Source organism: Sinohyriopsis cumingii, chromosome 2 (genome assembly GCF_028554795.1).
Source record: "Sinohyriopsis cumingii isolate HCF-2022 chromosome 2, ASM2855479v2, whole genome shotgun sequence".
In the NCBI taxonomy this organism is placed as follows: domain Eukaryota; kingdom Metazoa; phylum Mollusca; class Bivalvia; order Unionida; family Unionidae; genus Sinohyriopsis; species Sinohyriopsis cumingii.
The window spans coordinates 10,167,066-10,239,154 of record NC_142962.1 but is presented as its reverse complement, the minus strand read 5'-3'; the positions used below and the strand labels follow the sequence as shown (position 1 = coordinate 10,239,154).

Here is a 72,089-nt window from a genome sequence, read left to right as displayed (position 1 = left end):
GTGACATACCGACTGAATGTCATGTGACATTGATATCGTTTGTATGTCAGGTGACATACCGTCATGTGACATATCGTCTGAATGTCATATGACATTGATACCGTCTGTATTTAAGAAGTGATTTGGAGATTTAAGTACACGTGACTATTTCAAAGACTATCCGATAGTTGAGAGAAATTATTTTGGAATGAAATGATGTAACTCTCATGTAAAATTCGCTCATTTTTTATTGCAAAGGTGTTCACGAACAAAGGAACAAAACTCATATGTACATTGAAAATAATAAGACAAATATGACATTCACTACAAAAACGTTGCATCGTTACGTTCTATTAAGTTTAAAACTGAATAAAATACAAATGGTTGCATTGTTTGAAAAAGCCTTACATTGAGCTTCTATAAATACATGTTTTAGACGGTAAACCATACATTATTTCGAGATATATTTGTTTTCAAATTGAGAACAACAATGCACGTGGTAAACAAACGCAAAATCGTCTGAAAAAGAACAATAACAATTTTTTTTGGTTATAAAACCTAGACAAAAATATTTATTTCAAATTTTAGAAAAGCATGACATTTTACAGAGGAAAAATTATTTACAATGAATTAGTGTTAGTCAGTCAAAATAATATATTAACGACGCCAATTTACTGTAGATTTACAGTGTTGCAGCTATCCAATTGGGAAATATGCGGATTTTATTATATCAAGTTGAAAGACAGATAACATCATATAGAGACAGATAACTTCATATAGAGACAGATAAAATCATATAAAGACAGATAACATCATATACAGACAGTTATCATTATATAAAGACAGATAACATCATATACAGGCAGATAACATCATATAGAGACAGATAACATCATATAAAGACAGATAACATCATATAAAGACATAACATATAGAGACAGATAACATCATATAGAGACATATAACATCATATAAAGACAGATAACATCATATACAGACAGATAACATCATATAGAGACAGATAACATCATATAAAGACAGATACATGTAACATCATATAGAGACAGATAACATCATATAAAGACAGATGACATCATATAAAGACATAACATCATATAGAGACAGATAACATCATATAGAGACAGATAACATCATATAAAGACAGATAACATCATATAAAGACATAACATATAGAGACAGATAACATCATATAGAGACATATAACATCATATAAAGACAGATAACATCATATACAGACAGATAACATCATATAGAGACAGATAACATCATATAAAGACAGATACATGTAACATCATATAGAGACAGATAACATCATATAAAGACAGATGACATCATATAAAGACATAACATCATATAGAGACAGATAACATCATATAGAGACAGATAACATCATATAAAGACAGATAACATCATATAAAGACAGATAACATCATATACAGACAGATAACAACATATAAAGACATAACATCATATAGAGACAGATAACATCATATACAGACAGATAACATCATATACAGACAGATAACAACATATATTGAGACTGCTAACAGTTGATATTGCTTCTTTATGCATTCATGATTAGACAGATAACATTTGCAAGGAAATAAGAGATAATTTCAAATTCAATGACATTTTGCCCGTAACAAGGAAAACGTATCTGGTTTGCCACAAATAATAAAAATCGAATACTGAACGTTTCAAGCGATGTTTTAAGCAATGTTCTAATTAGAGAACATTTCTGTTTAGATCAAAATATTATTCATTTTAGACGGATATGGATGAAATGTGTGATAAAAAAAGAATTTGAAATTTGTTATTCAATACAAAATCATGAAATTGTTATGATCATACAACTGCGAGTTGTGTAGGAACCAAAACGAAAAGTTGCGATATTTGTGTATGGCGACAAAGATTTTGGTTGACAGTTGCCGATCTTTGACGGTAAACTTCTGCTGTGTCTCTATATGATTCAGTACAAACGTTTTATTTCCACAATTGCTCATTCTCTCCATGTATTTTAATGTGCTGAGACTCTTGCAGATACACCAGGGCATTTATATAAGTAATAAATGACTAAAGTATTATTGATTCAACCAATTGTTTTTAATATTTTCCTGGTCATCAGACAAAAAATAAGTCTGCATTTTGTTTAGTATCTACGCTTTCTTTCTGGAGTGTGAATAGCTTCTGAACGTTAGCTAATTTACAATCAATATTATGCAACATGTTATGCTATGTACTTCACCACAGCAGTGTAAACGCTTATTAACATTAACGTTACAAATGTGTGTGTGCTTGGCTGACAGCAGTGTAAACGCTTATTAACACTTACGTTACAAATGTGTGTGTGCTTTGCTGACAGCAGTGTAAACGCTTATTAACACTTACGTTACAAATGTATGTGTGCTTTACTGACAGCAGTGTAAACGCTTATTAACACTTACGTTACAAATGTATGTGTGCTTTGCTGACAGCAGTGTAAAGGCTTATTAACACTTACGTTACAAGTGTGTGTGTTTTGCTGATCGATAAACTACCTTGTGACTTTGTGTAAACTATTTTATCTATTGAAAACTCTTGGAATAAACTTTCTATGGAAAAACTTTTATAATCACTCTATTTTCTTCTATTTCTAAGTTGTTAAAAAATTCAGAATTACCTTTTCTCCCAGTTTTATAGTATCAACACACACTTCACGTTCATTCTGCAAGAATCAAGTGTCAGATTCGTTGATGTTTTATTGACTGCTATGTCGACAATTTTATTCCTTGTGATACAACGATGAAGGAAAGGAATTCCAAGTATGTATATTTTACTTACTGATTGTGCAATTGGTTGAGAAGTAATCGTATCGTGCTGACGAAGAGCGTAGTGATACGGTGGTAAATATCCGTTTTTGGATATGAAAATCAAGTGGTATTCTAAATACCCGTTTTTGGATGTGAAATCAAGTGTTATTCTAAACTTCTTTCCATAAAATTAAAACTGTATAGCTTCATTACCAGTGTTTTGTGCATTTTCTGCCCCTGGCAGTAACTCAATAATCATTCGCACAATCCTATTTGACCTAACCGATCATCACAAAACCTTGAATGTCAAGAAAATGTTGCAGTTGTTCAGCTTCAAAAGACCATCGCGGTATAGAGATAGCTCTTGATCGCAAAACACGTACTCTATAGGCTCTCTCTTTGATCTTCAATTTACTGGATCACCTTAAATTAGTTACTTCATTTCAAATATTCCCTGGTCATAGTTAGGAACGGTGTGCCTTTCTAAAGATTGTTTTGTATTGTTTAATCCTGATTGTTTAAGTTATTGTAAATTCATGCGTTCCTGTTGTCCCTTCATCGAATAAATTAATTCACACATTTGGTTTGGTTTCTTTCTGCTTCAACTAAAATCGAAATTATTGATCTGTAATGTGTGTTACTGTGTCTCTCAGTTGGCTTCGATAAAAATTCAACCCATTGTTTTCCTTCTGAGTGAAATACTTCTATATTCTAATTTTTTGGGGTTCTCTTAAATCTTTTAACTCCTCGTTCATTATAGTTTTTTTTAATAACTCGCATTGTGCTGACGTGCATTAATTAATCCTTTAAAAAAGTATGAATATAAAGAAACCCTTAAATTTCCTGTTATAACATTTTTTACTCTTATCAAACTATATATCCTTTAGGCTTAATGTTTATATCCATTGCTTATGTTATTTCTCTTTTCCGTTTTCATTTTCAGCATACAAGTGTATTTTAAGCAGACATCTAATTATATCCGTCGTTGTTTTTCTTCATATATATGGATGTCAACAATGTCTGACTGCCAATGGACTTGAATAAACTCTTTTGTATGTAAATCTTTGTCTCGCTTGTGTTATGTGTATGTAGACTGTTTAGTTAGTCATTCTTCGCTTGATTGTAGGTTATATTATTTTTATCCCGTTTCATTTGATTGTCATATATGTATGCAGCTAAAGCATTCCACGATTTCTTATTTTGGTATTTAAAATCACGAAATAAACTTTTTTCCAGCAAATTTATTTTTTAATAACACTTAACTTTGACCGCACTTTGTCTCTTGATACCGATACCGTCATTATTGCTTTCATGTTCAATTCAATAAATATTTATATCACCTCTCTGAAAACTGTTGAGTTCGACGAACCGTTGTGCCATTATTTAAATTTTGTAAAAATATTAAATTTTTCTTGCACTTCAAAAAGGCCGCGTTTTCATATGTTTTGCAATTTTATCAAATTCTAAAACATGCTTCCATAAGCTTTGTTTTCCTATATAAAAAAGGGGGGGGGGTAAGTCTGAAATTAAGGTAGAAACGGAATAAGATATATTTTACTGTTGTTACTACTATTTTATCGACACCACCACCACCACCATCTTAACATCAACAGCAAATACAAAACAAATGCCACGGTGTATTCGTTCGTGAGGGTTTTAGAGGTCAAATATTGAGAAAATCGTCAATTAGCAAATTGCATTGCTTTTGAAATACAGTATGTATAAATTATAAGTCGACTACTCTGAGGCAATTTAATCCCACATAATTCTCAAATTAATCACGAAAGCTAGTGAACATTTATGTTGTTCACAATTACCGACCGCATTTGCCCCCTTGACTGTGACTCCACTAGGTCTTATGTGTGTGACGTAATTCTTAAACGACGCAAACATTTGTTGATGTAGAACTGCATTGATGGAAATGACACGTGACAAAGGCGGTTTTGTGACAACAATTGATGATAAAAAAATACTTAAAGAGGGATATTATTTTCCTTTTCTTGGGGAACATCATTGAGGAAGAAACACGCAGAAAGTCGAGTGGCAGAAAATATTGATCGAGTAGTTTAAAACTGTCCAACCGTGATCTTTCACTTTGGTGGTGCTCTTTCTAAGCATATTTAAAGGTATCAAACCATTGCTAATTCTTCTAAAAAGGAATATAAATGGATTTAGTGCAAGAGCTTGTCTCTGTTACTCTGAGTGGAAAATGTGTGTGTATGGGGGGGGGGGTGCGTCGTCAGGACATTGAAAATTATGCAATATCATTTCGAAACGGTACAGAAATCAAAATTGAAAACTCCTTCATATTTGTTTAAGCTTTACTTATAAACTCAGAAGAAATAAATCCATCAAATATCAAGTAAAGCACGGAGAATGATTACATCAAGATATAAGAAGTAATATTTAAATGGGGAATTCCCTTATTTACCAATTCCATTTTCAAATGTATACTCCAGCTGCCTCCCATGTGTGCATGGTTTTCATGTGCGTAATGCACCCCTGTTCCATCTATAATAGATTTTTTTTATAGAGATTTTCTGTCTAGTTCATCTGCAGGGTCATCCTCCATTAAGGACTACTTCCAAAATGTGATGCAATATACAACCAGAAACACATAAACATAAGACGGCAAGGGATTATTTGGTGAATCGAAGAAATTTGTTGCTCTGTGTATTTTAAACAGTGATTGTTCGGGGGTGGGGGTGGTTTTGGATGAACACTACTACTGGTCATGTGACATTTATTTCTGATGATCTTTTAAAAAGACTGTCTTTGAGTCTTTTTTATTTCGTACTTATAAAGACGATCATTGTTTACATATGTTTTACACTCATGTAGATTGAGCATTTACAATTATGAAAAAGTATGCACGGTCACATGAATACAATATACGCTGGTCACAAACCAAGCAATAATAGTAACCAATTTAAAATGTGCCAAATATAATGTTGTCACCATTGATACCTGAAACTAATAAAACAATAACACGTTATACTTGCAGTTCAAAATGGAAATATAGCAGAATATGTAGAGTGGACAGTAAAAAGAGAAAAAGAAGAAGCCAAGCCATAAGGAAGTTCTTTCAAGACAGTGGATGGTAACGCAGAGGTTTTAAAAATGATACTAATAATAATAATGATAATGATAATAATAATAATAATAATAATAATAATAATAATGATGATGATGATAATAATGATACTACTACTACTGCTACTACTACTACTACTACTACTACTGCTAATAATAATAATAATAATAATAATAATAATAATAATAATAATAATAAAGTCTAGCTAGACACAGAAAACTGAATACCACAGAATGGGTGTTTATTTATCGTGATGAACTGTTAAATTCATTAGTTCTTTCCAAACTGAGAGTTTCCTTTCATTTGGTTGTACAATGAATCCTATTATTTTCTATATTGTAAATAAAATGAGGCAGCATTGACCAACATATTGTTACTCTTCTTCCATTTTTGTCTGTAAGTTATTATGAGCTGACCATTTCGTATGGAAGATCAGTAGCGTTCTATTAAGGATTCAATAACGACTGTAATGTCTTGTAAGTGTTTATGTTGTTTTCCGTCTTTGTACCCTCCAGCCATTTGTCTGAACGTCCGATTGTCTGCAGTTTGTACGGGTGTACTTTATTACACAGTAAATAAATTAATAAAATATGACATTCAGTGAAATCAATATTTTTCAGAAACGTAAATGTAGAACGCTCCAATGGAAGCGTTTCGGTTAGCGATTTACGTCAAATAGAACGTAAATGTAGAACGCTCCAATGGAAGCGTTTTGGTTTGCGATTTGAGTCAAATAGAACTTCCGTCGCACAATATTGACTTTTACATATTTGTTACATTGTTATGACAACAAGGTCGGTCAAGGTGCTATAAAAAGATCAATCTTTAGTGCGTATGGCAATGATGAGGACGTAAACAAGTCACATATTCTTTCCTGATTTAACTAAAAAATAGGTATTTGACATTCTGATATTTCCTAATTTTGACCAAAAATAGGCACTTAATAGTCCTTTTTTCTTGTCGTGACTACCGATATTTAAAGGTTATAAAGTATACTTACTTCACTAACCTAACTGAGATTGCGCTTACATAAATAAAATGCACTGTATTGTCTTTTTCTTCCCAGCAATTTCAAAGTTTAAGTTTATATTAACTTTTAACCAGTGGATTCATGGTTTCAGTTCTAAAATTTTCACAGAATCACTGTTCATTCCATAGTCTATCGCGACTCACAACCCACTTAGAGGGAGGCAAGACATAGCAGACAAGTTATTAAAGTTTTGGCTAAAGTTTTCATTTGTCTGTATTTCCTAAACACTTTGATTGATTTTCATCACACTTGGCATGAATCATTATATACTGAACCCACGACGACTCATTCTACAACATGTACCCTCGCTCCTTTTGACCGTAGGTGTTAAGGTCACAGCCTAAGATAATTATAGCTAAGGTTATGGTAAAAATAGTTTATCATTTCAATGTATTTCCTAAACTAATCGATGTGTTCATTTCATACTTTGGATGAATCACTAAAACAATTAAATCTGCTACATGTACACTCAAAACGTACACACGTTTCACAGCATTGATTCAAACGCGGCCGGACCTTCTTGTTTACAATCATCCCTTGTTGTATACAAAATGAATATGTTAATCTATACAATTCATATTTTGGAAAGTGTAAAAATAATTAAAATGACCAATGATAAAAATACATAGCTCTCATGAAATGAATTCTTCCTTAAGTTCCTTAAAGATTGCTTAAATTTATTATATATTTTTTCGTATTTGCTTTGTTGAAATTGAAAAAAAGACGTCACACATTCGCAGTTTCTATATATTCGCTTCAGAAGGTTATAAACACACATTAATTGAAGAGTTATATATATATATATATATATATATATATATATATATATATATATATATATATATATATATATATATATATATATATATATATATATATATATATATATATATATCTGGAGAGAAAGAGAGAGAGAGAGAGAGTGGACGGAAATTGCTATCCATGGATTCTAAAGGAGAATGCTAAATAATTCTAACATATTTGTTATAAATACGAATTCTTATGTCACTTGTTTAAGCTCGAATAACAGCAATACAAGAAAGAGTGAAAACAACAAGCTTTTTTTTTATAAAAAAAAATTTTTCCCTGGAAAAATTCTGTAAAAATGAAAAAAATATGAACTTACAGTTTTATAGAATCAAATCCAAAAATGATCCAAAAATAATCCGAGAATAAAATTTTAGGAATCCTAATAACAAAATGTTCTACTGATTTCACGTTCGAATCTTGACGAAGAATCCAAGATGGAAGACAATGACGTATGCCACAATCTGTAGTGTTGAAGTCTGCAGTTCCTTGTAGAAATAAGAACTATCACTCCAGTTTCTGATAGCTGAATAAAAATTTATATAAAAAAACTGTCCTTGTTCCACAATATTACATGAGCACACGTATTTTCCAGAAAAATACCAGAATTAATCCTTTTGAATCCAAGTAATTTCAAATAACTCCAAAACCAAGTAATTTGAAATAACTCCAAACAGCCTAACATACAACTAATAGTTTAACAGCCCTGCTTCTACTGAGATTAATTCTCCTAAACATGGGTTATATGTTCTTTCTAAAACGTAAACAAGGATCACGTGATCATCTTCTGGAAGTTTATAGAAGCAAATGCTTCTTACAGATCTCGTTTACCCAGTGTAACCCTGTCGAAAACTAATCATTTTTACTCTAAGAAATTAAAAAAAAAATAAAATGTTTATATCTTAAAGACAATATCCCATCATGACCTTGGAAACAACCAATCATTTTAAAATAAAATAGAACTTATTTACGAAGGTTGCTACAAATTCTGAAACAAGGTCAGAATTTAGATCAACACCTGGTGTTTATAAACTTATAGTCAAGGTCAAACTATTTTCTAAAAAATATGTATTCGAGTGAATAAATTTACATTACAATATCATGTAATGAAAATAATAAAAATAATTTTAAAACTGACAAACAATTAAATTGAAACAAATATATATTAAATCAGATATAATTAAATCAAATGTACATGACACTTTCCACATAAAGAAAACGAAAGATTTATACATAAAGCTTTCTTTTCACCACAGACTAATTAAACACGAGGTTTAAAAGAATTCAGATAAATTACACAGTTTACATGAAATAACATATTGTTATACACGGAAAAGTGCGTCTGCTATTAAATTATCTTTTCCCTTGATGTGCCTGATGTCATGATTATATTCCTGTAACAAGAAACTGTACATTAGTAGTCTCTGATTATTATTTTTCATCTTGCCGATGAAAGTGAGGGGGTTGTGGTCACTAAATACAATAATCGAGGAAGGAGCTGAACTAAGGTAAACTTCAAATTGTTGTAATGCCACTATCAAAGCCAAACATTCCTTCTCGATTGTTGAATAATTCCTTTGGTGATTATTTAATTTTTTGGAAAAATAGCACACTGGATGATCAGTACCACTTTCATCGCCTTGAATCAAAACTTCTCCAACCCCAACATCACTTGCATCAACAGACAGTTAAAAAAATTGGCTGAAATTTGGAGCTGTAAGAACTGGCGCGCTTTTGAGTATGGCTTTCAACTTCTCAAAAGCGTCCTGACATTTTTCAGTCCAAAGGAACTTGTTTTTCTTACTCAATAAATTTGTCAGGGGTTCAGCAATTACATTTTTAAAAAAATATTAATAGGCACGGGAAATTCAGATATAGCCCTGACCTTAGCATTTTTTAGGTTTAACTTTTCCATGTCCCACGATGTGTCCTAGGAAGGTTACACTACTGCGGCAGAACTCGCTTTCAGATAAATTAATTGTCAAACTTGCATCTGTGAGTCTGTCAAAGAATTTCCGAATTGTTGCTAAATGTTCTTTCCAGATGTCGTCGTAGATGACGACATCATCGATGTAAGCATCACAATTGTCTAGACCAGAGGTAATCATATTCATGAGACTTTGAAATGTTTTTGCCGACCCTTTTATCCCAAACGGCATTACTTTATATGGGTAAAGTCCATCTGGAGTCACGAATGCAGAAATTTCCTTTGCTCTTTCCGTTAGTGGAATCTGCCAAAATCATTTCAAAAGGTCAAATTTGGTGACATACTTGGCATTCCCGATCTTATCAATACAGTCATCGATTCTTGGTAATGGGAATGAATCTGTTTTTGTCACTCTATTCAGCTTCCTATAATCAGTACACATACGGAAAGTTTTATCTGGTTTTGGAACAAGTATGCATGGTGAACTTCAGTCACTTTTACTGGGCTCTATAAAATCATTTTGCAGCAAATATTGAATTGCCGTTTTCAAGTATTCCTGATTGATCGGGTTCATCCTGTACGGATGTAGTTTGACAGGTTTGGAATTTACAATTTTAACGTCATGGACAATTTTATTTTTCCTTGTAGGAACATCTGGAGATAGGTGCTCATATTCAACTAGTAACTGTTTAAGTTCATTTCTTTCTTGCTCTTGCAAATATGAAAGTTTCTGGTCCAGATCTTTCATGAAATCTGAATTCCGAAGATTTTTCACTCCAATGCCAGTAGAATCCGATGATATTCCTTTACTTAAATCTACACAAGTTACAACTAAATTAATTGATTGTTTAACCTGGCTATCTCTTTCAATATACTCTTTTAGCATGTTAATGTGACGATGTTGTATTTTGTTTCGCTTCCCATGAGTATTTATGATGTAATTTAAATCATTTAGTTTCCTATCAACTGTGTAGGGACCGTAATACTTGGCCTGAAGAGTAGTTTGTGGTATTGGCAAGAGAGCCAGGACTCTATCACTAGGCTGAAAGCTCCTTTCCTATCATATGTTGACTTCATTTTGGATTGAGAAGAGTGCAGATTTGCTCTTGCGACCTCACACGCCTTTGACAACTTGAATGTAAAATTAGAAACATTATCAAGAAGATTAATTTCAGAATCTTTATTAGAAAGAAGTTTTCTTTCAATAACTTCAATGGTCCACGCACAGTGTGTCCAAAAACCAGTTCAAAGGGACAGAAACCTAAAGATTCTTGAACAGATTCCCTAACAGCAAACAATAGTAAACGAATGACTTCATCCCAATAATTACCCGTATCAAAACAATATGATCGAATCATATCTTTCAAAGTCTGATGGATTCCTTCTAATGCCCCTAGGCTCTCAGGGTGATAGGCAGAAGATTTTAATTGTTGAATGTCTAATTCGTACATAACTTGCTGGAAAATTCCAGGCATGAAATTTGAGCCTTGATTAGACTGTACGGAATTGGGAAGGCCCAACTGAGTAAAAAACGTTATCAAAGCTTTCACTATTGTTTTAGATTTTATATTCCTCAAGGGAATTGCCTCTAGAAACCTTGTTGACACACACATAATGGCCAACAGGTACTGGTTACCTGACTTACTCTTACATAAGGGACCAACATATAATTCTACTGAATGAAGGGGATTTTGTGGTATTGGCAAAAGAGACTGGACTCTGTTACCAGGCTGAAAGCTCCTTTACTTCGAGTTTTTATCCTATCTTGACTTCAGTTTTGATTGAGTATAGTGCATATCTGCTCTTGCGACCTCACACACCTTTGACAACTTATATTTAAAATTAGAAACATAATCAAGAGGATTACATCAGAATCTTCATTAGAAGGAAGTTTCTCTTTCAATAACTGCAATGGTCCATGCACAGTGTGTCCTAAACCACTTCAAAGGGACTGAAATGTAAAGATCCTTGAACTGATTCCTTAACAGCAAACAATAGTAAATTAATGCCTTCAGAGTCTGGTGGATTCTTTCTAATGCCCCTTGGCTCTCAGGGTGATAGGCAGAAGATTTGAATTGTTGAATGCCTAGTTCGTACATAACTTGCTGGAAAATTCCAGACATGAAATTTGAGCCTTGATCAGACTTGTGGAGGCCAAAGTGAGTACAAAAATCTTTATCAAGGGTTTTACTATTGTTTTAGATTTTATATATATTCCTCAAGATAATTACCTCTGTAAACCTTGTTGACGCACACATAATGGTTAACATGTATTGGTTAACTGTCTGAGGTAAGGGACCAATACAATCTAACATAATTCTACTAAATGGTTCGTCAAAGGCAGGAATAGGTTGTAGATGAGCCTTGGGAATTTTCGGATTTGGTTTTAATACCATTTGACAGGTATGACAAGATCTACAGTATTTATTAGCATCACTTTTGACTTTTGGCCGATAGACGTGAGTTAAGAAGATCTTGTGATTAGTTTTATTGATCCCCAAATAACCAGCCAATGGAGTTCATGAGCCAGACTAAGTATTTCCTGTCTGTAAGGTTTTGGAACTACAATTTGATAGTTTACTGACCATTCATTACCAGCAGGTACCTCCGGAGGTCTCCATTTTCTCATAGGAATTCAACTTCTAATGAAATAACAGACAGGAACTTCAATAGCTTCAGTTTCACTAATGGCCTTCTGAAACAAACAGGAGATCTCATGATCATTTTCCTGTTCAACGACACGTGATTGTTGTTTATCACCCTGATTAGAATAAAGAGGAGTCGTTAAAAGAGGATCACTGTGATCAATACCTTCTGATTGATCCAAACAAGGAATAAAAGTGACCTCATCAAAAGCCTGACCAATACATGTGTCAGCTAAAGGAATACTTTCCTTATCAACATCATTCTCAAGAGCTTTCTTTGCCATAGCTCTGGTAATTGCACAAGTAAAAGTACATCAGGGAATTCTTTTTTTAATTAGTTCGACTTTCTGATCAAAGCAAGGCTTGTCAGTTGCAAGTGGATTAACCACAACCTTGCTTCCAGCTAGGTCGTTGCCTACTAATAATTGAATGCCCTCAACGAGTAAAACAGAGACCGTTCCGACTGTCACGAGCCCTGAGACTAAGTCTGAAGACAAATTTACACAATGGAGAGGAACATTACCAAAGCCGCACTCTACTCCTTGAATAAGAACACTCTCATTAGAAGAAGACTGCTCAGAAAAAGACAACGTACCTGACAATAAAAAATAAAAAATAAAAATGAGAAGCTTCTGTGTCCCTTAAAATGTTAATAGTGATAGGATTGGCCGAATCACCCAAGAGTGATATAGAACCCTTCGATATGTATGGCTCATAATTCTCCATAATCAAATCAGACTGGGGTTTATTAGACCCAACAAATGTATTGCTTTCAATACAGGACCTTGACCTTGACCTCTTAGAAATAAGAGCATTTGGAATAGGTCTGTGTTGATTCTGATGCCTATTTTCAATGTGTAGCAATCAGAAATAACATGTCCTGTTTTCTTGTAATAGGTACACGTGGGAAGAGACAAGGATCTTGAATCAAGATCCCTGAAGTTTGATTTTTAGAAGGGCTTGTATTATAAAGAAATACGTTTCTGCCAAAAGAATGTTGAGTAGAAGTCTTGTTTACAAAATGAACTTTATGACTTAAGAATACTCATCAGCAGCACGAGCAGCATTTTCCAAGGTTTCAATCTGATGATTAAGATAAGTCTTAATGTCACTATGGACACAGTTTTTGAACTCTTCAACTAATATAAGTTATTTAAGACTTTCATAATCTTGTTCAACTTTCTTGGCTAAACACCATTTATCAAATAACTGCTCTTTCTCTCTGGCAAATTCGACATGAGTTTGTCCAGCTTCTTTTCTATAGTTTCTGAATTTTTGCCGATAAGCTTCAGGGATTAACTCTTATCCCCTTAAGATGCATTCTTTGACTTATCATAGTTACCACTTTGTTGAAGTGACAGTGAACGGTAAATATCTCTAGCTTTACCAATCAATACACATTGTAATAATTGAGTCCAATGCTCCCTTGGCCACTTACAATTTCCAGCAATTTTTTTTCAAAATAAGGGAAATATTTGTCTACTTCTTTTACTTTGAAAGGGGCCACTAATCTAATATTATTTGCAAGATCAAAACTTAAATTTGGATTTGAAGTATGAATGTGCTTTTCACATGCCAGTTTAATTTCTTTCATTCTACATTGATATTCCCTCTCTTCCTTCTCTCTTTGCATTTGTATTTGTTCTTTTTGTAACTGCATTTGTATTTCTTTATCTTTTTCTTCTACTTGTAAATGCATTTGTTTTTCTTTCTCTCTTTCATGTCTCTATCTTTCCTCTTTCTCATATTGTAACTGCATTTGTTTTACTTGTAATTCTATTTGTTCTTTTTCTTTTTCCAATTTCATTTGTTCTTTCTCTTTCTCCAATTTCATTTGTTCTTTCTCTTTCTCAAATTTATTTTGTTCTTTGTCTTTTTCCAATTGCAACTGCATTTGCATTTGTTTTTCTTCTTTATCTTTCTGAAGCTCCAGCTTCCTCAACTCCATGCAGACTTACTGACTGAAACTAAAGCAATTTTATCCAAAACATTCTTTTCTACCAAATACTGAACCAAAATATTTCTTATTTCCTGTTTCGTTAAGGAAGCCTTTACTTCAGAAAGATCGTATTTTCTGGCAAATTGAATAAAATCATCTTTTTTTGAAAAGATCTAATTGTTCCTGGGTAGGATTTGAAAGAAATATTCCTATACCTGGATTTTAAAGGAGAATGCATAATAATTCTAACATGTTCTTTCTAAAACGTAAACAAGTGTCACGTGATCATCTTCTGGCCGCTTATAGAAGCAAATACTTGTTACAGATCACGTTTACCCAGTGTGGCCCTGACGAAAGCCAATCAATTTTACTCTAAGAAAAAAAAAGTGTTCCTATCTTAAAGACAAGGTCCCATCATGATCTTGGAAACAACCAGTCATTTTAAAATCAAATAGAACTTGTTTACGAAGGTTGCTACAAATTCTGAAACAAGGTCAGGATTTAGATCAACACCTGACGTTTATAAACTAATAGTCAATGTCATACTATTTTTTTAAAAAGGTCTCTAGTGAATAAATTTACATTACAATATCATGTAATGAAAAATAATAATAAAAAATAAAACTGACAAACAATTCAATTGAAATAAATATATATTACATTAAATCAGATATAATTAAATCAAATATACATAATATAATAAACAGCATTATCATTCAGGTTAGAGAATTTTAATTCCTACTCAAATGTCTATTCCGCCGACTCTTTGACATAATTTTTTGGGGTGATGTGTGCATAATCGAGATGGTACGGGGATTGGTGCTTACAGGTAAGGTTAGTGGTGCCGTTTACCAGCGGACCCTGGTTCGAAGTAAAATTCTCTAACTTGTATGATAATGTTATTTATTCGTATTCATAAAAATTCTTTTAGTATTATCATGCATTCTCCTGTAGAATCTAGGGATATCACTATCATTTTCCTTTATGTTTGGTCATATCATACCCCCCCCCCTTCTCTCTCTCTCTCTCTCTCTCTGTATATATATATATATATATATATATATATATATATATATATATATATATATATATATATATATATATATATATATATATATATATATATATATATATATATATATATATATATATATATATATATGCATGCATGTATACATACATACATACATACATACATACATACATACATACATGCATGCATGCATGCATACATACATACATACATACATACATACATACATACATACATACATACATACATACATACATACATACACGGGTCAGAGAGCTATAAAAGCTGGAATCAAACCTGTGCTGGAAATAACGGCAACTATTGTTTAGCTCTAGTGCACCACAACATAATCCACTCAGTCTAATCTACATCCTCTCAATAAATAAAGCTTTCATTAATCCCTCTTGTAACATCAAACTAGGATCACAAGTAAAACCTTTGCAGAAATTATAGCTAGCTTCCGTCGATACGTGGGATGAAAAAGCTCTGATTCTCTCTTTCCATTATTTTTGTATAAACAACGACATGGATGTTAATTTGAAGTTGATAACTAAATCCCTGACAGACAAGGCCATCACCACACTTTTATTGCTAGGTACTGAAGACGTAATATGGCAAAATTAATAAAGCTATTTTTTCTGCATATAATTGCAGAATTCTTCATAATCTGTCGAGATTAGCCACTTTTATAATGAAAAGAAACAAACACAATAAACTAAAATAGAATAAATCTAATAACGGATTCTTGTTTATGTTATATATTACGAGTTGCCTTTAAAACAGATTAATAAACTATACTATCGTAATTATTATATTCTAAACTTATCTATCTGAAATCTGAATATGCACATCGACATTTCTTTCTTTTTTTTTCTTCATATTTGTATCTAAGCTAACTGTGCAAACAAATATTATTCTTTTTTTTCCATGCGTGGTACTTAAACAATTACAAATACTTGAACTGCTTATATTCAAATAAACAGCGCTTTTTTACCACGTAAATATCTTGTTATTTCCACCTTCAGATTTAAAAAGCATTTGTGTGCATTAATTGTTTTAAATTAATGATATAAAGCCCTATTGTTCTACATGTCGTTTTCGTGAACCCGTTTAAGTTGGATTTAAATACGTATGCATTATATATATGAGAACCATAAAGCTACATGTTTTTCTCTTACAGTGAAGATATGATTATTATTATCATTGTTATTATTATTATTATTATTATTATTATTATTACTATTATTACTATTATTATTATTATTATTATTATTATTATTATTATTATTATTATTATTGTTGTTGTTGTTGTTGTTATTATTATTATTATTATTATTATTATTATTATTATTATTATTATTATTATTATTATTATTGTTATTATTAAGAATCAAGATGGTTCTGACTTGCCATCTGGTTCAAGATCGAAAATTTAGGTCATAAATCAAGATTGATTAAAAATTATTCTAGCAGTACAAATGAATACAACAAAGCATCTATCAAAAATGGTAAAAACAGATTGACTAAATAACCTAAGAATAAAAGAAATAGAACGATAATTTTCATTTTAAGTCCCTTCTTGATCAAGATAGAAAATTGATGATATAACATCACTATCGATAAAATACACCATAGCATTGAAAAGTAGACAAATTTAATGGTAAAACATGGAATGCAACTGTGTAGAAGTTCGTTCCTGTAAATACGTAATCCTTGATATTTATAATTAGGAGACATTGGTACAAACCTCGTGTATCATGAGAATGGATTATTTATCTTTATTCGTTTCGACCAAGATTACACAAGCGAAATATATAAAAGGAGATTCATGGAATTTATCCTAAACTTAGGAACGGAATAATTATAAGACTATGCGTTCTTTGATAAAATAGGGAATGAAACTTGACTTTTCCATTAATTCAGAGCGAAATAAAAAGAAAATAGTCGCGGACAAAAATCTACGCTGCCTAAAAGTGTTATTCGCAGTAAAAATAGACATAAAATAAATTATATGTTACTACGTGAACTTCCTACCACCCCCATGTTACTAAGCGAACTTCCTACCAGCCCATGTTATTACGTGAACTTCCTACCACGCACCCCCATATCTTCTTTTAGATTTAAATAAATATCTAAGTCATCAATCTGGGTTGAATGCATAAATTGTTAACATTAAAAAAAAAATTATTATAATAGATGTAATATTTTTTTTTGTAATTAATCAAAAGGAACAAAATGTGTTTTTCAAGGTATTTGAGAGCTAGAATTATTATTTTTCCTCAACATTATCCCAGCCCCACCACAACCACTTCGACATTTACAGGGTCGATCCCTAAGGGAAGTCAGAATTCTTTGGCAAATGCGATTTATTGAAAGCGCTTATAATCAGTCGCGTCACTATTACCACACCGGTTGACACCATCAGAGCAAGTGACACCAAAGTTACTGTCTATAAAAAAAAAAAATTGTGCAGGATGGAGGTCATTGGGGGCGACAACTTGAGTTACCGCACTGGGTGACACACCAAGCCTAGTGACGTCACTGCTTATAATCATGTATCCATACATAATACATATATATATTAACATAGCCGATTGCAAAAAACTGAGGACCACATGGCAGATGGATCAGCCATGACCTAATGTGTTATCCTCGTTAATGATATTTTATTATTATTATTGTTATTATTATTATTATTATTATTATTATTATTATTATTATTATTATTATTATTATTATTATTGGAAGTTAATGTTCGACAAAAAATGGAACATATTTTTTTCTTCCTCTATTTTCTATTCATTATTATAAATTAAAACTGTACTTGTTTGTTCATAATGGAGGTTAAAGCTGTTCCTCATTTATAAACTTACAGTTCCAAATGTTTTTACTTTAAGTGTCATCCCTAGAACAGTTGCATTTAGCTGTTTTGGCACCTTGCCTTGTGATTCGAGATCAAATTTCGTAATATTTTACCACCACCAAATTCTGGTCGAGTGACTGCGAATTCACACATAAGACGCAAGAAGTAAAACTTCCACTTAAAATAATATCTCTTTCACAAAAACAAATCCGATAGGGTTAGGGAAGTCGAGATAATATTGTGTAAATGACGTAATCTTCTCAGCAACGAAATCGGGGAGAATTTGATATGGTGTTGTGGTGTTTCTTGATGTGTTGATGGCGTTTTCACTTAAACTGGAAACGATCTGAGGTTTACCTGCGACATAGATAACACAAAGGATTCACATATTAAAATATGTACATGATCACATGATAAGACACATATAACACATTTATTCATTGATAATTTACATTGTTAAATTAAGATCACATGATAGAACACATTTATTCATTGATAATTTGCATTGTTAAATTATGATCACATGATAGAACACATTTATTCATTGATAAGTTACATTGTTAAATTATGATCACATAACAGAACACATTTATTCAGTGATTATTGACATTGTTAAATTATGATCACATGACAGAACACATTTATTCAGTGATTATTGACATTGCTAAATTATGATCACATGACAGAACACATTTATTCAGTGATTATTGACATTGTTAAATTATGATCACATGACAGAACACATTTATTCAGTGATTATTGACATTGCTAAATTATGATCACATGACAGAACACATTTATTCAGTGATTATTGACATTGCTAAATTATGATCACATGACAGAACACATTTATTCAGTGATAATTGACATTGTTAAATTATGATCACGTGATAGAACACATTTATTCAGTGATAATTGACATTGTTAAATTATGATCACATGACAGAACACATTTATTCAGTGATTATTGACATTGTTAAATTATGATCACGTGATAGAACACATTTATTCAGTGATTATTGACATTGTTAAATTATGATCACATGACAGAACACATTTATTCATTGATAATTTACATTGTTAAATTATGATCACATGACAGAACACATTTATTCAGTGATAATTGACATTGTTAAATTATGATCACATGACAGAACACATTTATTCAGTGATTATTGACATTGTTAAATTATGATCACGTGATAGAACACATTTATTCAGTGATAATTGACATTGCTAAATAATAATCTCCTGATAGAACATATTTATCCATTGATACTTTGTATTGTTAAGTAATTATCACATGAAAGGACACATTTATCCATTGATACTTTGTATTGTTAAGTAATTATCACATGAAAGGACACATTTATCCATTGATACTTTGTATTGTTAAGTAATTATCACATGAAAGGACACATTTATCCATTGATACTTTGTATTGTTAAGTAATTATCACATGAAAGGACACATTTATCCATTGATACTTTGTATTGTTAAGTAATTATCACATGAAAGGACACATTTATTCATTGATAATTTGTATTGTTAAGTAATTATCACATGAAAGGACACATTTATTCATTGATAATTTGTATTGTTCAATAATTATCACATGATAGGACACATTTATTCATTGATAATTTGCATTGTTCAATAATTATCACATGATAGGACATATTTATTCATCAATGATTTACATTGGTTTCTTCCTAAATTATACTTGACTGTTGGTAGCAGGGAATAACGCACTCTGCTTAATTTTATCAGTATTTAATTAACCGTTTCTAGTCCGGAATCTCATGTTAATTTTGTTTATATATAAAACAAAAGAAATAATTCTTGACTATAATATTTGTACCGTCAACGATAAAAATATTATCTACGGATATGACTTCTTAAATCCCATTGATGTCATCTCTCTCTCTGTCTCACCCACACACACGCGCAGACACGCAAACACGGAACGATCTTGCATTAGAAAGCTTTGTTTTTAATTATCATAATATATTAAATGAACGAAATAATTAATAAATGGGTGAATGAATAAAAGTTTTAATCCGTTGTGTGACCCGGGGAGAGAGCGTTTAATGATATTGATGAAATCCGATGCGACTTGTGCTAATTTCATCCGCTCTGTGGATGTATCGCAACGAAAACTGTTTGTGCATACATTTTCCACCCTGCTAACAGAAAATTTCAGCACTGTGATCTCAATTACTTCCGAGGATAATTTTCTATGAGACTCCTTCACGTAGAGACATGAAAGCTTTTCCATATGTTTGGAATATTGCATTTACCGTGGGAGCAGTACTGTACGGCTACGATTGTAAATTTGTACTATTCGTGTTAGAAAAGCCTTTATGTAAAGGGAGTCGTTTTTTCTACAATAATATATACTTAGATGTTAAAACCTTTATTAAGTTGTTCGTTGTGCCGTAAGACAAAAACATATGAAAGCAGAATAGAATGTGAAATCTGCACGTATGATACGCAATACAAAATATATAAGTAGGATATGCCTGCATGCAATGTCTACCGTATATTTAATTTGGATATGCCTGTATGCAGTGTCTATGATAAATTTAGGCAGAATATAACTGTATGCAATGTCTACTGTAGTGTATATTTAAGTAGGATATGCCTGCATGCAATGTCTTCCGTATATTTAAGTAGGATATGCCTGCATGCAATGTCTACTGTACATGTAAGCAGGATATTCATGCATGCAATGTCTACCGTATATTTAAGTAGGATATGCCTGTATGCAATGTCTACCGTATATTTAAGCAGGATATGTCTGCATGCAATGTCTACTGTATATGTAAGCAGAATATGCCTGCATGCAATGTCTACTGTATATGTAAGCAGGATATTCATGCATGCAGTGTCTACCGTATATTTAAGCAGGATATGTCTGTATGCAGTGGCTACGGTATATTTAAGTAGGATATACCTGCATGTAATGTCTACGGTATATTTAAGCAGGATGTGCAAGCGTGCAATGTCTACGGTATATTTAATCAGGATATGCAAGTATGCAATGTATACGGTATATTTAAGCACGATATGCCTGCATGCTGTGTCTACTGTATATATAAGTAGGATATGCTGCGAGATTCTCAAAAACAACGTGTAATACACACATTAGTATCAGCATATGACATGATTATTGGTTCCAAAGGAAACACAAAGCATGCAGTTAAACTCACTAATAATCTAACTCTGAATTAATAAATAAAATAGTCATCACATTTGTATCTAGTGCAAATATATTATTGGTGTTTTTTCTTAGTTATTAGAATAGTATTTTATGAAGTTTTGTTGAATTGTAAGGATACAGTTTTCATTGACTGTCTGCGCCATGGAGAAAAACGTGTATATAATTCAAGCACACGCCACTAAACTTGCACAACGATAATTTGAAAATGTCTTATTTACAAAGCAAGCACAAAAGCACAACTGAGTAATTGAGCTGAGTCTCATATTTATTGCAAACAAAACAACGTCAAGCCTAATTATATGTCATGTAAAACTTATTACTCATTAGAAAAGTTATAACACGACATCAATCGTAAAGTGACTCGCTTAATTTAATTTGCACTTCAATTTTTAACATACAAGTTTCTTTTTAAGAAAATGAATGCATTCAATAATAACGAGACAAACATTACAGGGAGATGATTAAAAATTCAAAGAATTTTAAGTTGCACTTGAAATTGCTTGAAATCCAATGAATCCGACATTATTAGTGTGCAAAAACCAAAATGTGAAAGTGGGCTATCGCTCAACTACTTAATGACATTCTAAATTTTAAATTAACCTCACAGGAAACAGAGTCTTGAAAATTAAAACCATCTTAGCTCATTATATAAGTCTAGAAATGTTTAAAACATATTTTATTTAAATTCACCCCATCAGTTGTAAGTTCTGATGTACCAAGACTGTCTCACCAACGTTAGGCTCTAACTTGGAGACAACATATAGCAAACAATCTGCGCACTCCAAAGAAAATCGATATCTATTTATCTATACATAGATCTCACAGGTACCGATACAATATTGTGTTCTGCTGACCTTTGGTTTAATCAGTCAAATTACAGGTTTCATGCTGAGGTACGGTTAATACAACGGTGTTTTAAACAAAATGTCGGTGCAATTTAACAAAACTTTGAAACTTTACGCTTCAAAAACCAGAGTTTACCAGGGCAAACAATCATTAAATTCGTTTGAGGTCTCATCAATATAAAGATAAATCCAACCAATATTATTAACATCATGTTTGGAAACCAGAGGAAGAGGAGCAGGTAGTCAGTAAACATTAATCGTCTCCAAGACAACCCTGAACGCTGGAAGTGAAACTCAACTATGTGTGATCAATTTTGGTTGACATCGAAAAATATTGGTAAAATATTGCGTAGAAAGGTCAGTAAGACAGGCTATCGGGAGATCATAACTGATATAAATGTTATCTAGAAGCTCATTAAATTAAACTCATCGAAGGATGCAACATGTGGCTGAAATTCAAAAAATCTTGGTAAAATAATGCTGAGATATCACATTTAGAATTACTTGAACCTTGAACTTAGAGGCCGTAATTCCTGTAAATGAAGTTAAGATTGGTTGATGTCATTCATACTCCTTCAAAGTCTAATCAATATGAAGGTGCAAGCCACTTTTAATATAAAAATCGGACAATCAAAGTTATTTTACGGAAACCAAACGTAGGAGTATGGATGATGGGGTTTGGGCATTACTCTATAATTAATGCTGTGAAATGCTGAAAACTAAAACAGTCCATGGTATCATCAATATTAAGGTACATGCCAAATTTGAAAAAAATCCAACATTCTGTGACACATTTATGCTTGAGAAATAAATTTAGGAAATCAGGACCCATAGCTCAAGTAAACTAAAACGTGGAGTGCTTAAACTCCAGTTCATATTTGACTGATTTATCACGAACCTTAGTAAAGTTTTGCTGCCGATATCAACGTTAATATGTTGGGTAATCAAAGGGTCAAAACTCGTGTAAATGACATTGCAGAACCCTGGACATTGAACTAATTCGAGGTCTTATCAATACATCCATGCATGATAAGATACATTGAACTAATTCGAGGTCTTATCAATACATCCATGCATGATAAGATACATTGAACTAATTCGAGGTCTTATCAATACATCCATGCATGATAAGATACATTGAACTAATTCGAGGTCTTATCAATACATCCATGCATGATAAGTTTGGTGCGCATTTAGCAAAGCTTAGTTATGCTGCGGGAACCAAACCTTTAGTGGTCAGAATTCCTGTATGTGATGCAGTGTAACCCTAAAAATAGAACTCATTCAAAACTTTATCATTATAAAGCTTCATGGCAAATTTATTAAATCCAATAATCCTTGTTTAAGTTAATATACGGGAATACAAGTGATGATGAAGGACATTCGTAATTTGTCAAAGAAAAGATGAATCTGTATCGTCTGGGGTCTTATCAACATAACCAGGGCACACCGAATGTCCATCGACATCTTCGAGCGGAGAAATAATAATAATAATAATAATAATAATAATAATAATAATAATAATAAGAAGAAGAAGAAGAAGAAGAAGAAGAAGATGATGATGATGATGATGATGATGATGAAGAAGAACATCAACAAAACAATATTCAGAGAAGACAAGATAAGAATAAGTTGATGCGGCTGATGTTGATAAACTGCTTTTTTTAATTGTTATTATTATTATTATTATTATTATTATTATTATTATCATTACTATTATACTACAGTTGGCATTTTATTGCTGAAATTTCTTTCATTGACCGATAGAAATATGAAACCGTTCTTATCATTTGACAATTGCTTTTACAGATATTCGTGCCAATTCTACTATCCAATAAATGCCCGCTGGTGCTAAATATTCCTTTCAGTGGTCGATCTTCGTTTAATTAATGAGGGTTTTATCGGCGATAAATGTCCCTGCTGATAAAAATTGGACATCGTACTCGATTGAAATTGGTGATGAAAGAAATATTACGCATTGTAACCTCTGTGTGGCTTCTAAATTGATCACGGCGGGGTTAATTGGGGGGAATTCATTTGGATCAGCTCGGTCCTGAGATGTAATGGACGGTTAATGATGTAAGCGACACCGCTTAATCCAGTGATGAGAAATCTTATTCTCTCTACATGTTTGATAAAATAAATAAATTCATGTTTATGACTGGAAACGTGTTTGCAAAAAATACACTCACACTCTTGTCTTTTCTTCATGATGTCACTGTTATGTCTCAGCTTCGATTTTGGAGGTGAAAAGGAAAACAAAAATTATATCGTAAGAGGCTGATATACTGAGAGCGAATGGATGACAAAATATTCAAACTAGAAAAGAAAAAGAACTGTATTTTTCACATTGACTTCCTAATTTACAGAAATGCTTTTAAGAAGTCGAAAGAAAGATGAGATGGTTTGTAGTCTGTGCAATGTATACGGACGCGTTTCTTTAATTTAAACAAACATGTATCATAGTTTCCGCTTTCAAATGTATAAAATTGTTCCCTGAAACTTGTACACAAAAAAAAAAAAATCTGCAGGCATTAGAGAATAATTTCCTCCTCTTATAACGGATTATATCAACAGTGAATGTAAAAGTATAAACGATAATCAGCTCACCTTTTTCGTTTTCAGAATTGATGGAAAAAATTGTCATATGCAGTACATACATATCAGTTTCAGCCGGACGGACAGACAGTGCACATGCAGAAAGTGTGTACAATTTGATTCTGCAGAGTTGTCAGAATGGCATTTACCAGAAAAAAAAACATTTGTTCGGATTTTATATTGCAGTTACAAATCATATTAAATTTTGATTTGCCTGATAGGCTAAGTTTGGAAACAGGACAGCGAAATTCCCAATATTGTACTGATAGGCTAAGTTTGGAAACAGGACAGCGAAATTCCCAATATTGTAAAGTCTTCGTAACGTCTTGTTTAAATATTTGCCTTTGGTAAGTTTATTGTGACTCGATATGATCAAAATATTAAAATTTTATTCTCTACGGTAACAATTGTAACCAAACTGAAAACGTAAAGAATCTGTTACCAAGGATTTGAAATTGGAATCGTATGTACTTGCTTATAAGTCGAATCAAAATGCGAACAAAGACAACAAAAGACCTTGAGCTGGCATAACATAATGCGCCTGCAGGTCAGGGTCATTGTTGTTTGTTCTACTGATTACTCCTTACAGTTCGACGGCAAATCTGGGTCTGTGTATTTTGCAGTTGGACTCGTCTTATAAACGAGTATATACGGTACTTATGTACATTCGCTATTCTTGGTAATACACAGAAGAACTTAAACAGCCGAAAAAACATATTTCATCAACCAGAAACTGAGTTTGAAAATTTGAAACATTGAAAAATGTTTCGTAAAGCAGAGATTTTCTTTCTTTCTTTCTTTCTTTCTTTCTTTCTTTCTTTATTTATTTATTTATTTATTTCATCTAATGCATGCTGCGCGTAGTTGTACTGCACACATCTAATATTTTTAGATTGACAGTTGAGTTTTAGGATTTTTGATTGACAGCCAATTGTTTTCGTTACAATGTTATTTAGCGACTTATTTTCATCTAAAACTATTATAATTTTGCGGATACAGTAGTGGTTCATACTTATTGATACTGAATCTCTTTGTTTGTAAGACTACGCTTATTTGAAAGAGTAAACGACGTGTGTTTGCGTGTGTGAATGTGTGTGTGTGTGTGTGTGTGTGTGTGTGTGTGTGTGTGTGTGTAAGAGAGAGAGAGAGAGAGAGAGAGAGAGAAAAGGGGGGAGTAGTTTATCATTCCACCAATAGGAGTCCTTCGAGCTAAAGTGTCTGTTTCTCATTAAATTGTTTCATCAGGTATAACCATGACAAATTGGTAGGTATACAGTTACCGCTCCAACGCTATATGATACAGTGAGAGTTCTGGATAGCTCGTTCCCGCTGGCAGGTGCGCGAAACCTAACAGGTTCCATGGGAGAATTTCGACCGTAATTGACCTCGCACATGCACTTCATAAATAACCCTAAAGAAAACTACAATGATCATCTTTACAGGGGCCACTTGGCGCCCTACTGGGGAAGCTGTGCCCTTTGCAGGAGCCGTCCCATGGCCTCTTTGATCAATGTGAACGTAGGAAGAAGATGGAAGTCGACCCTGGTACAATATGACACTTGTCCATCAATCAGGCCAATAAAGAGCCCGAATCCAAGACATATTAGACTGACCAAAGGAAGAAAAATTCCCTAATGTGTTAAAGTCGATGGTTTCAGGTATATCAATTATTTGAACAGTTTTCCCGCTTGACATTCTTGCTAATTGTGCATCTCCATCGTAAGGCAAGGTCAAAAGGTTCATTATTTTAAAAGGTACAATATAAAGCGTATATTTTTTCGTGATTTGTAAATTATGTTTAACTTTGGGGTGTGTTCATCATAAATACAAATTTGGTTATTTGTTGTTGTTGTTGTTGTCGAGCTTAACGCCATTTGTCAGCACATGATAGGCTATACATGGCAGACAGTATTAATGGTGGAGGAAGAAACCGGGAAATCCCCGGAAAGAACCACCAACCCTCGAGAAGCTGCCGGCAAGCTTTCTCACATACCCACATTGGCCGAATCCAAGAAAATTTGGTTATTTAATATTAATTAATATTTTATTTTCCTCCCTTAAGGTTTGCTATTTTTCGTTTAAAATATAACCTAAGTAATGATTTTAAAGAAGTTAACCGTACACACCATCACAATATAAACTTGACCAAATTGAACTATGACTCACAGATGGTCGATAGCGATAAAAAAATTGATGATTTTCATAATGATTAAAATGCATCTGTTAACGTATACCAAACATTCGACATGGGTAGATGACGAGAGAGAGAGAGAGAGAGAGAGAGAGAGGTCAAAGACTTCTATTTCTGTGAAGTACAAATTTTGGTTTTCAATAGTACATTTGAAACAGAGAACTAGCATTCTTTTTCAACAGCCGAAACCTTTTATTATCTTAAAATTAAATTATAAAATGAATTATACATACGTATGTTTCAGATTACAATAGTAAATACTACTATTACTACTACTACTACTACTAATGATAATAATAATAATAGTAATAATAATAATAACAACAGCAGCAACAGTAGCAGCAACAACGACAGCAATAATAATAATAATGAATAATAATGAAGATGATGATTGTGATGACAATAATAATAATAATAATAATAATAACACAATTTCATAATTTAAATTCCATCGACTGAGATGAGCTTTAATAGTGAGCACTCTTTAATTACTGAACGTTTTAATTCTTTAGATGAGTTCATAAGCCGAAAAACTGTAGAGTCAATATATCTTTGGATAATTCCTTCTTGTGTTTTGTTTCCCATGACCTTACAGGCAAAACAATTACCACCCAAAATGAGTGTGACGGAAAATTAGAGTATAATATCCCACGTTCACCGCGGTCCACGCAGCCTTTTCGCCACATTTCATGTGCAAGCTGATCTGTCTCCGGCATTATTTTCACCTGCAATATCACAGGTCATGTCTCCCTCAGTTTCTATTACTTGCGCTCGTCTTTGATGTTTTTTTTTTTTAAGTCTTGATACAAGAGAGACGTACGAAGTCTTTCAGCAATGAGGTAACAAGCTCAACCACCTGCATGCTTGCGAAGAGTATGTTTACCTCCGCCTTAAAACAGCAATGAATTTTTTTCAATTTTTTTATAACAACAAAGACTGGTGATACTTTTTATCGCGCGCCTGGACTTTAACAAATATATATGTATGCTATGGGCGTCCGCAGGAATTGTTTCTTGGGAGGGGTGGGGTTTAAGCCAAAATCAAAAAGGGAAGAGTCAACAAGTCTGAAAAGTCAAGAGGAGGGGAAATCTACCACTGTCATAATTGAGTGGTTTAATATAGAGTGGTTTAATATATAGAGTGGTTTAATATAGAGTGGTTTAATATAGAGTGGTTTAATATATAGAGTGGTTTAATATATTAGGGGCTTGTTTAAATTGTACTGCATGTTTGCAGCTATATACATACCCTGAACAATGGAATTTTAAACCAAAATAAATCCAGAGGAGGCATCAAGCGCATGATACACATACATGCATACATACACACATACATAGATACATACATACGTACATACATACATACATACATACATACATACATACATACATACATACATACATACATAGATACATATATACATACAGTACTTTTAACTGGATGGACAAGTACATGTTATTTTCCTAAGCTTCATAAATTATTCTAGTATGCTAGTGCAAAAGTGTTTGATGGAAGATGAAACGTACATGAAGAAACAATATCTAAAACTAATCTGTTAAATTAATGAAAATTTAAAGAAATAATGAAAGGGCTGTAATGTAACTGCTTGATACCTACTAAATCACCCAATCAAAATTATTGCAAGTTCGATTGCTTTTGGAATGTAAGAAATTCAATGCAAGACCTGATATCCGTCCTAACAGCACTATTCATATAGCGCTTTGCCTAAAATAACTTGCCGGTATTCTAGTACACAAGAATATTTAAAAAATTTCCGTGGCAAACTGTCAACGGCGGAGTTGCACTTTCCCATGCTTGCATAATTACTGCGTGATTTCAGATTTCCACAGAGATGATAGAAAACTATTTTCTCTGTTAACTTGCGACGGGAATATATTCTTATCATTTAGGGAATCGGTAACGGTTATGGGTTACACCGCTCTTCTATCCACGGAATATGAATTCTCAGTTCAGTATTTTTAAACGAAATTATCAGGAGAGGTACAATTATTTTGAGCTTTCCTATGGGAAATTATTGACGTTTGAAATAAAATACTTTTGGAACTCAAAAACAACTATAACATGTATGCTTATCGATTACTTTCGAAAATAATTAACCCCAAAATTAGTTCACTTTCTTTTTAATGACATCATAAAAATTAAACTTTTGAAGCTATTGTTTTTCTAGTCAGAAAATAGTGTAAATGTAATTTGAAGCAAAGATATTTTAACAAAAAAAAGCGGTTTCGAAATGCTTCGTAGAGCACAACACAAATAAGTCTTAATAATTAAAACACATGTAATCGTTCATTATCGAATATTTTCCAATCGAAACATACAAAGAAAACTGATTTATATATCTTAAATGTCAAATTGTCTCAATGCATCGGCTGCATATAGATCAGACGACTTACTTATTTGTAAAAATGGTCAAAAAATTATAAATTATTAACTACACCCCGGCAAAATAAATTAACTTGATGGTTTCTTATCAGACCTTTATTGAGTTCAGGTCAATTTATACTATTTCTTCTTAAGTATCAATCCTTTAATTTGAAAGGCATTATCAACAAAGACTGCAATATATACTAAACTGACGTCAAACCTTAGACAGACATTGTAATCTATTGTTAAAATATGAGATATTTCACCAGTGAAATTTTAACGGGATGGGCTTGATTCTCACTTAAACTACCAAATAATTATATTTTCCTAATTCACTAATAGTTACTCTTTCTTTATTAAACTTAGAAACACTATGTATATCAACATGGAGGTAAATCCTAGTAATCAATCAATGAATGGAGGCATGCTTCCCAAAAGTACAATTATTCCTCTTTTTATTTCCTCAAAGTGTAATATATATATATATATATATATATATATATATATATATATATATATATATATATATATATATATATATATATATATATATATATATATATATATATATATATATAAGAGAGCATTAGCTTTGCTAGTCCTGACCAATGCTTCCATTTAACAGCATATCTGAGTTTTTTCAAGTCTAAAATACTTTTAACGCCGTATAAAATAATCATTTTAAAGAATTTTCTATTTATTTTGAAAACACAAGTTATGTTTTGGCAGAATACGGCACAACAAATTCATGTTTGTAAAACATTTTAAGGTTTATGTTACATATCAGATTTATAAAATCAGACTCTCTCTCTCTCAATTTATACATATGGTCTGAATAAATCAAGCTCCAAAATCTTGTTCTGTTTAGTTTTGAAAGTCATAGTATTTTTTCTATCAAAACACACGCTATGCCCGTTTAGCAAGCATTATTCTGTCAACAAGGTAATTTTTTCATGGAAAATAATATATTTTCTACCTCTGTACATAAATGCGGGAGGTCACGGGTTCGAACCTCGGCCGATTCATTCCAACAATTTCTAAAAGTGGTACTCACAAGTGCCTCGCTTGGCTCTCAGCATTTAGAGGTTATTGTTAAGACTGGTCGACCTGGTGTCAGGATAATATGACTGGGTGGGACATCATGATACATGTCTGCGGCATGATGCCCCAGTGCTAGACATTAATATAAACTGCCACGCTACAGACGCTGTAGCGATATGACTGAAATATTGTTTAAAGCTATGTTAAAAATCCAAATCACACACACACACACACACACACACACCCCTGTATATAATCTGTTTGCATTGAATTGTTGACATAAACATTGATCTGGATAAAGGAATTGCGCTTTACATGATCGATTCTGAGCGGGGGAAGAAAATAAAACACATTTCCTTTAAGCTAGTGTGTCGTCTAATCATCGTCAACTTCCAGCTAATTGGTTCTACAAGGAAACAAACATTTGTTAAACAGAAATGTTATAGTGCACACTGATGGATTGCGAACAGAAAAACACGTTTATTTTCACAATACTCAGTAATCGTTGAAATGGTTTCCTTTGCTTCGGCGATCCTTGTGTGTGTGATGTTAACCTCGGTTCAATTTTCTTTGAAGTATATCCAAAATATACAACGGTTGCATTCTTTCTCTAATTTTAAGACTATTAAACCCAGTCTCGTCTTTTAGGTATGGACTGTTTTTCTGCTCTTTGGAATTTTGATATAATTCCTAATTTATTTATTTTGCAGAGATTAAAAAAAGAAAAACAACAGAAAATCTGCATGAACACTCAAAATGTCAGTGTTTATGTAATACAGTGTTAAAAATCCCAAATACGTTGTTTTGGAGAGTTCTGATTGTTCGTGTATTAATTGACTTCATCATTTCTTGATGTTGCCAGGGCTGGTTAACTAAACATGTCCTTTGTACTCGCTCCAAAGATCAACGAAAACATCATAATCGTGTTCCGAACATTTGGAACAGAGTTGGGTTCCAAGTAAACACAATCTACCAGACTGACCAAGACGCCCTCAACTTGCATCACTCGGATAATAGTTTCCAGTTGCGGAGGTTGTGTATGTACATGGATGGAAGGAAAATGAGTTTACCTGCTGACACAAAGCCTATAGCACTCGCTGATTACTTCCACAGCCTTGCTAAATCATGACACGATGGGAACTATTTTAATCACTTTGAGTCAAAGATGAGGAGAAAATTACATGTATGATTTACTGGTTATTAGGACTCAAACAATACGCCTTAGTCGTTAATAGGATATCGGTACAAACTGGGGGCGGGATGAAGAATCATCGTTCTGTACGTTTTGAAGCGACCGGAATGCACACGATACAACATAAACATTTTGATCCAATATGATACCAACACACGAACAAGCAGACAGACGGACATATATATATTTCCCTCGTTACGTATTGATATCAGTTAATACATTCATAGTTTTGCAATCAAATGTTCATAAAAGCTTATAACAGATTAAACTTTTAAATAATCTATTTTTAGTTGTGATAATTAATATTTACGGCGTACGTTATTTGAACGGACGTTTTCTTTTCCCACACTCTCTACATTTGATAGATTATAAGATTGTCATGAATATTGCTAAAACTACTCTATATTTTGCTACCAGTTGTTTTTAATTGAAGTTTTTAAAAATGTTTCAGGGTCGACATTTAATTATTTCATTTTTTTTTCATTTTTGATTACCATCACAGATTAATTCATGGACATTATTTAATTACTAATTTTATCAGTGTTTTGAATGTGCTTTTCTCTTGACATTTTAATGATATTTTGGTTTATTTCGAAACAAAATAGGTACTCATTTGCATCTTGAAGGTTTTGTGCGTGATACATTTCAGCTTGTACCATCAGTTTCTGTCATTTTCTGGAATTGTTCCTATCTCAAGAAAACTTTCAATTTGATGAAAAGTTTAAGTTGCTCTGATTCCTAAAATAGGCGCAGTATTTACTCACATAAATATTTACCCTTTCTATTTGTTGCATATTACGTTTGCGTTGTTTCTCGCTCTTTTCCATACTGATACAGACTGATGGTATCTTCCGTGAAGGTTTTGTAACAATTAAATATTCTCTATTACTACGGCTACAGACGCAGTCAATTCAGAGAAACATATGGAAACACTGCGTAGATTTATGTCCTACCGTGCTCCCGCAAAACTTTTGTTTCCCGTATTCTGTTTAATTATTTAATTCATCCCTCGCTCTTCCCTCAGAAAAATGACTCGTCTGGCTTGAATTTATTTTAAACGAATCGACCCTAATACATCAATGTCGGTCTGTTATTAAGATGAAATCAAGCCCTTCGTTTATCTGTGGAACAACAGAAGGAGTGACCTGCCGCCCAGAATTCTGCTTCGGAGGCTGAATGTATTGTATATTGACACAGCAAGAGTGAAAGACAGAGTTGAACACGGAGAGGAAGAGAGACATATATTAATATTAAGAGAGAGAGAGAGAGAGAGAGAGAGAGAGGGACACGGAGAGACTTCCTTGAAACCAGTAACTCTGTGGTCACTTTTGCAAACTGGTTAAACATTGTGGTCATAATAGAGTCGTTCTTATGTTTAACAAACTCTTTATATTCTGACCACCTCCATAATCTACAAAAATGTTTGTCGCAACAAATAGCAAAGTGGTTATTCCTGGACCATATATTCTGACACATGATTATATCAAAGAAATTTAATATAGAATGACAATGAACTTTATATAGGATGACACAGAATTCTTTCAAGCAAATCTAGACTTAACGTTTTCTTAATTCCTGCTTTAAATTTCCTTTTTATGTTGTATTGGGGAGGGGTAAAGCTAATGCCGTTATCTAAGGATAAATTCCTGCTTGGAACGAAATAGCGAAATATATACAACTTTTCCAATAATTTAATTATTAAAAGTAAATTAAATTTGTCATTTATATTAAGTATTTAAATCTTTTTTCAGAAATCATTTGGGATAATATTTCTTTACAGGTCTTAGTACATGTACTTTTCATGAACTTCAGAACAACTCTCCAAAATCACGTAACGTATTACTACGAAAATCGTCAATTTATTTGGTTCAGCTATGCTTGCTAAAGATGTTGTCATTGCAATATGTACTTTTCTAGTAACCCGTCTGATCTTACTGAGAATACTGACAATTGTGTACTTTTCTAGTAACCCGCCTGATCTTACTGACAATACTGACAATTTGTACTTTTCTAGTAACCCGCCTGATCTTACTGAGAATACTGACAATTGTGTACTTTTCTAGTAACCCGCCTGATCTTACTGAGAATACTGACAATTGTGTACTTTTCTAGTAACCCACCTGATCTTACTGACAATACTGACAATTTGTACTTTTCTAGTAATCCGTCTGATCTCACTGAGAATACTGACAATTGTGTACTTTTCTAGTAACCCGTCTGATCTTACTGAGAATACTGACAATTGTGATGTCAGTAAATGACTATAATGTTTAATTATTTATGTAGATGGGGAGACACAGCAGCGCAGTTGATAGAGCGTCAGACTTGTACTCCGCGGGTCGCGGGTTAGATATCCGCCCAGGCCAGGCCAGCTATTTTGGTATGTCCTTGAGAAAGGCACTTAGCTCCCATTTTATGTGTATTATAGATAATAACGTGTTAACAGTGCCGTTAAAAGTAACAAAGCAAATGGTTAAGCGGTCATGAAATGTACTCTTCCCTCTAGCTTTAGAGATCATTTCCAGGCAATTTTTGTAAAGTATTGTGTCCACAAACATTTATAAATTTTAGCCCATTTGTTTCTCCAGAAGTCTTAGAAAATAATATTTTAGTGTTCAATCACGTCATTACTTAATCTGCGGATCGCCGAATTGTTGTTTGTCTGCTTTTGGAACCGTTTCAATACACGTGAGCTATAACTGCCGTTATCGACACAAAATTTTCCAGATAATCTAATAAGCCCGGATTGGTCTTATCTTTGCCAGAACACTTAGAGTTGCGAACGGAAGATGGCAGATGCCTTTATGTCCGGCCTACTTACAAACACAGCCAGAAAACATGCTACCGCGTATCCTGGCATGCAAAAACACCTTCCTATTCATACCATCCAATTTTAGAATAAGGTTTAATCATAGTAAAAATTCCTGGTTTCAACCCCATCTTCTCTCTCTCTCTCTCTCTCTCTCTCTCTCTCTTGGTGTATTTTAGTTCTTCGCAAACAAACAACGTGAAGGAAAAAAAAAACCAGTTTAAGTAGTAAATAAAATATGATTAATATTTTGTAATATGAGTAAATGACTCGTACGATTAATTTTCGATCGCCTTAAACGTATAACTAAATAAGTCATGTGAAAATGTAATATATGCATCACACTTGATTCGGTCAACCGCTTATAAATAAATACTTTGATTCTTTGGAATCTTTACGCATAGTTTTAGAAAATGTCTCTTGTTCTTTGTTTTAACGGAACTTGAAAAGATTTTTTGGCTGTGTAATGCAAATGGGATCTAAGTTCCTTACTCAGTGTCACACAAAGGCTTGGAAAGTATAAACCTATATAGTTCTAAAAGTTGATTACATTTTTCTTTTATTACGGCACGTTTAATTTTGTAAGAACATAAAGTAATTTCTTCGAATCTTTTTATATTGAAAAAATTACATGTTCATGTATATCGATAACAGGAATGTCAATATTATCGATGAAGGCGTTGAATCATGTACTTCATTTATATCATTTGGAAAATCGATTCCATAATATATTGTATATGAACAGTTTCAATTGGATTATCACTGAATTTACTAAATACGACGCAGTTGGATTGTCAAAGGCAAATCTAAAAGAAATAAAATCAGTCTTATGTTCTAAAGATGCGTTAGGTACGCCGTTAGAAACTAGTTCATGCATATATCAAATGGTACGAAAAAAATTTCTTTGATATGTTAACAAAACCGCATTTATTTAGTAAAAGCAAACTTTAAATACATTAGATTTTTTATATATAAGTGCACTTCACGAATTTATTTAAGTTTAAATCAATTGAAAAATTACGGCGAAAATTTCTTTTCAATTGTTGTTTTAATGGGAATAGGATTATTTTGTCACAAGAAAAGAAAAAATTCAAAGTGTCGATAATCCATGTTAAAAAAGTAAATTAATAAATAATTACGATGTGGTTGCAAGAAATGAATTTAAAAGTCGCAGAAATCGATTTATAAAAATATCTCTTAGTTAAATATTAAAATATTTCATTACAAATTGAATATATATAAAGAACACATATCATATGGCGAATAATAATCCTTTCACGTGCACTGGATCCAGCAAGGGATCACGTGTGCCAGGGATTGGTTCAGATAAATACAATAAACTGACAACGAACAGTGCAAAACTAGTATCGAAATAAACACTAGTATCGCACTGTTCTTTGTCAGTTTATTGCATATATATATATATATATATATATATATATATATATATATATATATATATATATATATATATATATACGTGTGTGTGTGCAAGAAAAATAGCATCATGTCTACTGGTATAACTTGTTCATAATTTAAGGACATTTGAATGATTCAAATGTATTTATTTCAGAGGTAAATAAATAATAAATTCAATGGTCGATACTAACTCTGTGATGCACATATTTCAACATAATCTCTTATAATAAAAAAGTCGTCAATTAAGAACGAACTAATGTTGGATACTGATACAGATTCTAGCAAAATCGAATAAACTGTAAATACAAAAGTTAGCGGGAAAAGTATCGATCAGTTCATTCAATTATATAATGCAACCTAATACATAAACTAACATAAAATTTACCGAAAATTTAATATTAAAATATGCAGTAGGTGTATTGAAAAATGGACTCTCATGGAGGTGGGTACTTTTCATACAATTGGATACGTTTCATACAATTGGATACGTTTCATACAGGTGGATACTTTTCATGTCAAGGCTATCTATGTTCTAATTATTCAGGGAGGATTGACTGATCCAAAATATTTTTTAAAAGTTATATTATTATGTTATTCCAAAGAAGGGAGTCTCTGCTTTAGTTTATTTTATCTTTCATTCTATTCGCAGTACGTCAGTGTATCACCTAGGGGTACAAGACTGAGAGTCAAAAGTCTCAAAACTGGGGGCCAGACTGAGTAAAAAACAAACTTTGGTATCAAAACTGAGGATCAAATTAAAAATTTGGGGGCCTTTGAAGCGCAAGCGAGGCTAAAGGGAAACACTGAGTACGTATTAACTTACGGTTAAACAATGTTTTAAATAATTGCTACGATTTCTCAGTACGAGGAACAAAAGTGTTTATATGTTCGTTGTATGCAAAAACAAGTGAAAAAATTATGAATATAATTTATACAACCCAATCTCTTTCATCTGAACTTTGAAATACTGGATACTGTAAAAGTATACCACAGTTTTAGAGGTTAAAATAGGGGATTGGATTTAAGGAATTGTGTCATCAACATAAAAATAGCATGGGATTACACATACCGAAGGTCGTAGCATTAATACATTACCGTATTTTCATCAATAATGTGAACAGATTATCTGAAATGCGGATTATTTTAATTAATTAAATCTGTTAAAAATGCATGATTTCTTGTGGCCTCGAAATACATATCAATGTACACATGATATAACAGAGAGAGAGAGAGAGAGAGAGAGAGAGAGAGAGAGAGAGAGAGAGAGAGAGAGAGAGAATACGATCGATTCAAGTAATCATAGTTTTAAAGACACTACCACCCTGTTTGGGAACTCAAACTCATTCTTAACACGGTGACATACTACATCGGGAAAGTGCGGAGTTGCGAGTGGTCGAACGGAGGGGCATCGTTATTTGCGGAAGAATTTGTTTTTATAGAGATTGACAAAGATTTTATTGTGACTTCTACAACCTCTCTGAAGAAGCTCCAAGCTAGAACACTTACAAATCATTATCGCAAGTGGTCGATTGGTGAAGTTAAATTCTTCTCAACAAATTCTTTCATAAAATTGTTTCTTTTCTATAAATCTAAACGGGACATTTAAATTGATGTAGCATCCATTTTCAGCGAATAACATATGTAAGGCAAAAATTGTGGGAAGTTTTTTCCCCTCTTTTTTAATGTTGTGACTATCAATCATCGTTGTATGCTAATGGGGTTAGGGTAAACATTTGAAGATTTGGACTAAGTTTTTGCCATAGAGTACTAAACTAATTATCATTTTATCTGACAATTTAGGTGTTGTAAGTCCTGTGTTTTCTTATTTTGTGATTTATCGTTCTAAGAATAATCTAATATTGATCCTTTAAACTATAAGAATGTAAAAATAATCAGATAAATTTAGTTCATGAGATTAAAATTATCACATTTGCATAAAAATAGCAACCTGAAACCAACAGTAATTTGTCAACACCGAGATCTCTCTTTTAATAATAAATGAAAGAAATGCAAATTAGGTTTAAAAATTCCAGTTTACATAGCGTTTATCAAAGAAAGGTGTGGGAGTCAGCTACCAGCAAACAAAATTGAGATGGTTTGGAAAATACAGTTTCCTCTGGAGATTCTTCCTCGTTTGTAAAAATGCATTTAAAGAAATGCAATGGCAGATATACACTTTAAATTATAACTCAATTAACCTGTTTTCTCTCATTTTATTTATAGCAGGACGGGATACAAATGACGTCATTTAGGAGTGACAATACACCTATTATTTCTCGACTCGTCACACATGATGCTGAGGTATAAATGTATTCAACACCTCAATAAGGATAAATAAATTCATTTTTGTTAATACTGAGAGTTCCCATCATATTTCAATATTAATTTTCGTTTTCGCTCACTTATTTCTTACTGATTTCTAAGGGACGGATAATTTCTTAAAAACAAAATGAGAAAAAAAATCGTCAGCGAAAAAACTATGAAGATACAGTTTTCGAGAATCTTTGATTAAAGGTGCATTTAATTCCACAGAATTTGCTTACTAACATAAGCAATATCTCTCTTATCAAACATACTAAAGAAATGGTAAAGTAGATGTTTCAGTTTAACAGGGTTTATCTTGTACCTGACCCCGACTCTCTTCAAGATACCACCATCACCATGTCATAGAGTGATCTCTCCTTCTTTATCTACAGCTCTTGCAGCAACGAGAATCAATTTTCAAAGAAAGAAGCATTCTTTTCGAGTTCTAATGATAGTATCCTTTTAGACTTGATAATATCCACTGTTTTGTCCCAAAATATTTCCTTTGCATTTTTGTTTCAGGGATGTAAAACTCAGAAACTTTAGATGCTCCATTTGAAGGAGGAAATCCGGTTGCATTATTTTTAAAAATCTTTTTTTGTGTGTAATTAAACAGTAAAACACTCATGCAACGCCATAAATTTATATTGCGTTGTATCTTTATTCATAACACAGTTGAGATATTTCCTCTGGTTTCAGACAGAATTTCACATGTATCAGAGATCAGAAGTTTTTGAAGCCGCCATCAATTGCAGAGATCAACAGAGTAAAAGGGATGAGATCTTTGAATTAAATTTTCTTCCATAGATCTTTTCCGTTCGACTTTTGGCGCCAATTTTATATTTCGGAGGGCGCTTGCATCATCCCTTATCTCGGGTACATTAACTCATTAAAACTGGACGATTATCACTCTTAGAGATGCCAACTGTCAGTCTCAACTTTGCAAATACATAGGTGACATTCCCTGTTTCATGTTCATTCCATAGTAATTCATATTATTATACTGTCCAATTTGACCAATTTGACCGATCTGACCCATTTGACCGCCAGATGGAGTGTCGTGGTGCATAGTTGGTGCTGTTTGTGGCATACTCTGTTGCGGATGGCGGAAGCCCAGAATGTCATTTACGGAATGTGGTGACGTAGCCCAGGCTCTCACCATACAAGGGGTAACGCAATTTGACATTGGCATTGACATTTGGGGCTTATTGTTGAGATTATTGAGAGGGTTAAGCATTTGTGGCTGCGATGTCATTTGAGAGGGTGGCATGGAAGGAATAGTTTGAGGAGCGGGACAGGAATAGGGATACATCTGAAACTGAGGATTGTACAGCTGACTAGACGCTGCCACAGCCGCTGCTGCCACAACTTGTGCATTTTTATTTTCGTACGGAGCTTGGTTCTGGTTGGGGCTGCCGTTATTTCCAATCTTGTTACGTAATATCCTGCTAATTGAACTCACTGACGGTACATTGTATTTATCACACACACCGTCGGCTAGAAGTTTGTCTCTTATTTCCCATGCGAATATTCCCGGGTCCCTTTCCTTGTACACTTTGATATGTTTGACCACATTTGGTGTGGTTACCCTTGGTTTGCTGCCACCTATTGCACCAGGAAGGATCGAACCCGTTTCATTGTATCGAGCGAGAATCTTGCTGACGCAGCCGTGGGAAACTCGGAGTTGGCGGGAAATGTCACATGGTCTAACTCCAACTTGGGCCAGCTCAACTATCCGTAAACGAATAGCGTTCGGCAACGGTCGCCCATTGACGAAAACACCTCCTAGCTGGTTCACTTCACCAAACGTACTTTGCTCTGAAATAAACAAGAACGTAACACATTGAAATATTTTTCAAAATTTTATATCTGCTATAACTATTCAAAACCATAAATATACGTCGTTTTGGCTAACGTTATTCCCTCTCCAAAAATTAATTAAAAAGAAACGTTGTTATTTTTACACACACACACACACACACACACACACACACACACACACACACGTATGTATGTATGTATGTATGTATGTATGTATGTATATATATAAACTGCAATAAACTGACTAGTATCTTACTAGCCTGACCGCTATCGACTCTTTTAACGAGTCTTTTGTAAAGGCAGATGCTCTGATGAACTAAAAAATTATGTGCGTGTGTTTCACTATAATACAACCGCACTCTTGCCTAAGTAGTTTAAAGTGCTTTCGTGATCACTTCGGTATTGAAGCCACTTGTATATTAAAGTCAAATACGGTCGATAAGTCCCATTAAACATAGTTATGTGCATATTTACCTTGGTATTAACGTAGCCTTCTCATAATGGCCGTTATCTGATGGGTGTCCTTTATAAACAGGCTTGACTATAATATCGTATCATACAAGATTATTGAAACTCATTCAGGTGAGCTGAAGTGATATTCAGCTAATTTTCTTTCAATTAGTCTTGTAAAAATACCTGTTTAATTAGTCTTGTAAAAGTACCTCTGTTTAATTAGTCTTGTAAAAGTACCTCTGTTTAATTAGTCTTGTAAAAATACCTGTTTAATTAGTCTTGTAAAAGTACCTCTGTTTAATTAGTCTTGTAAAAGTACCTCTGTTTAATTAGTCTTGTAAAAGTACCTCTGTTTAATTAGTCTTGTAAAAATACCTCTGTTTAATTAGTCTTGTAAAAGTACCTCTGTTTAATTAGTCTTGAAAAAGTACCTCTGTTTAATTAGTCTTGTAAAACTACCTCTGTTTAATTAGTCTTGTAAAAGTACCTCTGTTTAATTAGTCTTGTAAAAGTACCTCTGTTTAATTAGTCTTGTAAAACTACCTCTGTTTAATTAGTCTTGTAAAAGTACCCTTGTTTAATTAGTCTTGTAAAAGTACCTCTGTTTAATTAGTCTTGTAAAAATACCTCTGTTTAATTTTTGATTGAAATATCAGATTTAAATAAGCAATCGACAGATAAGTGACGAAACAAAATGGACTATATAGAATATTTATTAAATGTTTAAAAAATGCCCAGCGTTACTAGTACATCTTGAATCGCCATGAGGTACTCTGCACTATGTGCCGGAGTGGTGACCTATTTACATTGCAAATGTATGCTGAACTGCAGTGTTTTAGAACAAATAGGTCCCTTATAAGGCGTTGCAACATGCATAACATGCTGGGCGTGTGTATGCTTATTCATGGGAAGGCTGCCTTGAACAAAACTGACAGAAGTACATGATCGAGTATTAGATGATCTTTTACAATTTACATAATCACCCCTCGTGTGTTGGGCTTTTAAAACACCTTTTGTACGTGGTCCATATTAATAGGAAGACTGGCTCACTGTGTCGTGATTGAGAGGCGTTTTACATATAGAAAGGAATTAGGTATTAGTGACTGCTGGAGATAGATGGTTCCCACTTCAAGAGTCCCCCACCCAAATATTTATACTGTTATCCATGCTCAATTTAGGTCAATACTAGTATAGTATGATGCAATTAGAAACAATTCTTTCTTAAATATGGTATGTAACTCTGATGCACGAATCATTGCAACTGATACGAATTTATCAACAACGTCAACAAGTTTACCCCAATTTGACTGCTTGCATGCAACATATATATATATATATATATATATATATATATATATATATATATATATATATATATATATATATATATATATATATATATATATATATATATATATATATATATATATATATATATAGTAATAGAAAGTAACAGCATTACATACATGAAAACAAACAAACAGAAATATAAATAATAAGAGATAGAAGGAAGAAAGAAGAACCGTAAATATGGACCGGCAGACAAGGGTAATGGAGGGCTCAGTACAGAATAAAAATTCGCCCCTTTTGGGGATGATAATTCTTCTGTCAAACTCTTTTATATGCATGAAATTTCCATTTTTACCGTGCTTTCGGAAACAAATGAAGTATCAATCCACCATCCCCCCATTATAATTTAAATATTGTTTTATGCAATTTTATATGAGTGTTGAAATCAGATCGAAGAATAAAGTATGCGTGTGTGTGTGTGTGTGTGTGTGTGTGTATGTGTGTGTGTGTGTGTGTGTGTGTGTGTGTGTGTGTGTGTGTGTGTTCTTACTGGGTTTTGTATTGTTTGTGTATTTTATAGATCTGACAAGAATTTTCCCCCATGGAACAATCATCTCTTGGTAAATATTAGTTTGACATTACAATTGAAAATGGCGATCAATTTCATTTGATAGCTGAATGTACTTATTTCAAGACGAATAAAAAGTTATATCTGAAAAATGCAGAGTCAACATTTTAAACTTTAATATTTTCTTTAATTTCAGGAATGAGGATGTATGCAAGTTTGTCAAAGTACTTTTGATACGTTTAATTCGAATAGGTGAATACATTCAAAAGCATGTTTCAATCTTACAAATAGTTCCTATTGTAAACTAACACTTTACGATAAATGTTCTACATATAAAATGATATATATATATATGTGTGTGTGTGTGTGTGTGTGTTATATTCACAGCACATTGTGTATATGGATTTATGTTTCAATATCTAAATTACTGAAATAATATTTTATATAAAATATAATTTATTGAATTATATTTCTAATATGAATATTGTTTTTGTTGAGAAATGTATGAAAAGTTTCTTGCTATAAAATTATATCTAATATTTATCAATCTATATGTTCTGTGTAAAAGAAAAGTATTTTGTATTTCACGTACGCAAATATAAAGGCGTATATAATTCTGTTCCTAATTTGTCACATTATAGATGATTATTGACACATTACAGATGATTATTGACACAATAGAGATTATTATTCACACAATACAGATAATTATTGACACAATACAGATAATTATTGACACATTACAGATGATTATTGACACAATAGAGATTATTATTGACACAATAGAGATTATTATTGACACAATACAGATAATTATTGACACATTACAGATGATTATTGACACATTACAGATGATTATTGACACAATAGAGATTATTATTGACACAATACAGATAATTATTGACACATTACAGATGATTATTGACACATTACAGATGATTATTGACACAATACATATTATTATTGACACAGTATGAGTTGTTATTTAGACAATATAGTTTGGGCATAGACAATATCATGGTGTTACACACAATGTGTTCTAAATTCGATGACTCGTATCAACTGTAAAAACGCAAGACACGGAGCGAAGTCACATGAATACTGTTGAAGGAATATTTATAAAACTTAAAACAATGTATACAAGTCCATAATTTTTTTAAATGGCTGTAAAAAGTATATATTCAAACACATGACACTGCTGTATATAATATTGAGAACAAATGTCGTGAAATTAAAGTACAAACGTTCATTCTTAATTTGTTCAAGACATGAAAGTACATACAAACAAAACTTTTTCTTTGGTTTATTTTACACATCATACGAAATATTTATAATAATAATATTTAGTTACCATCAAAGTCTACCACACTGTTTAATAGTTTTTAAACTTTGTTTCGAGATATTTATGGGAGTAAATCCTTTTGAGATATTTAAGAGAGTCAATCCTTTCGAATCTCTCACATTAACTTAAGACTAATTTGTACATACGCTTAATAGAGCAGTCAGACAAACCAAAGTACCAACGCAGTAAGGCAGTCAGGCAGACCTTGTTTCTTTATGCCAATGAATACTTACCAAAAAAACCTTTATTTTTAATCGATCACTTGCTCAAACAAAGTCTATTAATTGTCTAACACAATTTAAATTAATCATCTAATATAAACGCAAAAGGAGATGAAACGGAAAAAGCTGATACTGGATCAAAAAATTAAAAGGGGTATAGAAAGATGACTGTAAATCTAAAACAAGTTCGGTTCAATAAAGAAGCAAAATAATTTACCAATTAATATACAACATACAACACAACAGAACTATATACATTTTGAAGAAGGAAAGAAAACCCTGAAAAATAGATGAAACAAAAGAAAGAATTTTTCTATAACCATGATCTCTAAAGTAAAGAAACTAAAAAAACCCACCCGCCCAAATATATCGAAGGAAATTCATATTAAAAGAATATAGCTCAAAGCTGCTCAAATAAATATGCACAAAACATAAATAAATTGAAAGTCGGTAAAGGTAAAATAATTTTAACTTAAATTTTGTGTAGAAAAAATCCACAAATAAAACAACAGATCACCAATGGTGCAAAACAGTGAGTCGCTGTAACCAAAATTACTACTTGGAAGGACAATTATTTATATTATTTAGCGAACTGGACATATCACTAATTGCACAGATAAATATTCGAAACAGAACCTTATAAGCTTCTTTTAAAAATATTTTGACAAATATTTATGTATCTGTATATATCTGTATATCAGCCAAGGTTCTTACTATATACGTACTCATTTTTCGTGTAGGTTTCGTGTAGGTTGATTATCTTTTAAGAGGTTCTATTTAAATCTATAAGAAATTGAAAGCCACGAAATATTTCTAATATGTACTCTATAAACATTTACGTGATTATAAAGAACAAACTATTAAAATAAAACATATAGAATATATACATATAAAAGAGATGATAAATCGTTTTAGACTGACGGAAAACGAAATCTTTCCTTCTACAAAGAAACGAAAATGTATCTATTTTGATACAAAATGGGTAGAAATGTCATATATCCTTGAAAATACTTAAACATTTTTTTACACAATATATTTTCAGTGCAGGTAATACTTTATGCTGATGAGATGTGCTTCTTCAGACAATGTTCCAGAAAGGAAATCAAATCTAATTTTACCGACATTGATATCCACGGGAGCCTACTTTAACGCTGTTTATTATTGCCTAAACGTCTACTTCAATTGACCGCGGTGTGGAGAATGGGCCCCAGGATGTCCAGGTTCGTTAGGGAACAAGTTAGTCTAGGATACCACCTACATAACTAAACGTCCCTTTGGGAGAAAGGTAATTTGTATACAAGATTTAATTAACCCTACTTCAGTTTCTATCAGAACAGATCACAGAGGAAGGAAAAGTACGGAAGGTCATATATTCCTCCCGGTCGCTGTATATCACCCATTGCATCCAGTGGGATTCGTGCACCTGCTTCAAAACATTATTTGTCACCGACCCTCAAATTGTACGCTTATTTATATTGTTATACATGTTAAATTAATTTCTTTCCTTTAATCTTAATCATAGTCGAATTCTTTCTGATACGCATTTTGTCTAATTATCTTATTGTTTAACCAATTATTATGGATACTTTAACACACACACACACACACACACACACACACACATATATATATATATATATATATATATATATATATATATATATATATATATATATATATATATATATATATATATATATATATATATATATATATATATATATATATGCAATACTCTAACATTGATATATATATATATATATATATGCAATACTCTAACACTGATATATATATATATATATATATATATACACACACACACATATATATATATATATATATATATATATATATATATATATATATATATATATATATATATATATATACACACATATGTATATATATATATATATATATATATATATATATATATATATATATATATATATACACACACATATGTATATATATATATATATATATATATATATATATATATATATATATATATATATATATATATATATATATATATATATATATATATATATATATATATATATATATATATATATATATATATATATGTATGTATGCATGTATGCAATAAACTGACAAAAAACATTGTGAAACTAGTATCTTACTAGCCTGAGCGCTTTCGACTCTTTAATGAGTCTTTTTCAAAGGCAAATACAAAGCATATACAAGAAAAACAAATAAGACAGAAAAACGGTTATGTTTGCAATATCTATCTATCTATCTATATATCTATATATCTATATATATATATATATATATATATATATATATATATATATATATATATATATATATATATGCGAAATCAAATTAACGGGGTTAAATGGTTGACGAAGTAAACATTGCACGAAAATGAATATATTGAATTAATTACATTTTGAAATCAATCTCCAATAAAGAGATATCTTCACAGTATCATCACAAAAGCAAACAATAAACACTGCAACATTTCCTTGAAAAAAAAAGTATAAACTATGTCATTCCTATCACAGAAATTCTACAAATACAACAACAAAACAAAACAAAACAAAAAACAATTACGACACTACTGCTGCTACTAATAGTAATAATAAAAAGGCACACCACATTTGATTATATTAGTCTTTAGTGACGTTTCACGTAATAACTCTTTGACTATTTATTCCAAAAGGCAGGAGAAATATGCATACATGCCTTGGCATGGTATTCTTCTGATAATATTCTATTGGAATACAATTAAGTCGACTTGGTACCCTAATATATTTTCAAACAAGATTTATTTCAAAATCTTACGTGACCCGTGTTAATATATAACTTCTTTCAAGTAATCGCAAAATTGTTGCATTTAACGATACAAGAAAATCAAGTATTTGTTTAAATGGGGTAGTCTTGAACACTTGTTTGCATTTTACCATTGTTGAATAGTAGTCTATAATTACTTCAGGACAATAAATAATTGATTTAATCAAAGAGATTGGCAGATAGATATTTGGATAGACACATAGATATATAGTGGGGTAAGCAAATTTGTAGCTCGATTTCTTTTTAGATGCACAACTATACAAACATATTTTTCTAATATTAGTCCTTTTGTTATAATTACATTTGTTAAAAGAATCTGAAATGTGTATGTACGTGTTTTAGTGTACAGTCAAGAGGTCACATGACACATATCCATGATTTATGTTCAGGAAATTGTAATAAAAAACTTTGCTGCATTCGATCACTTGCGCACGGTACATTTACTTAGTGCCATTTCAAGTCATTTCGTTCCATTGTTTTAATCAGTGCATACATGTGCTTTAGGAAAGTTAAAGAAAACGAATTGTTATTATTATTATTATTATTATTATTATTATTATTATTATCATCATTATTATTAACAATGTTTCAACTTAATGTTTCTGTATTTTATTTATAACCATTAATAATTAACTGCAAAAATGATCTGTACTGAAAACTAAAGTTGTATTTAAATTTATCATCATATATCTCGTATGTCTTAAACGAAGCATCGCGGCTTAATTTGATTAATTTCTCACTGATTCTGGAATCCGTGTATTTTCTGCTTTTCCCCTACATAATATAGAAGGTATTTAATATCAGTTATTAACAAGATTCTGCAAGTAACGACAAAATATCTTGCTAAATTAACGAAGGTTTAAACTATTTGAACTTTGGAAAACCATTAGGCTTTGGTGAGCTTCAAATCAAAAGAATACAACAGAACCCGTGTTTTTGGAATGTGTAGTCAACCAGTCATTTGTGTAAAAGATACGATAAATATTGTACTGTGGCAAACTCTTTGACACCTAAACCCCATAACCTTGTTGTTTATGAAGCTTTTAACTGTTTCTACCGCGCTGAAATATTCTTCTCTGAAACATGTGGAAGTCATATGCTACTTTTCTGTATCATTTACAAGTGAACTCGTATCTTTCCATCACTAAAACTGCTATTTCAACAGGATTTTGTTCGCGAAAGTAAAGAGAGGCCTTACATTTACATTTTCACACGCTTGTCTTGCATGCACGTGTATATTTGTTTTATATTTATTTTCATAATAAGAATATGCATTTGGCGGGTAAAAAATAAAACGGTACATACCCATGACTAACTGTGGAGAGCCGTACGCCACACCAAAATAGGCAAACTTGCCACTATCGACGTCAATACGCTCCAGAGTTATCGGTAAACTCGCTTTTCAACAACAGGTAAAAGTTTAAAACGCGTCTTAAGCTGAAGACCACTTGCTATATGAAAACACAAAACGTTCTGATACCCAGTGTTGGACTACACCACGGTAAGATGGTATTCATGTCAATTTCGTTTTCCCTGACACGAGGGACCTGTGCCCTTCCCTCACGAACTTGATTTGGGACGTGACACAGTTGCCGTTCCTTTCTAAGTGAGCTGGCATTGGCTGAGTGAAGATGCAATGGCCTATCAATTTCCACGAATCCCTCCCCACTGGGAGGGGGCATCTAACCTTGAGCTAATCTGGTTACTTTGCACTTTGTATCCATTCATGTAATTCAGTTTTAATTACCATTGATTATAACGTAACGCTAAGTGCACTATTGAAATTTGTTGCATAATTCTAGTTTGGCCTAGCGTGTATTAGCCATCACGAATTATGTCAGTGACAAGAAGTGCCATGTTCATTTTTAGGCAGATCAAGTTAGACAAAATAATTATTTGGTATGTGATATCAGATGATATAAGCAAATTCTCCTTTAGTTATTATTATTATTATTGTTCCTACTACTACTACTACTCGTCACTATTATCGGTATTTCAAATAATTAATAGTTTGGGTATAAAGTATAATAGGTTCAACAGTTAAGTAGGATTTTTTGCACGATAGAAAAGAGGGAAAAAAGAAGATATATTCAAATAATTTTCATTTGTCTATCATCAAGAAATATTGTTTTGCTTTGATTGGTAATAATAATAGCATACAAATTCTGTAGATATTTACAGCTTTTCACAAATTGAATACAAAGTACTTGGAGACTGCTTCCTGCTCGTACTCTTGATGATGTACTGAGAGGTTCAGCAATAAGAATGCTTTTGTATGAAAAAGTTATGTTGCCGTAACTACAGAAATTGATTTCTTATTCTGTTTCGAAACTATTTAAGGATGTCTCGATAGCCGCACACACACACACACACACACACACACACACACACATATATATATATATATATATATATATATATATATATATATATATATATATATATTTAATACTGGGATATATAGTTTAAGGATATAGAATAATGCTGAATTATACACCTTTTTGAGCGTTATTGTTATTATTATTGTTATCATTATTATTATTATTATTAGTAGTAGTAGTAGTAGTAGCAGCAGCAATAGTAGTAGTAATAGTAGTAGTAGTAGTGTATAATTGGTTGCGTAATGATAGGTGTTTAGAAGACGATATTGCTTGTAAATAAAGAAATGTCTTTATAGGCACAACTTCTGGCAAATGTCGTGTGTCTTCCTGAATGGACATTGTAGCTCATCCTCTAATCAGCTGCAAACCGATCAATGGCACCGGGAGAAACTGAGCTCTGTTTGATTTACTTGTCGCGTTCTGCCACAATACACCTCGATGCAAGTCATTTACACATCTCCCGTTCAGGGAATCACCAAGAACAAAAACAGCTAGCTCGAGTTTACGAGCCTTCATAACCGAATTCGTTTTATATGAAGCATCACTATGTTTTGTGTTGTGACAACTGTTTGCCTTGAACATTGTCACACATTTAAAGTGAATGATCGGTTTTACTTTTTCAGTAATGACATTTGTTTCGTAAAGGTAATATGTACCGATTACGTCATTCATATATTTATTGTTTGTGTACATAACATTTATGTTTTGTATTCACCTGGTACTCAGACTTTGGATTATGACCAGTTCTAAAGAGGCAAGTACCTCATTCTGACTTTGGATTAAGACCGGTTCTATAGAGGCAAGTACCTCATTCAGACTTTGGATTAAGACCGGTTCTATAGAGGCAAGTACCTCATTCAGACTTTGGATTAAGACCGGTTCTATAGAGGCAAGTACCTCATTCAGACTTTGGATTAAGACAGGTTCTGCTGGCGCTAGTATCTCATCATGACTGTAGGACTGAACCCGCGTCGGAGATTAAGATAATCATGTGCTCGGTTACTGTATGCAAATACATCAAGGGCGTTTTTATTGATCAATCTGTAAAGGAGTGTCTTTGGAGGATATTGTACTTATGGACGTGTGTGCCTTTGCAAGATATCAGGTGATATTTATTTAGAATGCACGCATTTCTTACATGCATTAACTACCAAAAGATGTAGTGACTAATTGATTAAAAGCGGGTTATAAAGCTAGTCGTTTCCTAATGAATGATGACCAGTTTAAATACATTGTATATAATACAGTGTATCATGCCGTTATTTCTTCTGGTTCTATTGCATCTCTATAAACCATCGTCACCAATTACTACTACAACTACTACTACTATTGCTATTACTGCGCCAGCTACTACTGCAACTACTATTCCTGCTACTATTACAACTACTATTGCTATTACTGCTACTACTACTGTTGATGCTATTGCTACTACTAATGTTACTGCTACTATTACTACAACTACTACTACTACTGGCATAGTGGTTAGAGCGTCCGCCTCGAATGCGGGCGGTCGTGGGTTCTATCCCCGGCCGAGTCATACCAAAAGACCTACAAAAACGGTACCAACAGCTGCCTCGCTTGGCGCTCAGCATTATGAGGTTAGTGTTAGGGCTGGTCGGCCTGGCTGTCAGGATAATGTGACTGGGTGGGACATCATGCTACATGTCTGCGGCATGATGCCCCAGTGCTTGACATCACTATAAACTGCCATACTGCAGACATCGTAGCGATATGACTGAAAAATTATTATAGCTACGTTAAAAATCCAAAATCACACACACACTACTACTACTACTGCCACTGCTACTATTACTGCTATTATTACTACTACTACTGTTACTACTACGACTATTAATTTTACTACTGCTACTACTACTACTATTGTCATCTTCACTGATATTACTAACGATTCTACGACTACTAAACTTCAATTTAGTAAAGATGGTTTGATAGCCAAGAAAAATGACATGTACTTTTATTTATCTTGAATGCAACATCCTTTCATTATTTGTACCTGTTATCTTTAATTCTTACAGATTCGTAACATTCTATAATGTGAAATTATAAAAAAGTGATTATGTTATACTCGATGTTAGACTTTCCAAGTTGGTGTATGTATGTATCTAGGTATGTACGTACGTATATATATATATATATATATATATATATATATATATATATATATATATATATATATATATATATATATATATATATATATATATATGAAAAAACGGAAAACCAGTCATATCATTATGTCTAGTGTACCTCCAAGTTGATATTTACTGCGAAATGTTTGGCTAGGAATGTAATCCACTATATACTTGAATTCATGTTTGAATATAAGTTGTTATTTCATGTTGATATACGGCATCGCTATGCTGGACTGCTAAAGTCTAATATTTAATATAAATAATTTATAAATTTATAATTTTACAAGAAAATATTAAACAGACATTTTATTTAAAGCACATCTATTTTACAACACATGTTTATAAATATCTGCAGAACATTTATAAACTATCTTCAGTAATTGTAGTCGGTGATTCTTGCACAAATATAACAAAGGATAAAGATAAACAATTATAAAAAACATATGCACATGGTCTTAATTAATATGATTTGATTATTATGCATAATCCGCACTCAAGAAAATACAAACAAGAAAGCATTTCATCTGTAATTTTGATCTTAGAATAAGGTACTTTGTTTTGAACGTTTAAAAATCTTCGAAGCTTGCAGAATTTCTATTTTCAAAGAAATGTCTTTATAACATATAATCATTTTTCCCCGCTTGAATATTTTAAAGGAAATCAGCTGTGCATATACTATTATCTGATAGATTCTTTATGATAAATCGAGATACTTTTCATGCATATTAACCTTTATAAAGATTTTTCTAAAACCCATATAAAGATTTTTCTAAAACCTGTTGAGAATATAAATTAAGAACATGTATTAAAGAACAAATAATGTTTTGTGTTGCATGCAGTTACACAATGATCGACACGTACGTGATTTGTGCTTTATTGAAAATTTATTCTCATGATATGCGGCAAATATTAGAAAAGTCTACTTTCAAAATATTCCATTTCATTGGATATTTTAATACGACAATTCACTAGAATATGCATTGTTCTGACTTTCAGATCGCATTAGGCATATTTCATTAAAAAGAATACAGAGTTTGTCAATATTGTTGGTTCAGTGCATTTATTTGTTAATGACATTTTACCTCATTTAAAAATAAGACAATTAATTTGCATTGCCATTTCAGGTAACATTTTGTATTGATTGTTTTAATGATGAGGCCGCGAAATTTCTGTAGTATTGACTATGGATTTTCTTTGTTTTCTGCAACTAAACGTTTTCTTGGCATTGAGATGACCATAAACCGACAGAAATGACGTAGATCCGTATCGCGCGAAATGGGTTACTTTGTTATTTATTGGATGTAATTGACAAGTATTTAAAAATAACCCGATATCTGATTGGTCTTTTGCATCTGAATGATGCAAATTTTATGTTAAGAAATGGAAATATTTTAAAAACTTAATTGTTTCTCTTCCTGTAGTAAATCAAGAGTCACAATGCACAAATTCGTTTCTTAGCGCATTTCTAATCATGAAGCCTTACATAACTTAAAGCTTACACCAGTTAAATCAAAATACAAACAACAACAAAAAATAACCCTTCTAAAAGTCCACTAATAATTGTACTTTTTTATATAAAAAAGACATGTCTGCTTTGTGAGCGAATGTGCACATAACTATATTAGCGCTACTATCAACGTCAAATTATATAAGAAGGCATCATGATTTATATAACAGGTGTCAAGTTCATAATTCAGGTAGGGATTAGTTTAAACACGAGAAACCGTCTGGATTCAAGGCAAGTTAGGAAAAGATTCTCGATATTTTTCACATTACCTATAGTTTTATACAAAAACCAAAGTCTAGCTTAAAATAATCGACTTACCAAAGGTCTTCTTCTCACATACATGCATACATACATACATACATACATACATACATACATACATACATACATGATACATACATACATACATACATACACGCATGCATGCTTCCATCTATCCATCCTTACACATCATACAGACATACATACATTCATGTTAATTTAGCCTCTCCTCCCCTTTCGTACCTTACTGATCATTTGTTTTTAGTAACATAATCATTATTATTATTATTATTATTATTATTATTATTACTATTATTATTAATGTTGTTGTTATTGATGCCGTTATTATCATTACTACTAGTACTGGTAAGAGTATTAGTAATAACAATACAAATACTAGCAGTAATAATAGTAGTAGTAATAATAGCAGTGTAGTAGTAGTAACAGTAGTGGTAGTAACATCAATGTTAATAATAATTGTAGTAGTAGTAGTAGTAGTAATAGTAGTAATAATAATAGTAGTAATAATTGCAGCGGTCATAGTAGTTGTATGAGGCATTTAGCGTAATAGTAGTAGCAGTAATATTAGTAGTAGTAGTAGTAAAAGTAGAAGTAGTAACAGTAGTAGTAGTAGCAGTAATAGTATTAGTAGTAGTAACAGTAATAGTAGTAGTAGTAGTAGTAACAGTAGTAGTATAAATAGTAATAGTAGCAGTAATAGTAGTAGTAACAGTAGTATCAATAATAGTATTGTAGTAGTAATTGTATTATTATTATTAGCAGTACTAGTAATAGTAGCAGTACTATTAGTAGTAGCAGTAATAGTAGAAGTAGCAGTAATAGTCGCAGTAGTAGCAGTAATAGTAGTAGTAACAGTGGTAGTAGTAATAGTAATAATATTAGCAGTAATAGTAGTAGTAGCAGTTAGAGTAACAGTGGTAGCAGTATCAACAGTAGTAGTAACAGTAGTAGTAATACTAGTAATAGTATTAGAAGTAATAGTAGTAATAGCAGTAATAGTAGTAGTAGTAGCTGTAATAATAGTAGCAACAATAGTAGTACTAAAAGTATTATCAGTAATAGTAGTAGTAGTATTGGTAGCAATATAAATAGTAGTAATAGTAGTAGTATGAAGAAAAATCGAAAGAAAAAAGATTGAATGACTGATGATTCAGTATAGTCATATTTTTGCAAACCTAATTTATTTTGAAATAACATTTACAGAGTGTCACTTTCGACTTATAAACAGTTATTGGAAATAACAAATGTAAGATCTCCATTTAAGATCATAAAGTTGCAAACACAAATTCGTTATGCTCAACGTTTTTGTCCTTTTAGCCTATCCATTTTCATAAAATGACAGAATCGAAGACAAGCATATGCCTTCATAATTCCAAACTTGCTTCTGAATTACAGTCTTAATTCAACTAATCAACCCAGCCTATTATCAACCCGGTTGTGTTCGTAGTTCCGATTTCACCACAAAATATTGCAATGTATTCGGCTAATCGAGATCATTTTATTTTACTTAACTGTTTAATTTATTATATTAAATTTTTTTATGAAACAAAAGCCCCACCTCCACCCCGAAAAAAAAAGCAAAAATGAAACAACCACACTTCCAACCTAATATTTGTCTCTGTTGGTCTCTCTTTCTGTCTCTCTGAAAGCTTTTCTGACTAAAAATCAGTAAACAATGAAGCCTTTAGAGCGCAGTCATAACCGGCTAAAAGTTTGATATTGTTTTATATTGCCTGCTGGAATGAACGTTTGGTTACTTAATCGGCTGCTTTGTTATAAACGAACGGTCAACTAACTTCCAAGCCTCTGTATATTATTAACACGTTCACTTTTTCCTGATCGCCAGGACTAAATTTTTAATCTATTGGAAAACAGACAGTAAAACAATGTCAAAGGTAAGGTGCAATATGGGTAAGGTTTCATTAATTTTATCAGCATGAAATGCAGACAAAGTAATTATAAATCTCTTCAAACAAGAGGCATGGTCCTCAAACGCCAATCCGCATTTGGGCTAGATTAGGCCTTCACTTTCTCACACCCCGCCAACTTGTCGAATGTTCTACACCATGTGATAAAATGATCAGCAAATTTAATTACTAAGCCGGGCTCTGCTTCAAAGCAAGAGGTAACTCACAACCCGGCGGTAAATCGCTATAAAACTGCATGTTTAATGCGAGATGTTTTTATCATAAGGGCAGTAATCCAAAATAATCATGGAAATACCTTTCAAATGGTCACTGATGACTTGCCGTCACATATTTCGGTCAAATTTGAGTTGCTGTTCGATAAAAACTCTGTATTAATTGGTGCTCTGAAAATTGGTCTCTACTAGTTTTGGTAAGTTAATGCAGGGAAATAATAAACAAGCAGAAATGCCGAATAATATATTTTGGTAAATAGTTTCAGGTTAGTTGTAAAAAGAGCGTTCCAGACTTAGTTAATCTGAGGTGTGTGTGTGTGTGTGTGATTAGGATTTTTAACGTAGCTTAACATTTTCTTCGGTCACATCGCTACAATGTCTGCAGTGTGGCAGTTTATAGTGATGTCTAGCACTGGGACATCATTCCGCATAAATGTAGCATGATGGCCCACCCAGTCACATTATCCTGATACCAGTCCGACCAGACCTAACACTAACCTCTTAATGCTGAGCGCCTAGCGAGGCAGCTGTTAGTACCAATTTTGTAAGTGTTTGGTATGACTCGGCCGGGGTTCAAAGCCACAACTCCCGCTTCCGAGGCGGACGCTCTAACCACTAGGCCAACGGAGCGGTATAGTTAATCTGATATAAAGATAATCCGGTGTTGTGTTCGTTACGTTACTAATTTCGTCTGAACCGTTAAAGTGTGAGACAGCAAAGCATACATAAACTTTAAAATAAAAAAGTATTTCATGCGCACGTCCTAACCACTCGTTCATCTATACATGAGAGAGAGAGAGAGAGAGAGAGAGAGAGAGAGAGAGAGAGAGAGAGAGGGAGGGAGGGAGAGGGTACCTTTTATGATATCGTACTCCTGCTGATTTTAACATCAAATGCTTTTTCCAAATGTCTTACATAAAAATCCCATTTACATCTCGTACGAAGATCCAGGTTACACAGGGGAATGTCGCCCTCTCAGTGGCAGTTGAAAGGTCCCAAGGACCCTTAATCTAACTTGATTTTAAGTGCTTGTCAACGCTGATAGATCGAATGTCAAAAACGACACCTACGTACGTTCTGATCGTGTCGCACCACTTACCAGCGTGATAAGGGATCCCAGTCTGCTTTTAGCTGGACCCAATAGTTCCTCTCACGAGAGGTCGGTGCCATAAACATTGTTCTGATATTAGACTTTTAAAGATGTTGAAAAATATTAGCAATTTTAGGGAAGGAAATTGTTCGATTTAATATATGAATTTTAAAATGGGTCTGTTGCATTTCAGGAACCAGAAACCGTAAATGTGATTTATATCCGGACCAAACGTATGCTTTCGACACGTACTTCAATTTAGCCATTACATTGTCCTCAACGTCACTAAAATGGTTTGAGATAATGTAATGATTATCAACGAGAGCCATAACTTACAAACACGATGATCAGCGACAACTTGGCAGAGACCCGTCTAGGATGAATGACGTTTATATCCTTGACTTAGAACCGCATTAGTCAGCAATTTAAGTTGCATGTATACCAGTAATACGTCCATTCTATCTTTACAGTGCAGATCCCGTAATCAGTAGTTAAGAATTATTTTCGTTAACTTAAACACATCGTGGCTCTCATTGGAAAGGGACGGCATATTACACATGGTGGCTCTTACTGCACAGGGACGGCATCTTACACATGGTGGCTCTCATCGCACAGGGACGACATATTACACATGGTGGCTCTCATTGCACAGGGACGGCATATTACACCTGGTGGCTCTCATTGCACAGGGACGGCATATTACACATGGTGGCACTCATTGCGTAGCGACGGCATATTACACATGGTGGCTCTCATTGCATAGCGACGGCACATTACACATGGTGGCTCTTATTGCACAGGGACGGCATATTACACATGGTGGGTCTCATTGCGTAGCGACGGCATATTCCATATACCGTCCATTTCTTATTTGTATTCTAATCTTAGTTATGAAATTCGACGAAATACACTCAAATGAGATGTGGTAACTATAACCATTAATGCATTTAGCATGCTCTGATTTATTCAACTAGACTATGGCTCGTCAAGTAAAGAATGCTTTGCGAAGTCCTAACATGCGTATGAAGAGATTACGCCTTTAATCCTATTGTTGTATGCACTGTATTTAGATTATATTGATTGCTTCAATTACAAAGCCGGCTTTGTCTGATTGAAATAACCGACGCGCCTCTTCTGGTTACCGATCCGAGTCTACTCTAAGCGATGTGGACTTAAAAGGTAGGTCTTCAACCCCTCAGGACTCATGGTGTATAAACTGTTTACATAAACTGAAGATTAGTTATCGGTAAAGACGCTCTTTGGTCCAAACACGTAAAACAGTCATAGTCATTCATTCTGTTTGTGTAATCATTAGAAAGACTTCACCTGATAGGGACAACAAAATGCTAACAATGAGTGGAAAATTAAACCGATGTGCAAAAGTTGATGTGGGAACATACGCTCTTATGAAAATAACGTATTTAATTGAAAAGATCCATTGTTTTTAGAGGTAGGGTAAGCAAACAATTAATAATCATGACAAAGGAACCCTATCAATTTAGGATGAAAACAAAGGTTAGAAAGGGTTTTATCTTAACTGTGAATGCAATAAAACAAGAAACATTCATATAAGCGCCTTAATTATCATTAGTCATTCGATATAAACACTGACAAAAATGAAGTCAACGGTTTACATTTGCCGGACTGAATCTCACCAAATCTTGACCGATGAAGGAAAAACCGGAAAGCAAATTACTTGCACCAAACTGAATAGCATTGTAATATGCTTCTAAAAAGTAGGTGGTCGGAAAATAAACATTTCTTCTTTTGTGAAGAAACAAATTGAAGAAACATGTAAAAGGAATTTAGTAGTAGTTCTTTCATAGCGACATCTACCTAGCTATATGAAACAAAACACCTTTACTAATATATTCATTGATAGAGGTAAGGAATGTAAGCAGATTGATTTAGACTGACTAACCGAACGAAATACTAAATACATCTGAATCTGAGTAGACTGACATAATGACACACACATATGTATTTTGTATGTATGTATGTATGTATGTATGTATGTATGTATGTATGTATGTATGTATGTATGTACGTACGTGTGTGTGTATGTATGTATGTACGTACGTACGCACGCACGCACGTATGTACGTACGTACGTACGTACGTGTGTATGTATGTATGCATGTATGCATGTATGTATGTATGTAGATAGATAGACAGATAGATAGGTGTATATAAATATGTATAGTTTTCTATACCTCTTTACTGTTCTTTTTAATAATCAAGAGTATTTTAAATAGTGTCTATTTATCTGCAATGATCTATTGAATAATCAGTATTATATATGAATAAGAGTATTTTAAAATAGTTTTCTATATCTCGGCACAGTTCTACTGAACAATCCTGAGTATTTTAAATTAGTTTTCTATTTCTATGCACTGTTCTGTTGAACAATCCATATTATTTTAAAATAGATCTCTATACTTCTGCACTGCTATATTGAACAATCCAGATTATTTTAAAATAGTTTTCTATACCTCTGTACTGTTCTATTGAACAATCCAGATTATTTTAAAATAGTTTTCTATATCTCTGTACTGTTCTATTGAACAATCCAGATTATTTTAAAATAGTTTTCAATACCTCTGTACTGTTCTGTTGAACAATCCAGATTATTTTAAAATAGTTTTCTATACCTCAGTACTGTTCTATTGAACAATCCAGATTATTTTAAAATAGGTTTCTATACCTCAGTACTGTTCTATTGAACAATCCAGATTATTTTAAAATAGTTTTCTATATCTCTGTACTGTTCTATTGAACAATCCAGATTATTTTAAAATAGTTTTCAATACCTCTGTACTGTTCTGTTGAACAATCCAGATTATTTTGAAATAGTTTTCTATACCTCAGTACTGTTCTATTGAACAATCCAGATTATTTTAAAATAGTTTTCTATACCTCAGTACTGTTCTATTGAACAATCCAGATTATTTTTAAATAGTTTTCTATACCTCAGTACTGTTCTATTGAACAATCCAGATTATTTTAAAATAGTTTTCTATATCTCTGTACTGTTCTATTGAACAATCCAGATTATTTTAAAATAGTTTTATATACCTCAGTACTGTTCTATTGAACAATCCAGATTATTTTAAATAGTTTTCTATACCTCTGCGCTGTTCTATTGAACAATCCTGATTGTTTTATACCGTTTTCTATACCTCTGTACTGTTCTATTGAACAATCCAGATTATTTTAAGATAGTTTTCTATACCTCTATACTGTTCTATTGAACAATCCAGATTATTTTAAGATAGTTTTCTATACCTCTGTACTGTTCTATTGAATCATCAAGATGCTTTATTAACAAGAGTATTTTAAAAGTTGCGTATTCCTCTATACTGTTCTTCCGAATAATCCAGAGTATTTTAAACGAGTTTCTATACTTCTGTACTCTTCTACTTAATTAGTAAAAGGATATATGAACACGAGTATTTAAAATTAATTTTTTATACTTTTGTACTGTTCTATTGAATAATCCAGAACGTTTTTAAAATAAATTTCTATACCTCTGTACTGTTCTATCGAATAATCCAGAATTTTTAAAATAAGTTTTTATACCTCTGTACTGTTCTAATGAATAATCCAGAATATTTTTAAATAGGTTTCTATACCTGTGTACTGTTCTACTGAATAATCCAGAACATTTTGAATTAGGTTACTATACCTGTGTACTGTTCTATTGAATAATCCAGAACATTTTTAAATAGGTTTCTATACCTCTGTACTGTTCTATTGAATAATCCAGAACATTTTTGAATAGGTTTCTATACCTCTGTTCTGTTCTATTGAATAATCCAGAACCTTTCTAAAAAGAAAGTTTTTATACCTCTGTACTGTTCTATTTAATAATCCAAAACATTTTAAAATAGGTTTCTGTACCTCTGTACTGTTTTTTTGAATAATCCAGAACATTTTTATATAGGTTTCTATACCTGTGTACTGTTCTACTGAGTATTCTAGAGTGCTGTTCTATTGAATTATCTAGAAGATATATGAAGAAGAGTATTTTCAAATACTTTTCTATAACTCTACTGTTCTATTGAATAAGCCAGAACATTTTCAAATACTTTTCTATAACTCTGTTCTCCTGCTTAATCCAGAGCATTTTAAAATAGTCTTCTATAACTCTTTAATGATTTACTGAATAATCTAGAGTATCTTAACAAGAGTATATTATTTTTTATTATTCATATGTACTGTTTTACAGAACAATTCAGATTATTTAAAACAGTTTTCTATTCCTCTGTACTGCTGTATTGAATAATTCAGAGTATTTGTTAATAGTTTTCTATACTTTTGTACTATGGTTTTCTATTCCTCTGTACTGTTCTATTGAATTATCTAGAGTATTTTAAAATAGTTTTCTATACCTCTGTACTATGCTATTGAATAATCCAGAGGCTATATGAAAACAAGTATTTAAAAAGTTTTTTTTATACCTCTGTACTATGCTATTGAATAATCAATAGGACATCTGAACTAAAATATCTTGAAAATAAATTTCTGTAGAACTATACTGTTCGACTGAATAATCCACAGTATTTTAAAATAGTTTTGTATAACTTTTTACTTTTCTGTTCAATAATCCAGAGGATGCATGAACAAAATTATTTAAAATAGTTTTCTATTCCTCTGTGCTGTTCTACTGAACAATCCAGAGAATATTTGATTCAGTGTCATGACTGAAATACCATTGGCCAGAAGGTATAAAATTGTACAATTTCCTATTGTGCTTTTTTCTGAATATTAATAGAAATTATTTCATCAGAATTTCGGCTTGAACTTATATTTTTTGCAGTTCTGTGATCTTTATATGTGTTTATAAATTTCATTTCATAGTTAATCAATTTTAAAGATGAAATTTGATTTGTTTTCCTTTTTCCTCATTTATTACTTATTTAATTTATCGATAACTGACATTGACTGATGCGGAAGAGGCGCACGAGTAAAAGCAGTGTCAGTTTAGAAACGTTCATTATAAAGGTATATGTTTGCTTTTAAAAGAACTTTAATTTGCATCGTTTGTTGTTTTCTTCGTCACTGTGTGTTATGTTTAATACTAATTTGGACTTGACCTTGTCCAAAATCAAGTACACTTTGTTCCTGACTAGAGACACTGCTGATGTTTTTATTTTGGTAAACAAAGAATACATATTTAATATTTTCTTTATCAGTGTGGGTTAAATGTTGGGATCATTATTTTTGTCTGAATCAAGGACATTATCTTCACCATGTTCTTTATTATCTTGTTAGTAACATTATCTTCTAAAACGGAAATCTGCATTAAGTAATAACTTCTTTTAAAAAAAATAGAAATAGCTAAATGCGACCTAGGTCAAGTAGAGGGGTTTATAACCTTGTTTACTAGAAAAAATTATTTATTTCTGCAATGACATCTGTAGCAGAAATCGGTCTTATTATTGTGTTTAGTATTTCATTTAACTGGAATTATTTATTCAAATTCATATACTGTGAAATTACAATGTGCTGAATTTTAGTTTATGACAGAAATATGACTTGGGAGTTTTAGTGAATTCCTACAAAGATATCTTGGATTATATTTTTGTGATTGATCAAAGACTGGTGGTATGTCATCACACTTCAGGCTGTCGATACATTAGTATATTCGAGACTACGGGCACATCAACACCTTCCGCGTTGGATCTTATTTGGAATACCACTGGAATTTAACTTGAACTTTTGTCATTAGTTCTGGTGATTCAACCTTTCGGACTATTTGGGATTTAATTCACAATACTGTAAGTTCTTTTTAAATTTTCACTTTGAATTGTAGGGAAATAAATAAGTTGTTGAATTTTATTAAACGGGTTGGCTTTCGCTCTTTTCCAGTACTTAGTTCAAGACCATCAAGTCCTACTAGAAAATTGGTGGCACCTCCGGGAAACAAATTTCTCGAACATATTTCAGAAAACTTTGTTTTTTAAATTTAAATTCACATTGTTTAGGAATTTTCTGAGTCTCAGGTATCATTTTACATATTTGAGAATGCAACAGTGAAACCAACAAGCTTTCACAATGTTATCTAAAGTGAAGACCTTTATTTGAAATCCTACCCAGGAAAGATTATAATCCTTAAGAAAGGATGAATTACTTCTGCTTGCCAAAAAATATGATCTCTTTAAGCCCTTAACGAAACAAGCAAAATATTTCGGTTCAATATTTGGTGGAAAAAATATTTTGGATAAACGTGCTTTGGTTTGATTAGTAAGCTTTTACATGGATCAGGCATAAAAATAACGAATGAAATTAAAATACGAGATGAAAATATAGTTAAGAAACCCTGAGTTTCAGAAAGCGAAATACGAGAGACAAATGTGATTGCACAGAGAGAAAGAGTAGAAACAAATGCAATTTGAGAGAGAGAGAGAGAGAGAGAGATATGCATCTATAGAAGGAAGAAAGAGAATTGTAGTTGTGGTTAAGGGATCCATCTTGAAGGTATATGAGATAGGTATATGAGATGGGACCTGACTGATATCGACAAAGGTTTAGGAAAGAAACTGGACAGACCCATTTCGAATTTTAAAGAGCAAAAGAACAATTATTTGATAGCTGCCGCTCAGCCAAGAAAGTTGTTCAAGACTACGATAACCTCTCATGCAACTCATATTAATTGAAGAGTTAAAGAATTGCACCCGAAGTGATGTTGAGATCTAACTTGGCGAGCAAAAGGTTGAAACTTTAGAAAATGCTGCTCGTACAGTTGAAGATTGCTCCTTGACACACAAAATATATTTCGACAGTAAGTCTTCCACTCAGCAGATAATTGGTGACAAACCATTTCAGTCTCACACGAGCGCTTCCAAATCTAAAATATGGCACAACTTTTGGGAATCAAGATTCCGATAAGACGCATCAGAAATCCTTATCTCGTCCTATGTGCACATATTGCAAGAAGAATGGGCACGTTATTTCTGATTGCTACAAATGGGAAAATAAGCAACAGAATCAAGACAGACCTATTACGAATATTCTTAGTTCTAAGAGGTCAAGGTCACAGTCGTGTATTGAAAGCAATACATTAGTTGGGTCAAACGAACCCCAGTCTGACTGTATTATGGAGGATTATGAATATTCATATTGAAAGGTTCTCTATCACTTATTAGCGATTCTGCTAATCTTATCTCTATAAAAAGTTTAAGGGATACAGGAGCTTCTCAGAGTCTTTTGTTATTGGTATTTTGCTTTGATGTGAGAAGTCTTCTTTTAATGAAAGTGTTCTTCTACGTAGAGTGCAGCTTTGTTAATGTTCCTCTCCATTGCGTAGAATTGTCTCCAGACTTAATCTCATGACCGGTGACAATCGGAATAGTGCTTGCTTTACCCATCGAGGGTATTCGTTTATTACTAGGCAAGGACCTAGGTCGATATAAAGTTGTTGTTAATCCACTCGTAACTGACAAACCTTGTTTGGATCAGAATGTTAATCCAACTGAAAATGAATTATCCAATTTATACCAAGCGTGTGCAGTTACTTGAGTATCTGGTATCGAGTTGTCACTGAGCTATGTAATTGTTATTCCTAATTTGTATAGACAGGAAATTATAAGTCTAGCCCATGAAAGTAAGTTGGCTGGTCGTTTAGGGATCAATTACAAATTGAATCAATTTTATTTGCCGATAATTAAAATTGATCTTAGCAAATATTATAGATCTTGTCACAATTGTCAAATGGTAGGAAAATCCAGTCAGAAGATATATAAGGCTAATGTGAATCCTATTCCTTTATTTGACAAACCATTTAGCAGAATAATCGTAGACTTTGATAATCCATTGCCCAGGACCAAGCCAAGCAATCATTACTTGTTGCCCATAATGTGTGCGTCTATAAGGTTCCAAGATAATATTCCTTTGAGGATTATTAAACCTAAAACCATTGTAAAAGCTCTGATAATTTTTTCGCACAATTTGGCCCTCCCAAATCTGCCCAATTTGGTCCGAGCCAACCGTATATTAGGAATTTACCGGCAATTTATGAATGAATTAGGCATCCAACAATTTAAGTATGTTGTCTATCACATTGGCTTTAGAAAGGTATCATCACACTTTGAAAAATATGATTCGGTCATATTGATTTGAAACCGGAAAAGATTAAGACGAAGGTGTTCATTTACTGTTGTTTGCTGTTAGGGAATCAGTTCAAGAATCTTTATGATTTAATTCCTTTGAACTAGTTTTTGGACATACTGTGCGTGGAATATTGATGTTATTGAAAATAGAAACCTCATGCCTATGAAGATACAGAAATTACTCTTCTCGACTACATTTCTAATTTTAAATATAAGTTTTCAAAGGCTTGCAAAATTGTAAGAACTAATCTGTATTCTACTCAGTCAAAAGTGAAATTATGGTATGGCAAAAATACAAAGGAAAATAGTGTTACGCCTGGTGATCAAGTTTTGGCTCTCTTTCCATTACCCCATAATCATCTACAAGCTAAGTAATGTGGTCCATACACAGTTGAAAAGAAAGTAATTGATTTAAATTATATCACTAATACTCATGCGAGGTGAAAACAAAAAGCATCTATGCCATATAAATATGTTAAAGGTGTTTATTGATAGAGATAGCCTTCTTAATAATGCAGTCAATTTAGTTGTACCTGTCCAATTTAGTTGTACCTGTCCAATTTAGTGAGGATTTATGTGATGAAATGCAATAAAACTGTAGTGACTTTGATGTAATCAATCTTCGGAATTCAGAAATATTAAATAATCTGGATTAGAAACTTTCACATCTGAAGCAGCAAGAAAAAATGAGATAAAATAGACCTATTACTTGAATATGAGCACTTGTTTCCAAATGTTCCAACACCAACAAATTAAATCTATCATGACACTGAAATTCTAGATTCCACACCTGTGAAACAGCATCAATGCAGGATGAACCCTCCCAAACATGAATGTTTGAAAAAAGAAAATCAGTATTTGTTGGAGAATGATTTCATAGAACCAAGTGAAAGTGACTGGATTTCACCATGTATTAGAGTAACAAAATCAGATAATACCATCCGCATGTGCACTGACTATAGAAAAATGAATAATGTGACTAAAATGGTAGCGATAATCAATGACTGCATTAACAAAATTGGAAATACAAAATATGTCACCAAATTGTACCCTTTAAAAGGATTCTGGCAAATCGCGTTGACGGAAAGGGCAATGGAAATTTCGGCATTCGTAGCTTCAGATGAACTTCATCAATGTAAAGTAATACCGTTTGGGATGAAAAGGTTCGCCGTGTACTTTGCAGCGTTTAATGAACAGGATTATATCTGGTTTAGATTATTGTGACCCTTGTTGGGGCAGTATTGATTCAGAAAGACAAAAATGGCGTAGATCAACAAGTATGCTATTTTTCTATTAAAAAAGCACCAGAGAAATTAGTCCACAATCGAGAAATAATGTTTGGCTTTCATACTAGCTTTGAAACACTTTGAAGGGCGTATTAATTCAGCTCATTATCCGATTATTGAATTCAGTGATCATAACCACCTTACTTTCATTAGCAAGATGAAAAACAAAAATTAGATATTAATTAAGATGGAGTTTGGTGTTGCAGGAATACAATATTGACAAATGGTACAGCAAAAGAAAAGATAATCTAATTGCATATGCACTTTCACGTGTATAGAAGTATTATATTGATTTTTGTATAGTATGTGTCATTCATAAGACTTTGTCTTATGTAATTATTAAGCACATATATATTTGTATAATATTTAAAAGAAAGCTTTAGTGAATAAATTTAGTGAAGATGGTGAGTATGTTTAATTTGCTTGTCACGTTTTTTGTTCTCCGTCATTGTGTGCGATGTTTAATTTTATTTTGGACTTGACGATGTCCTTCATTATGATTTTAGTTACATAATCTTCTAAAATATAATTTTCCATTTTTTTTCTAGAAAATGTAAATTGTAACATTGGTCAACTAGAGGATTTTGTTATCTTGTTTACTGGAAAAATTATTATTCAGAAATTAGTATCATGGTTGTGTTGTGTTCAGTATTTCATTGGGCTTATCTTATTTAATCTGTGGAATTACAAAGCGCTTAAAATACTTTTATACAGAAATATTAATTTGGAATCATAGTGAATTCAAATACGGATATCTTGGATTATATTTTCTGATTGATATTGATTCTTATTTGGAATACCCCTTAACTTTAACCTGAACTTTATTCCTTATTACTGGTGATACAATATGTTGGAGTAGTTGGGATTTAATTCGCAATCCGGTAAGTTCTTTTTGAATGTTTACTTTGTAGTCGTGGCAAATAAATTATTTGTTGAATGTTTACAAAACTGGTTGATTTTCTCTCTTTTTTGTTGTACACGAAATCGAATTATTGATGTGATAAAGATGTGGGGCTTCAAGTCTGGTGTAAATGCGCAGAATCCAGGAAATAATGATATTAATCAAAAATCGGATCATCCTTGGCCTTTTTCGCCAAGTTTGATGTAATTCGTCGCCATTGAGAGCTACATTCTACTTTCGCTCGTATAGAACAATATGGCTGCAGAAGAAAACAAAGTCAAAAATGGAACAACATCGCTCCTTGCTGTCATAATACATGTGTTGTACTCCGCCAGAGGCTAATTTTCAAATATCTATCTATCTATCTATCTATCTATCTATCTATCTATCTATCTATCTATCTATCTATCTATCTATCTATCTATCTATCTACCTATCTATCTATCTATCTATCTATCTATCTATCTATCTATCTATCTATCTATCTATCCATCCATCCATCCATCCACCGACCCACCTACCCACCTATCTATCTATCTATCTATCTATCTATCTATCTATCTATCTATCTATCTATCTATCTATCTATCTATCCATCCATCCATCCATCCATACATCTATCTATCTATCTATCTATCTATCTATCTATCTATCTATCTATCTATCTATCTATCTATCTATCTATCTATCTATCTATCTTTCTATCTATCTATCTATCTTTCTATCTATCTGTCGAAGTTGATAAAAAATAATAATTATATAGTGTACTTATTAAATATAGTGTACTTATTAAATATGGCTTAATTATTTCTCTAATATATATATTAGACATAAACAAAGTTATTTAGATTACACTTTAAAATTTAATAATAATAATAATAATAATAATAATAATAATAATAATAATAATAATAATAATAATAATAATAATGATGATAATAATAATAATAATAATAATAATAATAATAATAATAATAATATTAACAATGATACATCATTAACATCTCACTTGAAACTTCAATTATGCTTTTTTGTACAAATACGTGGTATTTTGCAAATAGTTCACTGTATTAAAATAAATTATTTCTTGAATTGTATAAAACTTGTTGATTGTCGTTCTTTTGTATTATATATAAATCTAATTAGTCACGTGATAAAGATGTGGAGCACCAAGCCTGGTATACATGCGCAAATGCAAGGAATAACGATATGAATACAAATCGGAGCATCTCGGCCTTTCTCGCTAAGTTCGATGTAATCCGTATTCGTATATATATAATCCAATGTAAAAATGGTAATGATCAGTCGCAATATAAGGATTTTGGAAATCAATGCCGACAACAAAATTTACTATTCCGAAAGGCACTTCGGATACCTGGTCTCTGCTATTAATTACATATCTGCTTGAAAGTGTGTTATACAAGAAGTTATTTTGATGCCGTAGTTGTATTGATAACTTATAGAAATATTAAATTCTGAACCACATGTATTTCCCCTTTAAATATTTATGGAACAATTTCATAAAAAAATATTATCTTCATGATATATTTGAAGACTTTTAGTTTTCGTTGAATTTATAAAACCTTTAATAAAATGCGACGCATGGTAATGGTTTGAAGTAGACGAACAAAGATATAAGAACTATATAAGATATAAAAAAGTTCCCAGAAATCAAAACATAATATATTTATTAGATTAATTATCATTACTTTCAGATATGTAAGTAATTTAATAGAATTATATTACTAAGAGGAAAGAAAAATCGTATACATTATATATTGTATTGTGCTTCCGGCTTGTGCTACCTGTAGGATGGAAGTACTTCCTGACATTTTTATTACTGCTAAAGCAACGTCTTTGAATTACCGAACATCCGTGGAAGCTGCACTCTGCTGTGAACCGAAACACAGACTCTACCATATGTAAAGGAGTAGCTTTTCTCAATGAAGATCTTCTTCCGGTACGTCTTCAATTGCATCATCTTCTGTCCGACTTCGTCGAGAGCCGACAAAGTATAGCGATATCCACGCAGTCGTCCATTTCCAATCCAATCATAGGGACACTGACACAGTCTTCCAGTCCCATTTCTGATTATTGTCGAAAGTTATGCTGCTGATACAGAAGGTAGAAAACTAATACTTTCTTAACCCAAAGAAAATTAAATATTATTGCAGACTCATTTTAATCCAACAATGTGAGATTTGCTCAGTAAAAATGATGACTTTGTTTTAAAAATGTGTCTGCCATGAAAAAATCTAAAGTCGCATTCTTCATCGTGAAGATAATTTTGTACTCTCATAATAACATATTAGGAACTTAACTTATTTAGTTAATTAATTAGCAGCTTAACGTACTAGACAACTTACGTAGGAATTGAAGGTACTAGATTACTTATGTAATAATTGAAGATTTTTAGATTACTTACATAGAAACTTAACATACTTGATTACTTACGTAGGAAATTAACATTGCTATATTACTTACGTAGGAACTTAACACACTTGATTACTTACGTAGGAAATTAACATTGCTATATTACTTACGTAGGAACTTAACATACTTGATTATTTACGTAGGAAATTAACATTGCTATATTACTTACGTAGGAACTTAACATACTTGATTATTTACGTAGGAAATTAACATTGCTATATTACTTACGTAGGAACTTAACACACTTGATTACTTACGTAGGAAATTAACATTGCTATATTACTTACGTAGGAACTTAACATACTTGATTATTTACACCAGGAGATTAAAATATTAGATTATTTATAATAACTACAGGAACATTGTATTTGACTGCTTACATAAGAATTTAACATAACTGGATTACTTTAGTATGAACTTAACATACTAGAATACTTACCCTGGAAGTTAACATTCCTGGATTACATACGCTGGAAGTTAATATTACTGGATTACATACGCTGGAAGTTAACATTCCTGGATTACATACGCTGGAAGTTAATATTACTGGATTACATACGCTGGAAGTTAATATTACTGGATTCCTTACACAGGAACTTAACATACTAGATTACTTACAAAGGAAGTTAACATACTAGATTACGTACGCAGGAACTTAACATTACTGGATTACTACTGATACCAATACATCATGATGTCAAAAGTATTACTAATCGTTTTTAATTTTTTTATCTTTTGTTCTCCTTTCCTGATTCATATTTGTACTTTATGTTTGATACCTGATTTAAATAGTTAGCTGAAATGTACGTTTCTTCTAGAAAGGTAAGATAAAAGGTTCAAAAGAAGATAAAACCTAGTGTCACAGTATCATATAATACCATATGACATTGTGTGTCTCAGTGTCATATAATACCATATGATCTTTTGTCAACGTTTCACGTAATACCATATGACTTTGCATGTCTCATTGTTTTATAACATTGTTTTATAACACTATATGACCTTGTGTCTCAGTGCCCTTCTGTCTCAGTGGCATATAATACCATATGACATTGTGTCTCAGTGTCATATAATACCATATGACATTGGGCCTAAGTGTCACGTAATACCATATGACTTTGCGTCTCTCATTGTTTCATAACATTGTTTTATAACACTATATGACCTTGTGTCTCAGTGTCATATAATACCACATTACCTTGTATCTACATGTCACGTAATACCATATAACTTTGCGTGTCTCATTGTTTTATGACATTGTTTTATAACACTATATAACCCTGTGTCTCAGTGCCCTATAATATCACATGTCCTTCTGTCTCAGTGTCATAAAATGTGTCATTTAATACCATGTGACCTTGTGTTACAGTGTCATATAATACCATATGACCTTGTGTCTAAGTGTGACGTAATACCATATGACATTGCGTGTCTCATTGTTTTATAACATTGTTTTATAACACTATATGACCTTGTGTCTCAGTGCCCTACAATACCATGTGTCCTTCTGTCTCAGTATCATATAGTACCAAATGACCCTGTGTCTCAGTATCATATTATCCCAAATGACCTTGTGTCTCAGTGTCACATAATGCCACATGACCTTGTGTCTCAGTGTTTTAAAATACCATATAACCTTGTGACTCATTGCTCTATAATATAATATATGACCTTGTATTGGAGTGCCACAGCAAATATTACTGGATGTATAATGTGAACTAAATCAAAAGAGGAATGTTATTGCATAGAGTTACTGTCTTTGATTGGTGTTGCACTACAATGAGGTAGCACTACAATGTATTAAAAATTTCTAAGCTGATTTTTTTCTTCTTCAAAATAGACGTCTCTTCTTTTTTTGTATGTGATTCCAATGCTTTCTCATTCTCCAATTTTGGATATGTATTCTCTATTGAAACTCAATCTTTTGTCAACATATGAAGCTCCGTTACACAACCGGAACTTCGCTCAGCCATTTTGGTTAAGTCGGGAAATAACATTAGTTGTAGTTGATGGAATATATTCAGAAGTGATGGGTTTTGGGAATTCACCTCAGGTGGAGTTCATTACATCTTGCGACAGAAAAGGCCGACAATGTTCCATTTGTGACGAATACTCATTTCGAAGCTATATTGTGCCACATGAATACAAGTGGTTCTAAATATAGTTCTCAACGGCTGTGAATTGCACGAGTTTTCTTTCGCAACTTGACCGAAAAGGCCTTGGCTGTACCGATTGCCAGGTTACTCTGCCAGGGTGCATATTTAATATCAATCGTGAAGGTAATTGGGAATTTTGGATATGGTCGATTCACATCAGAATGTTTGTCAATAAACAGTTTGAATGCACACTCCATGACCAGGTAATATTCTGGGATTTACCTAATTTCTTTAGAGTTATATGACTGAATTATATTTATCGGAATGACGTAATCGGAAACATGCTTTTAGGGAGATAACACGGCAATATCATATTGCATGATTTAGCATTTTTGCAAGATTGGTCCGAGTATTCGACAGGAATGAATTCAACGTAATATACAACTAATGTAACTTTTTTTTCCAACTTATTATAATAAATTAGACGTGTGAAAAAAAATCATGATATGAACTTGAAGCAGACGTTGCAATATAATTGACAAAGAAAAGAGTTACGCCTGAAGAAAAATGTCCTGTGTCTTTGCAGTTATGCATTTTTAGTTTATTTGCAGTTTTTGCAGTAATTACCGTGTTGGTACGGAAACTTCTTGTCCATTGAAATTATTACTGGCCCCCATAAATAGTGTCGCCGGTTTTACTGTACAATTATGAACCTTTTTCCTCTTAAATTATTGCCGACCTTAATCTCTCTGTGAAAGAACGAAACTTATATCTTGTTTAAGGCAGAAATTAATTTGCACAACAGATGGGGAGGTTGTTGCCTTCGGGAAGAGATGATAAGACTATATTTTATTTCATATGTCCGATTTTTATTTTGCTGAAAGCTTAAGCATATATCTTGTCTACGGGTTTACCTATCATTGAGAAGAAAGTAAACATTCCAGAGCGGGACATTGTTGTTGTTGTTGTTGTTCTAGGGTTTAACGCCATTTTTCAGCACAAGATAGGCTATACATGGCGGCCAGTATAACTGGTGGAGGAAGAACCCTGGAAAACC

The 72,089-nt window shown here is 32.4% G+C and overlaps 1 protein-coding gene across 1 annotated transcript; it reads right to left on the bottom strand.

The window, feature by feature from the left end:
* Window positions 1-38,028: 38,028 nt before the first annotated feature.
* On the bottom strand, window positions 38,029-48,219 carry LOC149804327 (paired box protein Pax-1-like). Its single transcript, XM_089938879.1, has 2 exons — window positions 47,958-48,219; window positions 38,029-39,952 (listed from the first exon to the last, which is right to left on the bottom strand). Exons 1-2 carry the CDS (start codon window positions 47,959-47,961, stop codon window positions 39,069-39,071), a joined length of 888 nt encoding a protein of 295 aa, XP_089795005.1. The 5' UTR covers window positions 47,962-48,219; the 3' UTR covers window positions 38,029-39,068.
* Between the last annotated feature and the right edge of the window lie 23,870 nt (window positions 48,220-72,089).